Source organism: Xiphias gladius, chromosome 22 (assembly GCF_016859285.1).
Source record: "Xiphias gladius isolate SHS-SW01 ecotype Sanya breed wild chromosome 22, ASM1685928v1, whole genome shotgun sequence".
NCBI lineage: Eukaryota > Metazoa > Chordata > Actinopteri > Istiophoriformes > Xiphiidae > Xiphias > Xiphias gladius.
The window spans coordinates 7650741-7722829 of record NC_053421.1 but is presented as its reverse complement, the minus strand read 5'-3'; the positions used below and the strand labels follow the sequence as shown (position 1 = coordinate 7722829).

General features: G+C 41.0%; 3 protein-coding genes across 3 annotated transcripts in view; 2 read left to right on the top strand and 1 right to left on the bottom strand.

Moving 5' to 3' along the window:
- Nucleotides 1-13440: 13440 nt before the first annotated feature.
- Nucleotides 13441-16214, bottom strand: LOC120784451 (transmembrane protein 74). The gene has a single exon (XM_040118294.1). It carries the CDS (start codon nt 16212-16214, stop codon nt 15378-15380), a length of 837 nt encoding a protein of 278 aa, XP_039974228.1. The 3' UTR covers nt 13441-15377.
- An 8897-nt stretch (nt 16215-25111) lies between these two features.
- On the top strand, nt 25112-34599 carry trhra (thyrotropin-releasing hormone receptor a). Its single transcript, XM_040118092.1, has 2 exons — nt 25112-26150; nt 31365-34599. The coding sequence occupies exons 1-2, from the start codon at nt 25344-25346 to the stop codon at nt 31803-31805; spliced, it is 1248 nt and encodes a 415-aa protein (XP_039974026.1). The 5' UTR covers nt 25112-25343; the 3' UTR covers nt 31806-34599.
- Nucleotides 34600-70230: 35631 nt separating this feature from the next.
- The window catches only part of eny2 (ENY2 transcription and export complex 2 subunit), a 3691-nt gene continuing 1832 nt past the window's right edge, over nt 70231-72089 (top strand). The window contains exons 1-3 of the mRNA XM_040116879.1: nt 70231-70375; nt 70536-70600; nt 70760-70830. Of these exons, the coding sequence (XP_039972813.1) occupies nt 70763-70830 (68 nt within the window). The 5' untranslated portion in view covers nt 70231-70375; nt 70536-70600; nt 70760-70762. The remainder of the gene's footprint in view (nt 70376-70535; nt 70601-70759; nt 70831-72089) is intronic.

Here is a 72089-nt window from a genome sequence, read left to right as displayed (position 1 = left end):
TATCCAATTCATAGTGGAGGTTTTATTAGCGGCCAATTGTTCATACAGGGATGCTCCTTTCCTACATGAAGTGCTGCTTACCTGAACGTGCCTGTCTGAGAGAAACATTTATAATCACCTGGTTTAACATTTCAGTGTATAAACTGCTAGACAATTAATTAGAACTCCTTATATTTTGTTAAAATACAGATAATTTGAGGAAAATGAGCACAACAAGCAGGTTTATATTTTTAGCCCCCTTTCTTTGGCTGCATATTATAATGTTGTAATGAAATTAACAGAGACAATATTGATACTTGAGACTGAGTCATTCATACATTTTGAACACCAGCAATGGACAGTGACATATGCTTTTGGGGAATATGAAATAATTGCTTATTCCAGATTTATGTATCCAAAGTGGTTAGTTGAAAACATTTCCAAATAGCTTTTCTTTTCTTTATTTTCCCTACAAAGTTCAAACACTTCAGTGTTGTGTTCTGAATCCAATGTGTAGCTCAAAGACACTTCAGCAGGATGAATCTGAGGATACCAGTATGGGACTGGAACTACAAGTTGATCTTACTAAACAGGACTTTATTCAGTTGGCCCAAAGAGAAGCCTTTGTCCAATATTTTGATAGTTTGATTACTCAGGCTTTTCTGGGTAAAGAAACCATGCCATGTTATTGTGTATAATCTTGAACTTTAAGGGCAATTCTCCAGCAGAAGAGTTATGACCATTTCATAATAGGTTCCTCTTTCTATCTTTATTGCTGACATGTGAAGTTCTCATTTTCCTTCTGCTCTCCCTTTCATTCCTGCTGTCCTCCTTGCATTAATGCTGTCTTACATCTAACATTTGAATCCTGGCAGGTCATACAGTAGGTCAAGTCTGGGCTAGCTCTCCTCCACCTCCTTCACTGCAGGATGCCCTGCTGGCTGTGGGGTTCAGAATAAGGGCAAACAAGTGATGGCTGCACTCTTAAAGGTACTGATAGCTGAAGCTGAGGGAAAACCAGAGGGAGGCCTGATGGATGGAAACCATTATGGGTGTAGGGCCCCTTCTGGCTTGGGTCAAAGAGGGCCAACAAAGAACCAAACTAGATAAATATGAATGACCTGACAGGAAAACACAATGTAACCTCTTTCACCCCGATGAGACCTTAGACCATTTTGTAAACGGAGTGACTTTTCAGTTGGAAACAAGTCAATTATAGCAATAAAATACAGATAAAAAAACAAAAGTGAAAGCATGTATACTGATGCTCATTTTTAGCTTTATAGCTTTAGTGGCACTTCAGGACAACACCCAATAACACCAGTGTGGGGGCATTGGGTAGGGCCACTGGGATGTGTGGAGCTGGAGATGAAGTGGATGCCAGTGTGGTGGCCTGTGGTCAGGTGCCAGTCAGGCCATCATTGGGAGATGGTCATCCCCATGAGAGAAGATATCACCATAGCCTGGTTGGCTGACGGCTTCAGGGCCCTTATTGAAAAATCAATGTCCATTTGTGCGTCCAGCTCACCTGGCTGTCTGCCAGCTCGGCTGAAGTCACCTAATGAAGCCTGATCCCGTTACCTGATTCCTGATTCACTGAGTCAAAATGACTTTGCAGCTGAAGTCATCCACCCATCAGGGACCTTGGGGACGAGTTCAACATGAACAATGCAGCATGTTGTTGTCGTTGTTTTCTGTTGTTTCAGTTTGCATTCTTCTGCTCTTTTCGTTGTACAGCGGCATCCTGACATGCATATCTGCAGGTTGCACTGATCGCATGAAATTATGGTGAAAGTTGTCGCTTAGCTTCATGGTTGTTAAAACTGATATATATGTAATCTATAATAAGCTTTAATTTAATTTAAATGTATTTCTACTTTATGTACACTGTTCATGTACAGACATAAAATCATTTCTAAAATTCAGTTTTAGCAGAATCAAAAGGCGTACAAAAACTTTCAGACATCTTTCATCAGATATTAGACATCACACAAGTTTTTGACACATTTCATCATGCAAGTTGTAATCGTAATGAGAAAACTAACTTTTGTTTTGTAATTACAACACAAATTATATGTACGTAGAACTGTATTCTCAATGCACAGTATTTTAACCCTCACACAACCAACTCCGCAATCCTAGAACTGTCTTGAGTTGTCCAATGACATGAATGTTCATGGGAAATTTTCCTGTCTTTGAAATCCAACCTATAAGGCGGGAATGTTCAGTACATCAGTTAAATATTGTTGTTTCCTTAAATTCCCATCATTCCTGCCTGTTTATTGGCTAGGAGTCGTGCCTTGTCAGAGCTCACCTGTTGGCTACCCTTACACAGCCAATTCAGGACAAAAGCATGACAGCATTGGGGGAAGGCCGTTAATTCACACAATATTTTACCAAAATGACAAGTGTTTGGGGCATGTTGAGCATATCAGTGCACACCTATATTTGTACTGAAGTTTTAGGGACAGAAGTTGAGTATAAAACAAAAATTTTAAAATTCAAAACTTTTTCTTTAATGTTGATCAGATGGAGTGAGGAATTACATTCTTACAATCACTGTGTTGTTTCAGCATTGGAAAACATGAATCCCCTCTGACTAATAGCATACAGTAAATGACTCATACCAGGATGGATTGTTAAAAGCAAGTATTCTAGACTATACAGTGTGCAGTTGATTGTAATCGTGGTCATCTTTTCAAGCCTTGCGGATAAACCACCGTAATATCACAGCTGAGACTGAGGCTTTTCTTCTAGTCACTCCACTCACAGTTTACCATTAGATGGCTAGAGGGACTACACTATGGTATTGTGTATTGTGATTCATTTTTAGCCCATGCAAGGACTGTGGTCAAATTGGGTCCGGGAAACCTTTCCTGTGTGTAAATGCTCGGCCACTCTGACTGATCATTATGCTAAATGTCAGCTGGCTTTAACGTTGTGGCTGAGGCAGCTGAGTAGCAAAGCCACCCTTCTTCAGTGGATTACTGCTCTCTGAGAAGTTTCATCTGTCCATGGATGAACAGCCGACAGTGGCAGCAGGCTATAATCCTTCAGGCCACAACAGCAGTGCCTGATCCAAGGTGGAATTAAACATCCAACTGTAAAACCCCAATCAGAATTAAAATCCCAGTAACGCTACTGGACTGGGGCAGCAAGCTGATCCGCCGGCTTGTGATTACTATGGTACATGACGCAGATACACAATTCTTCTCCGCCCAGTTTGGTGCTGTGTTCTTCACCCCAGCCTCGGAGAATAAATCTGAGTTTTGATGAGAGAGTGTTTAGAAGAGCATTCCTGATGTACCTTCACTAAAGGGCGAGTCATATTCGTTAGGGGGAGAGGAGGGAGGAGGAGTCAGGTAAGCGAGGGTGAGGAGGAGAGACTGATGAAGAGGAATTTGCTGGAGGAAGGAAAGGAGGAAGAGGAGGAGGGGAGGACAACACTGCTGATGGCACTGCTCATGATAGGAGACACCATCGTCCAGGCGGGAGAGTGCTCTGCCTTTAAAGTTGAGCTGGCTTTCATTACCAGAATGACGTAGTCTGTCTGTACACCTTGTCTATCCCCAGTCTGACCCTGAAATCACACTGGCCTCTGCTTCCTCTCATTGAAGTGGAACTGAAAGAGGAGCACTTTTGAGTGGGCCTGTACAGTAGAAATTCTCCAACATACATTCGACCAAGGTTCTTTCCAAAATTCCTCTAGATATTGGGAAATACCCCCTTGGTGCTTCCAGCTTCCCACAACGGCATGCCTGCAGTTCCGACTCTCCTGTCCCCCTTTCCTCTACACTGTGGAGCGTCACGGAGGAGGCAGTGTATAATGCAATTTGGTTGATTAAAAGAAAACATTAAAGCACTACCTTATTGAATTTGACGGCACGTACGGATCCAGATCTCACCGGCCACTCAGTTTTATTGGCCAGGATAAAGGGGATCACGTCATTCCCCATCACCTCCCACCTCCACACCACCCTCCCCACGCAGCGGCCCCGCCTTCCTTCATCCCTTCCAGCCCTAGACAAACCTTGGCAGGACATTCTGGCAGGACAGAGATTTGTTTAGACCCCCTCTCCCTCTCTTTTCCGACTCCCCGCCCTTTCTCATTGCGCCTCTCTAACCTTGGCCCCCACAACAGAGAGAGAGAGAGGGACAGAGTGACAGAGCAAAAGACATTACACATAGATGCAAAGTAAAAAGCAAGAGAGACCCTTGGCATTAGTAAAGAGGAGTCATTTTGTTTGTGTCAATAAACAGGCAGATAGGTCATTAATCTCATGAGCGGATGGGTTAGAGGTACTCACCTCCGTCATTGTCTGTCCAAGATGACTCATCCCTTGTTCCTAAAAGGTTCCAAGTCTTGTAGTCTATAATTTAGACTCAGACGTGCCTTTTGGGGGGGCTGGGGGAAAGAGATGCAAGGAGGGTAGCCTTCACTGAATATCAAATACCTGCCAATCTCACCAGCAGAGGCCAAGTATGCTCTCAGCTCACCATATCCAGTCCATTTATTAGAGTTATGGTGATGGTCCCGATCATGTACGGGAGCAACAAAACAACTTCTGAATGGAAGTCCTGTTTTTAGATGACATCATCTGTGGCTGCTTCAATTACGCAGCAAGAAATGAATAACAGCACACAAGAGGTGACGTAATGTATCGGCACTATGTTGAGCCACCGAACTTAGACTTTTAATCCATATTGGACAGTCAGTGCATTGTTGAATCCAAAGACTTCATTACATCATCTGCCTGTAGCAGAAGACCAATAAAAGAAAAAACTTTTTTGTCTGCAAAAGGGGTGACACCAGGCTTACTTTGCAGAATTTGAGACTGAAATTCACACTGAATGAAGGTGAACAATGTATTAATGAATACATTTCAAATACTGTAAATAATGTTGTTATCTCCAAGAATAGAGTAAGAGATGATAACCGGAAGTTCAATCATTACATCACAGTTGATGCTCTGTTACTCAACATTTTACGGGGTTGGCTTGTTTGCCGTTGTGCCACACCAAACCCCCTAACCTTGAAGGCCAGTGTGCTGTCTTTCATCAGGCCCCTCGCCTAATGGAAATCTAGATTGGCTGAACCTACTGCGAGCTAAAACGTCCTCTGGCGTACCTTGCAGGGTCTTGCAGACAAAAAGACTCTCCACTATGACAAGGCAACGACAGAAGGAGAACGCACACTTTGTATGAATGAGTTTTTTTCCAAGGATACCCCAGCCTTTGGCATGGCGCAGGAGCTGGGATCAGGCGGAGGCAGCTAGCCTTTGTCAAGAAATAAGAGAGAGAGAAATAAGACTTAAGGTGACTAAAAAATTTTTAATAAGTATTTTTTGTGTTGCAAGCTAGTCACTGGTACGTTCAAGAATGACCCGAGTTTAGCTCAGAGTTGGGAAATTGTGTGAACCTGCAGCTTTAAGTTCGAGGGAAGGACTTCTAGGGTGCTGCAGGCAGTACCCAGGGCCAAGTTAACTTTTGATGGTTGGTAAATACTTCCACATTGTAGGCTGGCTGCTTGTTACAGCAATGTCTTGTTTTCTATTGCTCCATGTTAAACAGTGATGGTAATGTGTGGGAGAGGCAGATTTGGAGTTGTTGGAAGCCACACTGATGGAGCAGGATGGAATAACGGAAGTAACAAAATGAATTACTTCTACTGTTGTGTAAGTAATGTTATAAGTCTAATGTGTAAGTAACTGTCCATAGTGGATCTGATGAATATAGTCATCATGCTAATCAGCCAAATCTCATTTAGGCTACATTACTACACTGTTAGTAAACTAAGACAGAATTACATTGCTTCTTGTTTGTGGCCTCTTTTCATGCATCTAACGTGAACTGTAACAACATTAACATTCAGTATGAAACTTTGGCAGTGAGACAGTTTGTTTTCTGTAAAAGAAGACTAACAGCTGCTCCTGAGCAGGCCCACATGTTTTGTATTGTCAAGGGGAAGGAGGGGATACAGTATCAATTAGCAGAGGAGGAAAGCAAAATTCTAAAATCATTAGGAGAACAGAGACACCCCTACAATTACATGCTTGACATGTTTGACAGATTTATTGGCTACATGGACGTCTTTTAGGTCACATAATTAGTTGCACATGCATTATTTCAACTCCTTGCTGAAACCTTTTGAACCCAGTTTTCCTCTGCATCACTACAAGGTTGAGCATGAGGTAGGTGAGTATAGGAACGGGAAATGTGAGAGAAAGGGAGAGAAGAGTTGCAGAAAGAGGGGGATGATGAGGTGGTGGTGGAGGGAGGGGAGTAGAAAAGCAAATTTGAAGGTTAGGATGATGAGAATGCACTGCCTTGCCCCGGTTCGCTGTGCCACTGGGAAACTTGAGATGTGAGCAGATACGATTGGATGCTTCGGTTTCCCGCAAAGAGCCCCCCCTCACGGCAGAGCATCGAGGGAAATGGGGGAGGGAGGGTAGTGGGGTGGACTTATTATTGTGTTAAGACATCAGATCCAGGGCATCATCATGTGTATATCAGTTGCATAACACTTTTGGCGCCAACACAGAGATGTGGAAAAAACTGTGAAACTGATAAATGAGAGACAATGAGGATCAAGAAGGGAGAGAGATGGATAAAACTGTCGAAATGTAGGAAGAAAGGGTCACAGTGATTGGAAAGTAACAGCGAGATGACAGATGTTAAAAGAAGAGAAAGTCAAGAAGAAAGTTGAAGATCTTTGGAGGTAAAGGAGTGTTTTATAACCTCATCATCCCAGACTCCTGGTGCTGTGAAGAGGCACAGGCTGGGATGAATTATTCAGTTTCTGGCTGGTTGATCTCCTCCGGGACCAACACTCGCTCTCCTCTAATGTTAGAGCACCACTTGACGGTAAATGCTCTCTGGGACAAACAAGAGGTCCTTAAAAAAGACCTGTGCACTTAACTCACACTACAACCCTCCCCCCGCTCACCCCTCTTCTTGACCTCAGCCAAGATCAATACGCAGTCATAGCCAGATGTTGCACAATACCACACTAGGGAGGGAAGGGTTCTGAGAGGAAACCTCCAGAGGAAGTTGTGTGCCTGCATTTATAAATGTAGTCATGGTCATGCCAATAGATTGTAGGGGAGTGCATATATTGACGAGAGAGGGTAGAGTGGCTTGCTTGAAACTTTCCCGTCATGTTTTTTTTAACCGTGTACATTTTTACGGAACCACAGTGATTTACAGAGCTCAGCGTTGTAATCCAGGGATTTCACACAGCCTATTATCAGAGCATCAGACTCCCGATGCTGACAGGGCACTAAGTGTGACACTCTGGGTTCAGACTGCAGGTTGCATTGTGAGGTGCAATGCTGCCATCTTCAGGTTGTCTTCAGCTGTTAAAATGATACAACACAGTTTAGATGAGAGCAAAAGTAGTGTATATGGGTGATTGTAATCCACGTCCAGTGTTTATTATCACTGCAAATGTAACTGATATTACTCTGAGGACTCTCTGAGATTCTGGTATTGGTACAAATGACTAAAATGAATAAAAGTGATTGTTCATGTGAAGAATGTTCTTTTTGCTGCAGCTGGCTCTTTCCATCCCTCATCATAATCTACAACAAGTACACTGAGTATTATTGTTAGATTACTGTAATTATTTCTCCGTCATTTGTAGACTACTCTGTTCACTCAGTGGAATAGAGTAGTCTATTCTCTTTCACTGGTAAATTTGATTCTGACAGGTTAGGCAAGGTTTTTACTGTTCACAGGTCTCATTACAGCACATAAAGAGGGCCACTACCTACTACTGTTTCCAGTTAATTTTTAAGATTCCTGTCTATAAATGTATTTTTGGATTTGTACGTGACTATTTGGGTGACTTTCCGTGACTTGCTGCTATACCTGTACCAAAAACTACGAACGCTGAAATGTAGTTTGTCAAAGTCCATACAAGCATACAGCTATATGTGCATATGTCTGAGTGTGTGCATATGCATGTGTGAAACATGTGTGCTCACCCTCTCAGCATCCTCCCTCTGGCTCTCTCCACCTGTATCATCTCTCAGTAGTCCGATGCTTGCTGGTAACACAACACTGGAGGCAAATGAAAAGCAGTGCAGACAATCAGCTCTGTAGCGCCTGCCTTTGGTCTGCTGACTCTGTTCAGAGCCTATCCTCTATCTGCTGCCTGGCTCTTTGTGTAAACAGAGCTGATAGTGCAGAGCTGATTTCTCCTCTTCAAGCTGAGGGAAGCCGCAAATAGACATATGGTAAGGTGCACAAGCAGATTGGATGTGTAGCTCTAAAGACATGTCTTGGGGCCAGAAATAATCTCATTGGTTGAGCTAAACCTCAGTGGGTGAGGCCAACAAGCCGCAGTTTTTGTCCGAACACGAGCTGGATAAATGGCAAACTGGAATGCCAAATAATTCTGGTTGAAATACCGTATATATTAAATTATGATGACAGTGGCATTTTTCCAATTCCTTTATGACCATGGCATTCATGATCTTGTAAAGGTCAGAACCAGCTAGGCCACTGTGGCTAATTCAAACTTGGAACGTCAGATTCTTTTTGTTTTTAGCTATGCTAGCAGCACGGCTTTAGGGATGGCAATGTCATTCTGACAGTCTGCTGCTCAGACTGGCGACAACTTCGGTCCAGACTGAAATATGTCCACATAAACTGGATGGATTTACCCTTTGCACAAATACTCGTGGGCCCCAGAATCTGAAATCAGAAAGACTGTGGTGATCAGCTGACTTTTCTTGAAGTACTACCAGCAGGTCAATTTTCACTTTCCAATGAAATGTCTCAATGCTTACTAGATGGACTGGCACAACATTTTGTACATTTTGACATTCATGGTTCCGACACGATGTCTACTAATGAACTGTTGGTGATCCCTTAAAGTTTTCTCCATCACTGTCATCAGGTCCAAATTTCAAGTTGTCCAATATTTTGGTTTCTGACCAAATACCTGCAAAAATAATGACATTCATTAACCTCAGCTCTACTTTTTGTTTAATGTTAATTAGCAAATGTTAGCAAGCTCGCATGAAAAAAATTAGATGGCGATCATGGAAAATATCACATCTACTAAACATGCATGACAGAATTGTCATGGTTAGCGTGTTGGCATGTTGACGTTAGCATTTCGCTCAAAGCCCTGCTGTACCTAAGTACAACCTCACAGAGCTGCCAACATGGCTGTAGACTCTTAAGGCCAAAAAAACATCGCCGCCGAACAGCACATGTCAAAACAGCTGCCCCTATCATTTTCCATGTACAACCCCCACATTGGCAGCGGCTATGCGACACAACAAGCCACTGCCCTATTTCAAGCCTCGCCGCCCCGGAAAAGAAACTTTCTTCTCCCAGAGAAAAGGCTGTTTTGTACTTCCTGTTCCCGTAGCAGCTCAACTTCCCTCTCTCCACCTCTTGCCGTCTCTGTCGCTGTCTCTTGTGTTTACAATGGATGAGGAGAGACCACTTGTTGAGCTCAAGAAATATAAAATGCTTTACAACCCGCAATCGCATTATTACAAAGACAATGGCAAAAAAGACATTGCCTGGAGACTGGCTCTTCAGGTGAGAAATCAAGTTTAAGTTGTGGGCGTCCACACATGATTTTAAGTTAATGTCTGCACGCTGTTGAAAACATTTTTTTGGTAGACATTTTTTAGTATAGTATGATCAATGATCTATGGTCCCACTCTGTGTGTGGTTCTGGTCATATTGGTTCTGGGGGGGGGGTACTTGATGTGCTTTGGTGCTGCCGCGCTGCAGTGGCTTTTCAGCTTTAGTCTTGTTTATTTAAGTTCCACTGAGATTTAACTCAACCTTAAGGTAGTTGTTACTGAAGAAACATCTGTAGAAAAGCAAAACGTGTTAGATTGGGCAACATGCCTTTCAATTGTTTTCTGATGTTCAGATGTTGTAGGAGTGGATAAACAAGCTGTTTTCTTGGCTCACTGATGTCTTTCTAAAGGCCACACTCTAAACTAGCGAGCAATCATTATTTACTGTAATTAGAGGTAAATGCATAAGCATAATGGGGGAAACATGTATACACGGGAGGCCATACATGACGAATAACTGCATTAGCAATTTGATACAAATTAAATCAATGGCGCCCAGCATGACTGTGTGATTTACAACAGAAGGAGCTAAGCAGCGAGGTGATCAAGAGGTGAACTGAGCTTGTGACTTGTTTGTGCAATATGCCTACATTAACCGTATCTGCTAAGCTGAGGACGCATTCAGCTCGTTGAAAATGTAATGGTAATGTTATTGTTAAAGCAGCCACTGTATAACCTCATCACTGCCATTGCAAAGAGCCAATTTAAAATTCACTGTAGTAAATGATCAGAGAGGCTGAGAGAGACAGAGAGATGTAACTTGTTTTGCCTCCCTGGAGTGGTTGAGTGGTTTTACTGTAAGACTGATCCAACCGATCACCTCATTTCCTCTCTGATCTACCATAGCAGCCAAAGCACTAATAGTTTATCCGTCTGAGAAAGTGATTTTAAGGTGCCAAGTACAACACAGGAAATGGCACTGCAGACGTTCTCGTGCTGGGTTATGGCAGGTCTGATTGCCGGCTGTGGGATGAGGCAGTTAAAGAGGCATCAGTGAGGTTGAACAGGGAGCGAGCGACAACGCGCTTCTGAGAACTGTTTTAGTGTCAGCCATGCAGAACGTGGCTGACCAGAGACATAAACTGATTTGACATGGAGCACTACTTGTGGGTTTTCTTGTAAGAATAGGGTTTTGTTCAATCTTACTGCCCAGCATAGGAAACTGCTGAGCCACTGAGGATTGCAAAACAGCATGACACAAGAAAAAGGACAAGACAAGACAGTACTGATGAAGAGGGGGTTTCTAATAATAAACAGACTTGAAGAAAATACACACACAGGCAGAATAAACTCACTTTTCATGAGCTTTAATGCCATGTAAAAATGAAACCACAGCAAAGGATGTTCTTGCAGGCTAAATGTAAAACAGCTCGGCTAAGTGCATCCTGAGCAATGAGCTTTGTGGACTACATTTACAATACAATGAGCTTTCCAACAATTCACATTGACTAAAAATATCCTGTCTGAGGAAGGCTATGGAAGGAGCAACCGAAAATGAAGTCATATCCCTGTGGAGTTTGGCTTTAGTCTTCCCCTCCAAAGCAATCAATCGGAGTGGAAACTATTTTTTTTTTTTTTTTTTGGCTTCACTATCCACTAATAGACTGAGGGCAAGCTCACCACAGATATGAATATATCTAATATGTATGACAAAAGAGAGACTGTTCTTTTTACTTTTTTTCTTAAAGCATGAGTGCACACACCACATAGATGCAAATACACTGCACACGTATCATAGGAATATTTTCTCATTTTGAGGATTTGATTAGGTTATCTAAGCAAAAAGACTAGGAACAGGGAAACAGCTAGCCTGACTCTGTCCAAAGGTACTAAAATCCGCTTACCAGCACCTCTAAAGCTCAATTAGTGACATGTTATATCTTGACAAATTACGGTTTTATGTGCGGAACTATCTCGTGGTCAGACGTAGTGACCTTCTGGAGTCTTGTTGTCACTGTTAGGTTTCCACTCCACCAGCAGAGACTACAGGGCCTTACTGCAGCCAGCCAAGAAGTAGTCCTGCACATAGCCCCTCATAAAAAGAACAACCAGTTGTTTTTACATCTTTTTTTCTGCAGATTAAACAAAGAAGCAATAATGTTTTAAAAGAGTTGTGTAGTGTTTTTCCCCTTTCCGTATTCCCATTTCTTTTTCTTTAAACAATATCCTTAATATAGTCACCCTGCTGTTGGTCTAATTTATTATGGCTTTATGCTATATATATATATATATATATATGTTTGTATTTACTATGGTTGTTTGCAGGTCATTTTCTGGAAGATTAGCACGGTCTCCGGACTTAAAACCCATGGAGCTGGTTTGGGATGAAATGGACAGAAGGTGAAAGCAAAGCAACTTGCAAAGCCCAAAAACGACCGTAGGAACTTCTGATTTAACCAGCAGTTTCATGCTGATCCAAGCCAAAGAAGTGCTCCAACTATCAGTCACATAACATTATCCAGGAGAAAAATGAATGGCACTTTTACTATTGGAACCAGGGGTTCCTGGTGTCTGAGCATTAGAGGAGCCTGCAGGTGGATTTTGTTACCATCGAAGGGAACTTGACTAGCTGTATCCCTTGGACTCTGGTCTTTATGCTAAGCTATTATAAGATAAACTGATGGCTGTAGCTTCACAGCATTTAACATACAGATATGAGGGTGGTGTCGATTCTCTGGTCTAAAAAGTTAATATGCACATTTTCCAAAATATTGAACTATTCCTTTAACTCCATGTTACGTTGCTCTCTCACTCTGCCTGGCTGCATTTTCCAGAGATTTTTATTCTTCCCAGGATAGAAAGGCTTATTTAGACCATTGTCGGACACCAAATGTCTCCGCAGAAGTCAGTTTGAAAATGAATTTTGAGGTCAGCAGCTTTTTAATCTACGGTGATACGCAATACCTGTGCAAAGTCATATGAATACACAGATACTCGGTCACACACATGGAGTATTAGCATTGACAAGATGGGGGAGTGTAATAACACCTCTGGAAAATTAGCTGATGGCAGCAGCTCAGCTGCTCTTTGGCCTTACCTGAAGGGATCGACCTACGGAGGAGCCAACCAAATATCAATAAGGGGTGATTTAGCTGTGCACTGCTCAAGGATAAAGAGCTTATGCATGAAACCTCTGAAAATACACCTGAGCTTGGCATGTAAAATGCTGTCGCTTCAAGCAAATCCCGGATTAAATCCCCCAAACACGTTTAGTTGGCTATACGAGGGGAGGCCTGGCGTTGGCTATGAGGCACGGTGCCAACCATGGCGGGGGACAGAAAGAAGAAGGGGGGAGGATAGAGAAGGGATAGGAGAGAGAGTGGGAGGAACAGTGTATGTCTAAAAACATACAGGGTAGTAGAGCATTACATGCTACAGATGAGTCTGTTTGAAGCCTGCAATGTTAATTGGTTTCCCTCCGGCATTCATGATCCTCTGTGTATTACAAGAGTGACATTCTCACAGATGATGCCACCTCTGAATATGACTTTGACGCTGAAGGCAAAGCACTGGCGTACTGCATGTGTAATGTAGCCATTACATTGCTGGAGTTGGAATGAACTGCTCAATATTATCATGAATCATTTTTGGCACTGGTACCAATGTTACCCTTTATGTGAACAAGTTAGATTCTACATGAATATATCGGTGAGTAGGAAAGAAAGAGGAAGGGGGAAGAAATGAACGTCCAGCACTTGGGCGCTGCACCGTACTTCCACAGCCAACAACACCAGGAAAGCTCTCGAAATGAAAGATGACTTTAACATCTGTAATACTGGTTGTGGATTTACAGCTTCTGTGAACATAACAGCACAACATTGCCTCATTTGGGTCATTAATTTTTATTACTTTTCCTGGAAATCTCCTCTTTTGGCATTTTATTGCCATTTTGAAATGTAATGGTTGTTTTTCAGGGTCACAGACAGAGAAAATGAAAAGCTGTAGTTACACAGACTTGCATTATTCCATTGCTGTAACAAATGGTTTTTTGAATGATAATTCTGCCTGAATAGGTTATGAGACTGCAGTGATCCAGTCTTTTCACATCAAACACTGGCACATCCGTCTGTGCACTGACTGGCACTTATAACACATGTATATGCAGTGACAGTATACACAGGAGCAATGGAACTCAATGAAAGCACAGCAACAGAATGGCCTGGAGCTGTTTACCATTGAGTAATCAGCCTACGCATCTCATTAAGGCAGGCTGACTCACGTCGTAGTGAATGTAAGCCTTGAAACAGGGTCACACAGCTTTGAAAATGAAAGGACAAGAAACCAAGGTAACAGAGTGACATTGCATAAGAATCATTAGCACATGTCTTGCGGATGCACCGTTTGGCAGTGTATATGAATATATGCAAATATGAATGAAATCCAATGGTTCATGCATGATTTATAAGCCTTACAGGATAGCCTACGCGAAAAAAATGACTGTTTTTCGAGAGAATTGCATGGCGTTCTTGATCCTTTTCTGCAGGCCTCTTCAGAATGCATTAATAACCATCAGGGAGAAAGAGAGGGTTGCTCACACATGGACTTAAGTTTAGACAGAAAGTAAAATCTTCCTCAACTCCTCAAAGAAAAGGAGATTGGTCTCTGACTTGTCTGATCATTAGGGCATTAACATTTTTAGCAAGTTTGCACATGATAATCCTTTTTTCTTAAACTCTTTGTGGCACCTGCAAATTTTTTGGTCAGCAAATCACCATGATAACATCAAATATAACCTTTTAAAAAGAATGATACCTCACTTTGGGGAGATAATTTGCCCCTTTGAAGTAATGGAAGCTTAAGGTTTTGGAATTAGGGCAACTCTTTTATGTGTGACTAGGTGTCTCTAAGTCCATCTTCACGCAGAGAGAGACAGAAAGAGAAAAGGAGACTGTTAAGGGAAGGCTGATCAACCTTGAAATGTCACAGGCACTTGGTTGCGGTCGTCCAGGACCCGTTCCACTCACGTATAGTGTTCAGAGGTTGAAGAGAGTAATGAGGCTCTGCAGGAGGGGAAAAAAGGTCTCCTGTGGCAGAGAGGACTAGGGAGGGTGAAGGGAAAGAGGAGCAGAGAGGATCAACGGAGAGCCGGGGTCGGTGTACAGTGCGTGTAAGCACGGTCGAATGCAGTCACATTGCTCAGTACAATCAAACCAACGTGGAGCTTTGGCTCGGATGCCTGACGCCAGGCTTACTGGCTTACCTCAGCACTGCACCAGAGAGGGACTGTCACTGGATATTACCATGTGGACCACTGAGCTGATTCGCCCGCATCACAGTGGACAGGGACAGCTATAAATCCCTCCTTACTCCCACTCTCCTGGCCCCCGGGGACACGCACTTCCCTTACTTCCTGAAATGTGTCCGTGCACGATTCTGCTGTTGGGAACATTCACATTAAATATGAATAGCCTTAATAATGAACGGAAGCTCTCAGAGATTGCATCCTGGGTACAATAAAAAAAAAAAAAAGCCATGAACCAGTGTTTGTGACACAAAGCTGTTAACAGTCATTTTTATGGTGTGGTGCCATTTTAAATCATTTGGGCACAGCTTGACACCCCATAGTGTTCGTCTGCCTATTGCTCCCTTGTCACCAGAGTGCTTTTCTTGTCCATTCTGCCTGCCAGTGGATACATGATAGAACACTTGATCGATTTTTCTACAGGACAAAAATGTTGCAACTTACATTTTGAATGTATGATACAGTTATACGTTATGATATGTTAGAGAATGTGTGTGAGTGACATATATTCCTCGGTTATACACAGAAGGTTTATATGCAAAGCAGCTTTAGGTAAAAGTTTCCTCCTCCGGGGACAAGTGCGCGGATGATAGGCTGGGACTGGATCTAGTTTTCAGGCTGATAGAGCCGTACAGTTTGGCGGAGCGCTTGGAGTAAGCGATGACCTTTCTCCGGTACATTTCCCCCTTCCACATGGAGACCATTAGCAGCGTGGAGAGCACCACGCCGCCCAGCGTGAGCAGGCACAGTCCCGCTATGACGCACCGATCCAGGTGGGCACCTATCCGGGCACTCTCCATCTCCAGCCTCTCCATCTCCCTCGCTGACACGCTGTCACGGTCCACCACCACATCCCGGGGCACTGCGTAGGAGATGATCACCAACGAGATCCCAGTCACCAAGAACGTGACTGCACTGATAAACCCGTAGTCTATAGAACTTCCCGAGCCCTCCCCGAAGGAGAGATCCTCCTCGGACATGAAGGAAAGCTCCGGTAGGGTCTCGGAGCACGGCTCGCCGTTGCGCACGGCTCTGTGAGCGCTCCTGCAACTGGTCTCCGGGCTGGCCAGTCGCAGGTTAACATTCTCATCAATGTAGGTGAAAGATGTCTCTAACTCCTCGTCGCAACAAACTCGGACTTTCTCCTCGCCGAGGTGACCGAGTTTTAGCTCCGCGCCCCCCTTGCGCGGCGCCGTCCTTGGTGCTGAAAGACACCGGCCGTGGCAGCCGCGGGTCGGGTTACAGCCGGCCTCCCCTGGGAGCGCTCCTCCTGTTGATCCGCCCGGCTTGCGGACATGCGGGGCGATGGAAGCTCGGTCGAGGACGTGGGGAGGATCAGAGTGTTTGCCCCCCGCATCTGCTGCAAGCCGCTCCGGAGAAGCCATTGGGTTATCACCGCCCGCCGGTGCACTCTGAGCCTTCCTCCCGCGACGTTTGCACTCCGCAGCATCCCTGGTGAGAGGACACAGCTCTAAGTTAAATGGTGCATCCTAATTAGATTTCCCTCGCTAGAGAGCGTGGAACCTTGTACCCACTAATGCGCCAAAACGCGTGCGCAAGACGGAACGGTGCGCGAAAAATGCACCCAACTTTACGGTTATCCTGAGATAAGCAGCACTTTAAAGTTGATCAGATCGTTTTAGAGAATTCCGTGGAGCCCTCCTGAAAGGCGCTTATGGCGCTGGGGATTAGCCAAATGCCTCTGTATCCAATTAGGAAAACAATCCACGTATAAAGCGAGATTAAGCTATAGCCTGTTCTGCTTCTCTTTTAAAATGGAAGCTGCCTATGGAAAAGGAATATGGAAGATTATTAAAAATGGGCCAAAACTACATCAGATATAGAGTGTACATTAAATTAACATTTCCGTAGTTAGTCTACTTGCGAGGGAATCATCTTCCGCCTCGAACGTAAACAACGCCTCCAAAATATGTGTCGGGATACTCCTGCACACTTTCTTTGAATTCTGCAGAAGATGTGACTTGCTCCCCTGCGTGGGGGTTGGCCCAAATCGTGTTGCTGTCTTTTCTCCGAATCCCCAACAGAAACCCCCCCCGGACCTGCTCGGATGCAGAGACATAAACTCACCGCGCTACGTCGGCATCCTACCTCGCCTCTATCCTCTCCGCGGTCGGGCACAGACGAGAAGCCGAATCGGCGGCCGCGCTCCGAGTAGCCTGGTCCCTCTCCCTGCTTCGCTGCGGCGGCTGCGGCGGCGGCGGCGGCCGGGCGGCTCTGAGGGGAGCTCTCCGTTAGTCCCGCCCACACGCGCAGCCTCAGCTGCCCGCGCCGTGGCGCCGACAGGGGCCGACGGGAGACCACCGACGGTCAGTCAGCGCCGAGACGACTCAGGAGGGCTCGAAGGGCTGATGGTGGGGGGGGACACCCGGGGACCTGGCGACCACATTTTTGCTCACAGTGGCCTTTCCCCGCAGGAAACGTTGTAGGGGAATCCGATGTCACTGAAATGTCAGCGAGGAGCTATGAAGCTCCAGTGGAGATCAAGGGAGATTAAAAGAAAAAAAAAAACCCGTCAAGACCTGGATACTAAGGCATAAAATACGTTTCTTTGGGAGAATCTACAGGCGCCGAGTGCCACAAAGTTGCTATAAGGACAATAATAAAGGCCACAGACATATCTGAAATTCTTACAGGCATCACACCAGACTATTATACTGATGCCAGTGTGATAAATGGGCGCCCAGCATCTCAGTACAGGCTCCCATGGGCTATGTTAGGGATGTCAAAGCAAACAAACCTTTGTATGGCCGCACAACGGAAGATCATGGACATGCTTTCAGTAACCCCTACTGTCTGCCGTCAGTTAATGGCGTCATCATATCAGAAAAATCTGGCCAGCTGTGTTATGCAAAGAGCATTGTTAAAGTGCGTGTGTCACGCACCATCTGTTCTACTGGGCTCTCTCAGAAGATTACTGGTCACTATGTCAAAGCCACCCTAATCCATGTTTAATCTAGAGATCTAGCGGATCATCTGATCTGTGACCCCGCGCAGGCTAAAACCTTTGTCTTGGCAGCATCTTCAAAGGTAAATGATAAACAACACCTCTGATGACTCACTTTTTATTGGAAAGCGACAATTTGTAAACTAGATGCTAAGTACAGGCCATCATCAACCATTTAAGTGCTTAATCCCACTTTAAAGTGAATACGCATTTGCTGTCTGTCTCGCCTTCTTTAGCCCAAAGAGGCAGCAACTATAAATATAGTCGCCACTTCTCCTGGAGTCCCAGTGGCTGGGTGAACGGCTTTGGCTCATTTCCCAGCAAAGACTCCATTTAACAGATGAGTAAGGAGAGGGGGAGACCGGTGCGAGAGGGGCGGAAAGAAAGGGAGTCAGAGGCAGAGAAAGATTTACTCCACCATTTTTGTTCCAGAAACCAGTTTGCAGAGATGGGAGGCGCAGATTCACTCCTGGGTCACTGACTGATGGTTCGTAATGGTTTATGGAGTGTTTGGTCAGACTGCAGTCAACCTAAGTCGGTCTCGTGCGGAGAGATTGAAAGAGGAAGCTGAAATCGAACTGTGTGCTCGTCTGAGAGGTAACAGCAGCAGATGCTATCTGTCTGCAACAGTGCACCACTTTTCCTGTTGGCAAGGACACCGGGCTAGGGAGGAAGGGGGAGGGCGGCCGGGGAGTCAGTGCTTCTACAGGCCGTAAATCCTCAACACGTGCGTCTCCTGCCACAGGCATGTACCCGTACACGGCATAAGGATCACGAAACATGGATGTGGCGCTGATTTTTCCACAGCCAGTAGCAGATATCAGAGGGTGATGAGGAGAGGAAGAGGAGGTCCCTCCAAAGGCGGTCATAGAAAGAAGAAGAAGCCCCTCGCACCAGCAATTCGGAATTTCAGACTTACATATTTACGTATCACTCACCTAAAACAGGACACATCATACAGACAAGTTCTTAGGCATGTTCACGGCATATCATTCAGACCGCAATTTTTGTAGGTTGCCCCTGAGTTGTAGGCTATCTCAGAGTTGGAGACATCAGGAATTAGAGATGTCAGCTACACTACAAGATTTCCCTCTTTGAGAAAAGAACAACAAAAGTGTCATCAAACCACTGGCAATAAAACCTCCATCACTGGCAGTTACTTCTAAAGAAAATCTTATATTAACATTGGTCCAGCTAATTTCACAGAAGCTAGCTTTGTTGGGAATCTGGCTTCACTGAATTGCTCCAAAGAGAGTAGCTATGCTGTTTAAATCAAACAACTTGAGCTGTCCAATGAATTTCCACCTTTAATCTAATCTGCATGAAGACTAATCACACTGAAACACATATTTCTCCATATTAGATGGTAGTGGGGATATTTTGTAGCAACCAATTTACACACCACTAAAGTATTGACCACTTAAGACATTCATTAAGTATAAAATGATGCAACATTTAGGAAGTGCTGGTGCAACCCAATCCCAAAATTAAAAACAAAAGAAAAAGAAAAGACATAAAAGACAAATGAATGACTAAAAAAATCAGCACAGTAAATATCTTTACCACCAGCAACCAGAAAGCATCCCGAGGTCTCTGACAGGCTAGTGTGCCAGGGCAGCGGGCCACTGTACATTATTAATAAGCAGGTGTACCCAGTCCCCTGCGTTTGTTTGAGGAGTCTGTCACGCAAACCCTCCAGTAGCTCTTAAAAAGCCTTCCAGAGAGGAGAGTGCAGGCACACAGCAGCATGAGAAGGGAATTAAGAGAAAGGCAGACTGAGGTTCAGTCTGGATTACCTATATATATATATATATATATATATGTGTTATTTTTTTATGTTTTGGGTGAATGTGGGATGGTGGCAGACATTGTTATGAAATATTTAGCACTTGGACCTTCAAGTTAATTTACGGTGACTTTCCTTATTGAAGCAATGTGGCTGGCCTCAGCACTGACACTGTGGGATAATAGAGGGATGATACTAGCTTTCCTAGTGCTTTGCGTGCGTGGAGGCAAAGATTTATGCTTCATTCAAAGATAAGACTTCACAAAAAGAAAAAAGAAAAAAGCCTTTTGGTGATTAACAAAGCCGAATAATTCCCCCGTTTCATTGACCCTTCTTCTCTCTGTCGTCTCTTTATCATAATTAATGTGATCTTATCCCACGTGCCACAGCTGCTTCGGCATTATAATGCCCTCAATAGCTCTGTCCGTCCTGTCTTCTGCTTCTCTGTCTCCATCTGGAGCGCTGATTCTCTCTTGCCACCTTTCTGATGGGCCCAGTTATAACGGCCCCCTAGTTATAAAACAACAAACATTTGGTTTTAGCTGCTCGATCCCCAAATACACAGTCAGGTTCAGCTTAGCAATGGCTAAAGTCAGAGCAGCTATTTAGTATGGACAAGGCAAACATTTCAGACAGAAGGGGATAAGTTTCCTTCATTAGTGAAATGAGAAAGTCTTGGGTTCAGGCCAAAGATGTCGTTAATACCGAGTGCTCTCCTGGCACTACTGCCATTGATAAAAAATTTGCCTCTGAATTTCTGTTCTGTCTGATGTTTACCTAGAATTTTCAATTAGGAAAAAAAGGACCTCTCTCGTAAAAGCTGCAGCGGATGAATAATGCATCATGCTAACACAGAAGTCACGGCTGAGAATTTGTAACTGTGTCCGATGGCAAGCTTTTCAGACATGTGTAGCCACTCAAATAACGTTTCTTCATCCTGTCTGGTAGAAATAGACAAGGAGTATTCCCATTACAGCTTTAGACAGCCGGCTCTTCATCATGGTTTGTTTCACGTGCTCCAATGATCGCTCAGCAATAGAAGAAACTCCCTGGAGGGGAAATATCAGCCCCAAGAATGTCTGAAGGAATGCATTTCATAAATATAAATGAATTTGGAGGCAAAGGGAAGAAAATCCTTTCCAAACCTGGAGGAGAAAAAATGTTAAAGAATTCAACAGCACAAAAACATAGTACGTATTGAATCCAAGTAACGTTTGCTTTTCAAAGCTTTTCAATATTTTGGCAGCCCAAACATCTGTTTGGCTTCATTCCAGTATGCCAGTTTACGTGGCCTCTACTTACATTTTCGCAAAAGGTCTCAAAGTAAAGGCTGAAACAAAGTTATGCGGCAGCTACTTGAGTGCTCACACTTTCAGTATGCAAAGTCTAAATGTTTCATAGACTTCTAGAGCATACAGATAAATGGCATCTTCGTTAAATGTGCTATGGTCTAGATATTTACAGTAACTCGGCCGCTCTCTCCGGCTCAATGTGTCAGTAGCAGCATTTAACCAGGAGGTGGCAGTGAAGATCCACTAGGAATGTTGAGGGAAAGAGAGGCAGCGTCAAAGTCAGGATCAAGGCAGAAGTTGATGCACTGAACATTAGTGGAGAGTACATCACCTTTCGTACTGTACTTTAATGCAGTTGTCAGTTGTTCATACTTCACTTGAGTATTTCCTTTAAATACTACTTTATACATTTACTCCAGTACTTTCAGAGGGAAACATTGCACTTTTTCTCCACTAGATATATTTGGCAGCTTGTATTTACTTTTTACAGATTTTCATATGATAAAACACAATGCACTGTTAAACCAGATTAAACCACCCAACACTAAATAAAGTAGTTGCAGTTTACTCCACCCCAAACAAATACAACAGTAAAACAATGTTTGTACCTTAAGGAATGATAAACAATTTATTTATATTATACCACTCACAGAGGGCATTCAGTACTTTGAATACTTGTAGTTTAACAAATTCTGTTAAACTACTTCTGTGCCACAATTTGCGGTTTTACAAGGGGGCTATGTGCCGGGCTATTTATTGGCAGAGAATTGTTTTGTCGTAGTTGTTGCTGTTGTCATTGTTGAACAAGTGCAACATACAGTATTAATTAGTGGGTTTTAGGGGTGCAGTCCGTGGATTTCCTTTCTCGTTTTTCTTTTGATCTTTGGAGCCAGGCTAGCCGCTTGCCTCTGTTTCCAGTCTCTCTGCTAAGCTTGGCTAACCGGCTGCCGGCTGTAGCTTTATGTTTAGTGTACCGACATACTGTTCTATCCTTTTTCTCATCTGAGCTTATTTCCCCAAAATGTCAAACTACTGCCTGTGTAGGGAATTTATGTCCACTGGCGGGGACGTTTTCAATTCAGCGGGATGCAAAAAAAGGAATTAAGGTTGTTTATCAGGTTATAAAATCAATGGTCTTGCAGTTGTATCCATAAAGCCCATAATGAGGATAACAAAACCAGCATTCATTATGCTTGTTTCACAGAGTCTGATACCTAATCTGTAACAAACACATGCACGGCCTTTAATAATCTCCATGGAATATCATAGCAGACATAACCATTCCCATTAACAGAATCAATATTCGCTTAGAATTACTCTGGCAAGCCCGCTGTCCCTGACACCTCTGGTGAATGTATTCTACGGGCAGCAATTTCAAAATTTCTCACCACCTGTGAATTGTGTGATTTTACCCCTTGACACCCCCCCCCGGGCTGTGAGCACTGATGATCCGTCACAGTCTCCCTCCAGAAGCGAACACTTCATTTAGCCCCTCGTCCGATATGGCGTGATAGACTCGGAGAGGATCGATACAGAGGTGACACTGAATTAACACGACGTGGTAAGTTATGCGTACAATGATATGAAATCTTTAGAGGGATCATGGGGTTAACCAAAGAGAATTAACCTGCTGCAGTTTAAGAGATTTAGGAGGACTTAAAACCATGATAATCCACTGCTGACACTGAAAAACACTGCCATTAACAGACAGGTAACCTCAGTTTTCATCCACAGTTCTGTCTGATAATCTGTCTACGGTCCAAAAAGTAGAATAAAGACTGAGGCTTGCTTCCTTCCAGGCTGCTTTCCTGCAAACTGCTGAGACCCCATTGCTAAACCAGCCTCCTGGGAAGATTATATAGACAGTTATATAAACAGATCAATCCCCCACTGTGCTGAAATCTGAGTAATTTTCACCCCATGCCTTCCCCTTTTTTACTCGAGCCCATGCACCTTGCCCAGGAATAACAATGAAACTAATCTGGACTGGTGTTGAGCGACTGCCTGAAACCTCAGCCAATTTGTTAATCTTTTTGGCTACGGGACCTAGAACACCAGAGCCAGGGAGAATGCTAATAATCAACAGTTAAATCATGAACATGTACATTTCAGTTTGTCGTTCCATAGAGGATGTCCTCCAGAGGAGATGAGTGCAGACATTAGAGGACTTTGTCTCCCAAAGAGAAGCAGCTTCGTCAGACACGCGTCTCCCTCGGCTCCTCTATCTAATGTTACAGGTGTTTACCTCTAGGGAGGAGAGTGGCTGCAACAGCACCCATGGGTGTTGTGATAGCTCCTGAGACCTCAACCCCCTCCCAATTTCTACATTGCAATGTTGTGATCTAACTGAACAGTGTGAACCTCCATTTCCTTGCCTTGTTGATGAGGCGTAAGAACGAGAGTGAGGTAGAGAGACATAGAGAAACACTGGGGAAATGAGCCGGGTATGGAGAAAGAAACATAAAGACAGTTGGTTTCCCTGGAATTTAAATTTGTGTTCACATGCAAGTCAGCCAGTTTAAATAGTAACAAACTGTACCGCTGTACTAAATTGCAGCCAAGCCCCCCCACCCAAAAAAAAAAAAGAAAAAGTGCAAAAAAGTCAGACAGAAGCAGTGCAAATAGGCTGCCATCATGCTTCCCATGATTCCAAGTCATGCTGTGAGCATTTCGGAGCCACCACATGAGATGAGACATCATAACAATATTGCACTAAAAAAATATCAAAGTTACTGTGTCTTCCTTTATAACATTTGCATCTCCTACCATCACCATAATAGCTATATACCAGTAATGTTGTGCCTCTAGGACTCAACAAGAAGTTTAGAATGATCTTACTGTGCTTTATGGGATGATTTTTTTTATCTCTTCTATTACTATCTTGCAGTACCTGGTAACTGAGCTACAGGGACGTCAACAGTCTTTATGGCTTTTTTATCTCTCAGTGTAGGAGCATACATTTAATGTTTGCATTGGCAGGCTACTGTCAGTGTGAATGCAGATTTTTTTTTAAAATTATACTTACACAAAGACATGAACAGAACGGAATAGTGTAAATACCACATGCACAAAAAAACAAAAAAAACAACAACAACAACAATAATTAATAATTTGTTATTTGACTTATTAGACTATTTGTTCTTATTGAGATAAACTCTGTCAGTAACAGTTTCAGTTATTCCTCCATGATACCCCATTTGAAGCTTAGTCACAAAACAGCGTTACACTCAGGAGTCCACCATCATTCTGTGTGATTACCTACTGGAAACTAGGTGTTAAATGTTTTTATGGGGTTTGAAACCTCACGCAACATTTCTGCGACATCAAAACATGCAGGTGCAAATAATGGGATCATGATACTTCACCGCTACCCACTTTAAAAAAAAAAAAAAAAAAGAAAGCGTAAACAATGACACATAAATGGCTGGTGATGATAGGTTTCCCTGATCTCAGTGCTTTAACCTCCCTCATTAACAGGTGAACTGGTAGCCCTTTATCTAACCCGCCTCTATTGAGCCTTTATGAGCATGATGTAAATCAACAAATTGTTTACAACACACTCTATAACTAACCTGCCCTAAGCAGACATAAAGACATTTAAGTGTGTAGACATAATGTATCTATGAAGCATCAATGACTGGTGTATATACAGCTAATGAATGCTTAATAACATCGTAGAGAATTAGTTGTAATTATACAGGTATAACAAATGGTTTGAACATGAATAACAATTTGTACATGTGTTAATAAATTAATACAGTTAATAAATGCTTTGTTATTTAATGATTTAAGCTTGGAAATGTCCTTGTATCTGCTTAAAGCTTCGTTAAAGTGTGTTCAGGTGTTTTATAGAACATTTCTTAACCGTTTATATACTGGTTTTGAATGTTAACCAGGTGAAGATCTAGTTTAACTTTGTGCCAGAAACAAGACCCAGCTTGGATTCCTTAAAGCAGCATCTCACCAACCAATGGGTGTGTGGTACGCGGGATCTGCGTGGAGCACCCTGACACAGGAGTGACCCTGTGACTTCACTCTGAGCCGCGTGTGAGGCTCTCGGGAGCAGGGAGGCAGAGGCTCTGCAGGAGGCTCGAAGTCATGACGGTGTGAGCGGCGAGACGGGAGCAGGGCGCGGAGCTGCCTGCAGCACATCCCCTCTCTCTCTCTCTCTCTCTCTCTCTCTCTCTCTCTGCAAACTTCAACCAACAACCGCGGCAGGGTTTTTCTTCTTGTTTTGCCTTTTGTGGAAAGTGTGTTGGAGTTCCACTTCATGGCTCTGCAGCGTCAGGGGTTGGATTTCACGGAGAGGGAAAGGCAGTCTGACTGGATTATACCGGGATGAAGTGAAGTTTTTGGAAGGATTTATAGACGGGTTCCTGTTGGACTCTGGATGCCGGGGCCCCGCGGTTTATTGAAAGGCTTTCTTGTGATTCTTTTTTGAGAGCGCACAGAGCTACAGCCCCTCTCTGCCATGGACAACCTCAGCATGGATAACATGACGGTGGAGAACGACACGTCGGCGCAGGACAATCAGACCCTGGGCGCTTGGACCGAGTACACCGTCGAGTACAAGGTGGTCAGTGTGTTCCTGGTGTCCCTCATATGCGGGGTGGGGATCGTGGGGAATGTGATGGTCATCCTGGTGGTCCTGACCACCAAACATATGCGGACTCCCACCAACTGTTACCTGGTGAGCCTGGCCGCGGCTGACCTGATGGTCCTGACGGCCGCCGGGCTGCCCAACATCACCGACGCGCTGTACGGCCAGTGGGTCTACGGCTACGCGGGCTGCCTGGGCATCACCTACTTCCAGTACCTGGGGATAAACGCGTCCTCCTGCTCCATCACCGCCTTCACCGTGGAGCGCTACATCGCCATCTGCCACCCCATCCGGGCGCAGTTCCTGTGCACTCTCTCCAGGGCCAAGAAGATCATCATGCTGGTGTGGGCGCTCACTTCTGTCTACTGCGTCATGTGGCTCTTTCTGTCGGACACCAAAAAGTTGGTGTATGACAACGCGGTGCTGCTCAGCTGCGCCTACAAAGTGTCCAGGAGCCACTACCTGCCCATTTACTTCACGGATTTCGCGGTGTTTTACGTGCTGCCTCTCATGCTGGCCACAGTCCTGTACGGACTGATCGGCAGGATACTTTTCCTGAACCCGCTGCCGTCAGATCCCAAGGGCAGCGCCAGGAATCGGAAGAAGGAGACGGGTCCCGGAGGGAGGGTGATCAGCGCCAGCTCGTCCAGCAGCACCACGGCGGCCTCCCGCAGACAGGTGGGCCACTGTTTGTCCAGCGACATTATCAGTGTGTAATCAGTGTGTTTGTGTGTGCGTGTGTGAGCAGGGGAGAATGGGTCCACCTGTACCACAGGTCAGGTGCACAGCCTTTCATTTGCTCCCGTCAGAAGTCATTCACCCCCCCCCCCCCCCCCCGGCTTGTCTTTCAAATGATATCAGAGACAGAGAGCACCACTTTTTGGACACCACCTCATTCATGCTTTGTCACAAAGGTATCAGCTGATGGCAAGATGTGATCTAGTGAGCCGGTTTACGGGATTAATCAGCTGACCCCACACACTGGTGCCAGTGATTTTACAAAACAGTTAACATGAGGCAATAACAATAACAATAATTGCAAAGTCAACTAATTTGTCCCAGTTAAATACTTTGTTTTTCCTCTCTTCTGGCCTCAGTATGTAGAAAAGTATCAAAGTGGTGACCCACAAACTGAGTTTGCATATTTGATCAAGTTGACAAAATACAGAAATAACCATAAAGCAGCATTATTATACCAGACGAGGAAATATTTGATGTTGTATATGTTGTATGGATGATGTACAAACAAATACATATTCTTCTTGCTAAAAAGTCATTCTAGATATAATAGATATATACAAAAGAAGGCCCCCTTATTTTTGGGAGGTTGTTTGGTGTATAAACTACTACAGTCAACACCAATCACATATCCAGAGTGTATAAAAAAATCCATTGTATTTAAGCATGTTTTACAGAGAAAGATCTCTGAGAGCCCAAACACAAGTAATATGTCAATTTCTGCGGTGGACTTCTGAAAGCAATTCTCATAAAATTAGGAAAAGTAATGGAGTATGATGGTGGTGGTATGGTGATAAAACAATTTTAAGTTTGCTTTTTGGGCTAACATTAAGGTTAGCATTTGGCATATACTGTAAGGACGTGTGTAGCTATGATTTATGAAAATATGCACTATTCACTTTGCATTTATTTAAAAAAAAAGAGAGAATTTCCGAACAGCTGTCAGCTGACCCTGAGCACCCCCTTTTTTTGATTCCTTACAGTACCTCAAAGTGCTGCCAGCTCTCATTTACTTTCATATCAAGTCTAGTGAAGTGCAAATTCACTTTCCACTTTTTCAAAACCATCTTTTCAAACCTCTGATGCATAAATTCATAGTTCACCTCACAGCAAGTAGGAGTCAAACCGACCAAAGTGATAAAGACAGAGGAATCTTTTAGGGTCAAATTTTGTTCATATTGATGGATGCTGTAAGTGCTCAGAGTTTAGCACTCCTTCGACTTCCCTTGTTTCCTTTTTGTGAGTGCTTGAGAGAGGGGAATAGTCAATTTTAAGTAAAAACACACTGGCTTATCAACCATAAATTAAATTGAAACTATCTTAAGTAAGACTATGTGTCATCCTTCTCTGACAACATCTTGCTTTTGTAAAAAACAACTAAAAACCCCACCCCAAAAAACTAAGTAAGAACACAAAGAGTTCTTACTTTGTTAAAAGTAACAGAGACTGCTCTGAAGGCACAAACACAGACATACCGTGCCAGACACACAGACGATAGCAAAGCTAGATGTTTGTTTATCAGATCAAGGGAAGAGGCCTTCATGGAATGACAGTGGGCGTGGTACCCTGAGGGAGCTCCATGCTCTATTGGAAAGTCTAATCAGTTAACCCAAACTCAAATAGACTTTTGGCTTTTTCTCCAACAGTATGGCTTGTGTTTTATCTCTGACTAACACACGCACACACGCACACGATCACAGCTTTATCCGCTCATTGCGGACAAAAGGGAACACTCCACACCGTCGACCCTGTGCCTTACTGAATTAGCCATAGGTCAAGATATAATGAGGATTGGGTATTTCGCTCGGCGATGACACCGACAGTGCCCCTATCCAATCCGATTAGACTCACCGCACTGGAGCTGAGACAACGCGACACAATTATGGATAAGATTTAATTACATACAAGTTTCACATCAGGATTATCACCTTGTAATTATATTAAGAAACCCAGGCTTTGTTAAATTGTGCGTACAGGTTTTATCAGCCTTCCTCGTTGGAAATTAATCAATAGGATCCGAATAAACAATGAAAGGCGAATGAGGTGGACAATGGGATGGTCTAAAGTTCCATCACAAAGAATTCTCGAGGACCAGCTACTCACAAAACCTTTGCAGTTGTCTTTTCATAAATGTCTTCACACGATAAACGTTGCAAAGTTGTGATGGAGATCTCTTTTGAGCATGATATTGCACATAAATATCTGTTCTATCACAGTATAATTAATCTTGTATAAATTTACTGTGTTCCTTGGAGAAATGCTGTATTGGGCACGAATCTTCAGGTATGGGCCAGTTACATGAAACAACAAATCGAAATTATAGAGCAAAATTAAAAACTCTGCCCTGAGCAGCCTTGATTAAATGTTCAGTAGAGGACTGGATTGACCAAGATTAGATACTTTCAGCTTTCTTTACATTTGGACCCTTTGGAAAAAAGGACCATCCGGGCTGAAGCTGCTGCGTTGATTCCAGTAATATTAAGTGTGTCCTTGGTGTCCTCACACTAAATCTGTTTCTAATCTTTTATGTGTGTTTTCCCCAAAATACATTAAGGGGTAAAAAGAAGGCATGATTCCAGCAGCAACAAAGTATTGATCATTTTTGTGGTCAGTGTATTTACAACATGAACTGACAAATCTGGTGACTTGTTAGAGGCTTTCATCAGAGGATCAGTGAGTTCTGTTTTGAAAGGACACATCGTACAATCAGCAGTCAGCAGGAAAACAATTACACCGGTAAAGACAAGCAGTGGGATGCGTTTAAGAGGTCTCAACTCAGATGATATAGGTCAATCAAACTAAAAGGAATGGGATGAAACAAAAATAAAAAGGGAAAAGGTCCAGAGTTTTCTGTGAATATTAGACTCTGTGTTGCTATGGTGTATGTGATTTCTGTGCCAAATTTTTCCATCCAGAACATTGCTCTTGAGACTCCATCATGCTTCTTTTGAAAATTGTTGAAAATGGTCCTGATGTTATTTAAAGATGGTAGCCTCAATTATATTGTTTTAATCTTTTGTATAGTATAAAGTATGAACAAAGACTCTTAGCGTAGAATTCAGGAGATCTTTGGTTTCTTTCAAAAAGATGGTAGCTCAGACAAAATGTCCTTTGAAGAAAATTGTCTGGAAATGGAAATTAAGACACCAGAAAACAGATATAAACAACGTGCAAATAGTCAATTTCTGATTTGAAATAAATGTCTGTTCAGACACAGTATTGACTTGTGGGTCACCTGCATTTTTGAAGTGCAATACACAGTCACTATAGTTACTTGTGTGAAACGCAGGAAAATAGACTTGAACCACTAAAACTACACTTTAGGCTGCTTTTACGGAGGTAAAGCGTGAGTAAAATGTGCGCTGTTCCGTGCCCTGTGTTGACAGGCGGAGTGATTAAAATAGAAGTGTATCTGTTCTGTCAGACACACAAGAAACGGACGACTGAAAAAACACGGATGACAGGTTTTCCGTGTGTACATAGTATTTGGGTCTGCAGTTTCATTTTTAATTTACAGCGGGCACTGTGTATGATAACTGACTGCCCCCTCATCTGCTAGTTTCATTAAAGTGTCTCTGTTGCCTCAGCTGTCTTTCAAAGATTTTTTTGACTTTTGAAGTAGGACCTCTTTTTGATTTTTGTCAGGGAGATATCCAAAAGTTAATTTATGGTGTCTTTGACGTTTTGCTTTAGTAAAGGTTTGGTGGGTCTTTAAGATCTAATGTGAGAACTTTGTTGACCTTGCTGATCTTGAATGCATCTCTCTGTGCGGATACAGGGGTAACTCCTATGTGATGTGTCCTTTAACGGTGAACTTACTGACACTCTGATGAAGGCCTCACATCAAAATGTGTCAGCAGGTCCTTGTAAATAAAATGACCAGAAAATGATTCAGACATGAATCTACTCTTTTTAAAATCGCTATTAGAGTGCTGCTTCTTCTTCTGTGCATAACTTTGGGGCAAACAAAAATACCAAACTTTTTCTTTAAAGAAGAGCACCTAACTGGATATTCAGGGCGGGAGGGTTTTCCTCTTCTGAATTTGGTATTAGACCTACAAAAATTCCAGTCACACCATCAATGTTTGAGCAGCAGCATGTTAATCTGATTAAACACAGCCAAGTTGACTCAAGTCAAGTGTTGAGATGGAGATGCAGCTGTGTTCACAGACAGGACACAGTATGCCATTTGGTTAAAAAAAAACGTGGGGAGAGAGGATCAGTGAAAACTACTTATTATTGGTGGGCATGATGAGCCCCTTGTGCTCCTATCAAAGGTCGCTACAATCTTCACGATTTCAGTTGACACCCATGGGTACTGCCGGTAACAAGTTCTGTCTCCATCATGCCATGAGCAACAGTAATCTGATTTCATGCTGCACATGGTGTGTGTATTAAGAGTATAGGGTGGGGTTACATTGCTTAGAAATTGGAGATGTGGAGCCTGTTGACTGCAAGTCTACATCTAACAGCTGCTACTCCCTTCAGTATTTAACACGCAGCCAAAGCGTGCCGAAAATGGCTGTCTTGTTTTGTATGGATTCATGTTTGATGAATGATGGTGCGCAGCGCTAATATCCGTGACAAATACATTGTGTTATCTGTGGCTGCTTCACAATGAGAGCTACCACGTATTTCACCAGTCGAATGCTTTTAATGTGAAACGGCAGTAGTAGGAAACGTTGTTCAGTAAACAGTGAGATTGATATCAGTACAATAAAATTACAAACAGTAGTGCTTGATTACAGACACCAATCAGTGTACTGTATATATATCATTTGAATCCCGCAAGGGAATGGCGGATTCCGCCAGGGATTATAATTTTAAGGATAGGCTTTTTTCATGGAAGACATTTTGACATGTCACATGAGGACAACCACAGGTATAAATAAAAATAATAATGACTGAATTCAGTTCCGGTGCCTCAGTTTCAAGGTCCTGTTAGTGCGCACGCTGGCTCACTGTCACACCGTCATGACTTACTGATGCACAATATCTGTTGTGAAAAAGTCCATAGACCACGTTGCATGTGCTGTGGCTCATATACTGTGTACTCCATGCGCCTGAGAAACTTAAAATTCAATTAATTGTCCGGTTTTGTGTGATTTGATTTTTTTAAAGCATTTTTTTAAACTCACGGTTGAACTTCATTAGGTGACAAAGATGCTGGCTGTGGTGGTGATCCTCTTCGCCTTACTGTGGATGCCCTACCGGACCCTAGTGGTGGTCAACTCCTTCCTGGACAAGGCCTACCTGGACAACTGGTTCCTGCTCTTCTGCCGTCTCTGCATCTATTTTAACAGTGCCATTAACCCGGTCATCTACAATGCCATGTCCCAGAAGTTCCGCGCTGCTTTTAAGAAGCTCTGTCACTGCGGCCCTCAGCGCTTGGAGAAACCGGCTTCTTACAGTGTGGCGCTCACCTATAGCGTCATCAAGGAGACATCCAATGGAGAAAGTCCCGACCACTTCACTACAGAAATGGATGAGCTAAACACACCGACAGATCAGTACCTGCCCACCAGCATCCTGCCCACCAAAAAGAGGAGGGCTTATGAGGAGCCATCCCTGTCTGGAAGTGTTGTCAAAACCTGACTAAAATCAAGCTTAGTCCACCTAAAAAGGATATCAGAGAGTCTGACAGCTTCAGTCACCCATTGGACATTTTAGAGTAGTTTTAATTAAAGGTACACAGACGCTTATTATTTAATTTCTCTAAGGTGTTTTCTCTTAGAAGTGTTTCTTTTATTTGACAAGCCCATTTGCCAGAAGCCAAATAACATGGAGCAACATGAGCTGCTATGTAGGCTTTTGCGTATTTTGTACAAAACAAGTGAAAGGAGTTATCATGAGCTGTCCAAAATAGAGTTTGATACATATGTACAGCAGTGAAGAGAGAGAGAGAGAAAAAAATCCCGTTCATGTAATGTATCTGGAAAACAAGAAACATTAGTTGTTAATGCAGGGTGTGATTCACCTAACCTGTAGGACATAATGCAGGGACACCTTTGTATAAACATGAACCTAAACTGCCACAGGAAAAAACCCTTATGAGTGCAGTACGGTTTGTTACACTGGTGTTTTCTCCGAGAGCCTCGGAGAGTAGTTTGCTGTCTACAGGGGCTAGATGTAGCCAAAGTATCTTAAATTCCACTGACATCTTACTACCTCGTTTATTCCCAACAGCTCTTTGAGCTGTCGCTTTCTGCGCTAACACAAAAAAGTTTCCTCAAAGGGCCTATTTTGTGAACTAAACCAACCTTGCTTGAAAAGGGCGCTGTCTGTAGACTATCTATAGACTATGAATAGTGTTGAGCAGTAACACATTACTGTGTAACAGTAACATGATTATTTTTTTTCGGTACCAAGTAGTGTAAGGAATTATAATTTGAAATTCAGGAATTACATTAGTGACTAATCCCAGTAATGCTTTCCGGACAATTTTGGACTTTCTGTCTTACTGGTAGTCTGATGGAAGGTTGATATGAGCTCGGTCACTGTGCGTTAGGTGGACAAACTACCTTGGTGGGGGGCTGGGCTAGCGATTAAGAAGAAAATGCAGATACCTGTAACTCTAAAGTAATCTTATATATATAATGTGTCTTATTAGCGGTCTTGCTGATGTAACCTACTGGGTAACGCTACATACAGGAATATGCTGGTTTTGTTTAGAGATGGAGGGTCGTTTGAACCCTGCAGCTCCTCCAGTGAGGACTGGACTTCACGCAGTCGGGGGGGTAGCATTAGGGTAGCTGTTGATGTTAAGTAAATACCTACAAACAGTGGGCTGGCTGTTTATTAAACCACAGCGTCTTATTTTCTTTTTATTTATTTGTACTTTCTTTTTTCTATCTTATTTTTCTACATGCGTTAAATATATAAGCTGTAACATGTGTGAGCAATGTAACTATTTACTTTCTGGTGAGTAATTAGTAAAGTAACTTAATTGCTTTTTAAATGAGTAATATCTATTGCATAAATAATTAAATTTTTAAACTGATTGAGTATTTTGTCAAACAATGTAGCTTATTGCCAGTCTATCAAAGTGTCTAATTTTTTAATCAGGGAAATTCTCTATTGTGATCAGTGTTTATCTTCTTTACATCACCCAGCCCTAGAATATAATTGTAACAACACAGCTGTACCCAGGTTTTACAGATTACTTGTAGCAAACGTATTTCCTCGTGTATCTCCCCACCAGAAGCCATGTAATCCAAATGAATCCAAATGCACAGCACCGTGACATTTTAATCTTGCTACTAGAGAGAAAGCACAGACATGGAATTACATGACCTTTTAAAAAGGCCCAAGCAAGGAAAGGGACAGATATTACAGAAACTCACATGAACCTGCTGTGTTAATTGAAAAGTCACCTGAACTCTATATATCACCTTAATGTGTCTATATATACATATATATCTATCTATCTATATATATATATGTATATATATGTGTGTGTGTGTATATGTTGCTTTGGTCACTGTGAAGACAACCACTGTTGACTGTCTTTGAAGAGGAGGAATGTCAGTGGCCAGTGTATAATAATGAGGGAGAAATGTGTAAACCCAATGTGCAGACAGAGAGGCTGTTCGTCGAAGGATCAACTAACTGTCGTGGCAGTAATTCACTGATATTGGCTGAGACTGCAGAGTGCAGCCCATCTCTGTGATTTATCAGCTCAGCAAAACCCACAGAGGAGTGACAGAATGTGTAAATAGATCACGGCAAAGTGCCATGCTTGAGCTGGTGCAATTCAGTATGTACAGTGTATAGCTCATCCTGCTATCAAAAGAAGAATTTTCTGCTGTTTCTTTGAGCTACGCATATGTGTAAATTGCAGGGCACTCAGAGGCAATGAACACCGAGTGAAGTCAATGAAAGGGACCTGTTTCGTACTGAAAAGCGGGCTTTTTGTCTATATTGTAAAGTTGCCTGAAATTGATTGTGCAGTACAATGTGAAATTATATGAATATTGTGTTTTCAAATGTGTGCCAGTGAGTGCATTTTTAAAACAATAGCTTGTTTTGATCCACTGTTCCATCAGTGTGTGTTTTCTATGATTTCAAACCAGTCCGTGGAAGCTAATAATCTCCAAAGTGGAACAGCTGAGAAAATATAGTTGTTAGTCAATATTTGTAGCGTGAAGTACCTCAAATTTGTGCACTTTTATTACTTTCCCCTTTTGTTCTCAGTTTAAACTTGTTTCATTTTTGGGAAACTACCAAACAGTTGTGATGGAGATGTTTTCTGCTCTGCACGCCGCACGGTCTTCAGCATGACCACAAGCTTTTGTGATGTGAACACAAAGATGAAAAAACCTGATGCCTGATGTATCTGCATCCCAGGCCATGCTTTGTGCACATGTCTCTCTCAAGGTAGCCTTTTCTGCTCTTGCTGTTTGATGGATTGTTTTGTATTTTGTAATGTCTTTGTCTATAATAAACACAATAATTGCAGCACCTTGTGGATGGTGCATTATTACTACCTCTTAATGTCTCAACTCTCAACTCTCAACACCTGCACCACTACTGATCTACTCACCATCAGCCACTGAAGACACCGCCTCATCCAAGACGCTGTCATGAATCAGGCACAGACAGCTTCTGTATGAGCAACGACTGCACCGAGGACATCAATCAGAGCGGTCAATGGCTTCACTTTGAAGTTACTCAGCACACGGTGGCTTGCTTTAACACAAATTCATCTCACTGAAGCTATCGGAGGCCGACTGTACTCTCAACACAAACAATATGACACCCCCATGCAATTTATGATCAGCTATGGTAGGTAAAGTCACTCTAAATATCTGACTCCTTAAAACTCCCTCAGTTTGGGTAAGTAACAATGCTAACACTTGTGTATTTAGTAATTACCCGTGCAATGTTATGGAGCTGGAAAGAGCTTAATGTGCTGGGAGAGAATCTCATTAATTGGCAACTGCTGTAACATTCAATGGGCTGCGTAAACTCCAGCTCTCCAGCCCTCCTGTTAATGCCACACATTGTATTTTCAGGGTAGAACGTGTACGTACACACTAACGCTCATAGTTTTTTCCACACGCACTGTTGATAGAAAAGTGGTATTTCTTTTCGCAATCTGGATACATAGGAATGACTTGAATCAGCTTTTCAGTTTGAGTGCACAAAGACTACTCTTCCAGATGAAATGGCAATAAGATTTCTTATCAAGGTAAAGCACACCTTCAAATGTCATCACACATCTATGCGGGGACACCAAAACCCATCCCGAGATCAGACTACACAATGTCAACAGATGTAAGGCATTGGAACAAAAATGAGAATCAGGTGCAACAATTACTCGTTTTATCTTGTGTAGTGTGTCATAGGGCATGACAATGTAACATCTGGGACACCTCATAATGTCCCAGGTGGGACACTATGAGATGAGCATGTCAGAATTTTTGGCCTCGCTAGCAGCAAGGCCCCAAAGATGGCAATGTAGGTCTGTCACTCGGTCTACTGCCCTGGTCCAGACCGAAACATCTCAGCAACAATGGATTGCCATGAAATTTTGTACATACATTCATGGTCCCCAGAGGATGAATCCTTCTGACTTTCCCGGATCCCCTGACTTTTCATCTTGCACCAGATATGAGGTTGAGACTTTAGTTTGTCCAATATTTTGGTTTATGACCAAATACTGGCAAAACTGTCAGCCTCAGCTAAACTTTGTGTTTAGAGCTAATAAGCATGCTAGGACTTAGCATAGTAAAACCAAAATGGTGAACAAGTTGTTATACCTGCTGAACATCAGCATGTAAGAACTATCATTGAGAGCATGTTGCCCTGCTGACTTTAGTACAGAGCTCACAGTAGACTCTTTGTCTCTTTTCTCTCACCTAGTTTGACAATTTCTGCGGTGTGTTCCATTACATTGACCCATGTGACCATAGCACATGCACAACTGCAAACATAGAGATGACAAAGATTTATATTAATTTTAATGAACTTGTGACCGTCAGGAGCAGGAGGATTATAGCAACTCCATAACATATGTGCGCTGCTCACTCACTCACCCTGTGAGTAAAGAAAATGGCAGAGGCAATCGCTAAAAGTCAGAATTCAACCACAATATTTCCCATTCTCATTTCTATTTCCATGTTAAAGTTCAAAGGTTATTAAAATCTCCAATTTTCTGTTGAGTTATGGTGATTCAAATATCCAGTATTCTGTAATTGGTGCTTCCATTCAGAAAAGTTTTTGTCCTCAATCATTACATTTATACTAACTCTCTCATGCATGACCTTTAAGTTAAAGATCCATCAGCCATGGTTTATATTGCACTCTGCACTGAAAAATGATTGATCCATTAGAGAAACACCTGAGCAAGACTTTTCAGTGGGTAGAAACATTGTGTGCAAAATGCACACTCTTTATTGTGTGTCTAAGTCAAGGTTGCTGAAACACAGGCTGTGTAGTGTACTTCACAAAATGGGATAAAGCCATATTGATGTACCAGTTACACAGTTTTCTTTAGAATAGTCATAAAGACTTACAGGCCAGGAAAGGTGATGATTCGGCAAAGAGTTGAAAGATCCAAATGCGTGAAAATGAGACGCTGAGCAGGGCTGGAGTTGTCGAGAGGATGAGACATCAGATTAAAAGCCTCAGCATTGGGCAGCTGAACTAATTAAATGGCCTTGGCTCTACGACCTGTAATTTATTTGCCTGGCTCTGCCTTCCAGCCTGATTTCATTTGCAGTGCTGTACATTTTTGTGTTCAATTTGATGACCAGTAACAAGGAGGGACATGATACTTTGCCAGCAGAATGCCAACAAATCTGCATGAGCAAAGAACACCTCTGTGATGATGAACATTTTCCTCTCGTACAGGATTGTAGCCATTGGCTCCGACAGTGAATCGTGGCTTTTATTCCTTCTCTACAGTTCATTTACTGTACATTGCTGTAAATTTATTCAGCAATTCTCCATATAATTAGTCTTGCTTTAAGAAGTTATTGTACCAGTTTAATGCATATTCATTCTGCAGATCTATGTATAACCATTTCTGTGATGTAGGGAGGAACACAGTTGACAAAGTGTAGCTTTTATCTTGAAATGTACAGTAAATCTAACAATTTTCAAGCTTATTATAAACTTCTTAAATCTAGCTATATGTCAACCAGGTCAAATCATGATGTGCATACATATGAGGAGATGTGAGAAAGCACATCTGACATTTCCTTTAACCTCAGTCTGTGAATATTTAATTTATTTTGATACACCAGGGGGATTTATCAACATAATCCAAGCCATTTAAGGTGGAATTGTTGCCTTAAGATTGATGTTTTAATATAGTTTCTGAGACTGACAAGTTCTGCAAGGGACACTCTGCACTTCAACAAAAATGCTTTGTAGAGTGTCCAACGTACAGAAAATCCAAATGATTTGCAATCTTCATTGCTCTTGATATTGTTAACGGTGCCTCCACCCTTCTTTCAACAGTTACCAGACTTTCTGGGTATAGCTCATCCATTCATTTTTATCTAAGATTTTCTCCAGCTTTTTTTCTCCAAAAATGGCAGCGTCTCAAGAGGCACCAGTGGTCATGATTTTTTTTCTAATCCCAGCCAATACATCTCCTCATCTTGCATTAACTACTCAGCCCTTCCACGAAGATGTGTTGCATAACAGGCAGTTTCAGACTTTTTTTGAACTGTGAATCATGCAAAGCTACTCTTATGGAGTCCCAGACTAAGAAATGTAGAGCTGGAAATTAGCACAATAGGTCCCGTTTAAAGATGAATAATTTTGAAAAAAACTGAAGAGTTTGTGATGTTATCTCCTTCAGTGTGTGAAAAGAAGAGGAAAGAAGAAACTTGTCTACAGAGGAGTTAACCACCATACACTGAGTGCTTTATTCCACAATGGATAAAGTAAAACAGTATTTTTGTTGCCGTTTTTAGCAATTTACCTACTTGTTTTAGGTTAAAGAATGTGAAATATTGCACATAAAAGAAACATCGAGATCATGGCTTTTTTAACTCTTTGTTTAACATTAAAGGTGGAGTTTTCTGCTCTCGCCATAAAAAAAAAAACATTTGAAGAAAAAGAAAACAATTTTTCAATAGAGTTTAATTTTGTAAGCTACCTGTATTTTGAGTATTTTGAGTTATTTTTACTAAATCAAAACAACCCAAATGTAGTTTGATTGATAATACCTGGAATGCACAATTTCAAAAAAAAACATGATTTATGAAAATTAATAAAAAATGGAGATATCTGTCCTTGCAAATGGACTTTTACCAAATTGTATCTACAGCTGGCTTACTAATGGCATCCTCTTCTTTTGGTTACCCAGTGTATATATATATATTTTTTTACAATGTATATTTTTCAAATCATTTGCAGTTCAGGCAACTAAAACCATTTGGCTTTCATCTTTGGCAGAAATGGGCTGCAGTCTCAAAACAGTAGCTCCTGAAATGAACATGTCATTAGAGTTCAAGGCAAATGAACGATCTAGTGAAGAGTTGCTTATATGCCACACCACTCTCTCTTTCTACTACTTCAAGTAATGCTTCTATGATGAGAAAGTGTACTTTATGTTACTGAATGTATTCTTTTGAAGGAAGGTGAGTTGTATTATGATTTTCTGCACATCTAAGAAGAACTAACTGTACTTTGGCACAGTGGGGCTTTGAGCTAAATTCTAACGCTGCATTCATGTTATATTGTTTAAATGGTAATTGTGAGTAACCGAGTGGGAAAACCCATTTATGTCAGCCTATGACTTGTAATTCTGAGCCAGAGACATCATGAATGTCTCACACGGAGAATATCTCCCACTTGGTGGACAGAACTAAAGACATGTCAAGAAACTGTTGGCAGAGAGGCTGCAAATGCACCACCGCTGGCAGTTATATCATTAACTGGGTAATTACCCACTACCAAGAAAGTAAGTCAAGTAAAACAGCAACAACGGCAGACTCCTGAACTTGTGTCAGTCGGACTGTGTTTTACGGCGGTTTCTTTCTCTCACAGGAGCTACTTCAGGACAATGTGGGCCTGTGTGTTTCCTCAGCTGGTGCTCCAGATTCTGTTCCTCACATGTGAAAAGTGTCATATAGATGCATATTGAGCTTCAGGTCATTTAGCTCCTATCTGCAAGGATGCTCTTAGGTTGTATACATAATGATTTGTGGGTATTTGCTTGACATTGTTGCTGGCAGTTGTATTAGCTGTGTGTTGACAGTCAGTGATTAGGATCGAAAAAATTTCCAGGTGTTAAACTAAGGAAACTGTTAATAACAGAATGATTAGAACTTTTTATACAAACAATCAGTGTCAATGTCATTCAACAATAGTGCAGGCACTATTATAAATGACACAGTAGCATAATTACATGAGCATAAAAAAAATCATTGAAACATTATCAGATGATTCAAATATTTGCCGCAGAATGAGTATCCTGCATTCAGACAAAATGTAGATAAGAAACACAAAAACAAAAACAGCTCTGACAGAAGAGAACTGTGTAAATTTCCTATCAACTTGATGTGAGCAGTGCCAGGTGTGTGTGTATGTGTACAGTGCAGCCCATTTAATTTCCAGCTCACATTCCTGTCATATTGCTGATGTGGTGAGCAACAAGGTGCCTTGCTGACCTTGGCTCTGCTTGTCCCCTTTTGACAGATGAAGGAAATGTTGCTGAGCAACAACAGCTAGCTAACCTTTCCAGCCCCATCTGCCTTCCCACTAATCTTTTAGGAATATAAGCAACCATTTGTTGAACTTTTTAATTATGTCCTTGAGCCCATATCCTTGAGGACAGTACTGTACTTTTGAATTTGGCTAATAACGTTCGATGGATCACATGGCTTGGTGACTACTTTTTGCCAAAAAGTGATGAGTATGTCCAGGCTAATTTCTTTATGAACGTTCCAATTATTCTAAAGCTTAATTGATTTCCTTTCCATAGCGATTTCCTGTATTCAAGAGCAGAGCGGAGTAAATGCTGGATGACCCCCAGGCCTTTCACAGAAGATCGAGCCAAATAGCCACTTCCAATCAAATCTCTGCTAAACCTCCCTCTCTTGCCCATTTTCTCTCTCCTTTTCCTTGACAATCAGTATACACAGTCATGTACAAACATTATAATAATCAAATAAGATTTGTATTCTATAGAATGGCTTGAGCAGAATATGTTGTTTAAAGTACTCCTAATCTATTTTCTAAGGGATTGTGTCAAAGCTATAAGTGGGCAAGGTGGACCAGAAAAAGGGAAGGGTACCTATTTTTTCTTCTCATTGAATGCAGCGTAGTCTAAAAGTAGGCAGGAGTGGCTCTTCAGCCTTTTCTTATCCCAGATGTACTTTTAATAAATTATACTATTGTGAATGGTTTTATTTAATTTTATTTGTTCTTATTTATTTTATTTGCAAGGGACCATGTACGGTATTAAATATACATTAAAAAGGTCGATCATAATGAACAATTTGACTGTCTTATAAATACCCATGTGATGAAGCCAGTTCAAAATACCATGTACTCTTCATTATAACCTTAAAATGATGAGCATTAGTTCTTGGGCTCTTCATTGTTAACACCTGAATAGTGGCACCAACAGCAGGGCACTGACCATTTGAAGGCTCACCTTCACAAAAGTGCAGGCTTCACACACTTCACCCACACGCCTCATAGCACTGAGCTGACCTGACTTTCATTTAGTCCAACTAATATCAGTTAAATGAACATCGCTTTGGTCAGACATCTACTAAGTCTCTTTCTATTTGATTCAAGGCAATATACAGTACCAGGTTCAATAAACTCTGTTTCTGTATGCCGACAGACATCCATAATAACAATTACCAAGGACTCAGAGAAAAAGATTCATTTATTATGTACTGACTCACTCCCAGGTGTTATCAAAGCTCACCCTAAACTGAGGTGATCTGGCAAGTATGTGGAGCGAGAGGACATCTCATTGTCATGGTTGAAACTAGTCTTGTTTTCTTCTGTTTATTTGTTAGGGGTCCTTTTGCAGCTCCAGCTCGGTGAAACCACTTGTGACCTTGCAGAGAGATTTTATTTAATATTCAATACATTGTTTCAAGAAGGTATTTCATTTAATATCTTATCACAAAAGTAAATACTTAGTCCTTGCACTGTAGCCACTCCACATTTGTTGTCTGGCCAACTGCCATTGTACTGTATGGTCATTTTTTTGATCGTAGGAAATGGTGTTTGACACTTGTGCTCTTTGAGGTAACCTCATCTCAAAAAAATGTTTATATACTGGTAGATATTTTATCCAATTCATTTTCATGGAAAAAAAATATAATGATATACTAAAATCTGCCGACTTTTAAATTAACAAAAATTCAAATTAATCAAAAACTATGACTGGGTATCAATAGCTTGGAGTTGGACACATGTGAGTTGGACCCCCCCCTGCTTCCAAAAGGGAAGGGACACTTTATGGTCATTCTAATCCATTAACATCAATCATCAGAATCGGATTTTTCTATAACAAACTATTTTTAAAATCCCTTTTCAGTTTTTGCAAAATGTATACGTTTTACCTTTCAAACTAGAGTATTACAATACTTTTACAAGGCTATATTGTCATCAAAACCCCAACATGCACACATGATCACAACACTGACACCAACCCTAATCTGTTAAAATGATTTTTTCCGCACAAAAACAAGACATGTACTATCAGGAATCTCTTCCAGCCTGCAGGCTAGTTATTTCTTTATCAAAAAGACAAATCAAAAGGTCAGAGAGTGGAGCCGGGCTCGGGTCTGGACAGGCTGAATCCCCTCCATCACAGACTAAACCTGACAGAATTCCTCGGGATACCTTCCAATCATACACTCAATTGACAGATAATTGCATGGGTGTGTTGGAGACAGGTGGGTGGCATCTCATCCACGGTAAAACAAATAGTATTGACAGAGTCGTTTGTCTGGCTCACTTGAAATCAAATCATTGACTGTATGATTTGAGGTATCAAGGAACTGCTGTGCAGCTAACACAAGCTTGCACTATTACTGATCCAGCAGTATTTGTCATTGTCATTGTTAGGTATATATGATTAGATAAGCCTGACCTAGCTGTGTTATCATGGTAGTTCTCTGTATAGTTAACCTGAAGAGATATAAAGCAGCACATAGATAAAAGTTAATGAATGAAAAGAAAACACACGCTGAGTCTTGAGCAAGACCGAACTTATTAAACACTAACGTTAGATTTAGTTTGACCTTCACTGTAGGGAACAGAAATGACTTTGTGAAATTTCCAATACGACTTTTGACTGAAAGTCCATTCAGAAAATGCCATTCCATGCTTCTATCTTGACTTAGATTGATTACCTTATTAAATGCAAAAGTTGCCACACAGTAGGATGTAGGGGGATCTCCTGGCTACCTGTCTCCTTATGCTGCAGTTGAAATGGAAGTAAAATGAAATGGTGGTTGATTTGTGAGCCTTGTTACTGATAACCCATCTCACTCGGCCAACAGCTTCTGTAATTGCCATGGATAGCAGTTACAGCTGACTGGAGAACTGGCCTGTCTAACTGGCTTTGGTCATATATCACAAAAGTATAGTTTGAGTAATTGCATATGTGGTTAATATATACTGTATGATCTCTGCCCAGCAAGGTAAACATAATGAGTTTGGCTGCTCCAACTCACAACAAGTAATTAAGTTTTTTCAAGTTTGTTTAAGTTTTAAAGCACTTAAATATCCAGAAATGCACTACAATAACCTGTAAATTCCTCAGAGCTGAATCTTTAAAGCCACACCTTTCCATATTTTTATGTAGACAATGCAAGAAAATGACTAAAAAAATGGGGTTGCTTGTAGCGACAAAAACCCACAAAGAATTATCGCCAAACTCTGCAGTTTCCCCTCAGCCATATAGAGTGTTTTAGCATCTGTCAGTTCATCGTTTTGGTTTTACTGTCCACAATGTACTTTTTTGGTTCAGTCTCACCTCTAGCAACAACCTTATTTCTAGCTGTCCTCAGTAAAAAAGCCCTCATAAACCCACTGTGTGCTACTTTCCCAGTACCAGACAGGCAAAGTTTGCAACTAGCTGGCGAGCATGGCTGAGCAATTAACTGCTAAAGACCCTGTTATGTTTCAGACAGACAAACAAAAAAGACCAGAAAAGACCTAAAAGAAGAATAAATACTGGATTTAAATTCATCAGGTGACCAGAAACCAAAAACTACTAAATGAATGCTAATGTTGCTTTGTATCTGCCTTCTGCCTGATGTGTAAATAGGCATCAGTTTGCTAATAAGTCAGCCATATCAACACTGATTAGAGTAGCTTTAAACATCTTTACGTGTTGTGAGGGTGGAGGTGAAGAGTACAGACGTCAGGGGTGAGTCCTCCTCTGGAAGCAGAACTGGCTCACAGTGTATTTTATGATGAAACTCATCCCTTCCTGTCAGTAAACATGCCAAGACTTTGATTTGGGAAAACATGGTTTAAAATGAGGATGAGTTAGTGTTGGAATGGATGATTTCTTCTCTATCTGATGATAAAATGGGAGGATTTGAACATAAAATCTTGCCAATGGCAGCCTTATCAGTAGTAAAGTTTGTCTGATCATTTTATAAACAACAGACATAACATCTATTACAGTTACATCTCTTGTAATCAGTCTCATGAAAGAAGCCTTACTTATAATTTGCTTAATAATGTCAGAACATGTTATGCCATATTTCCCCTTGACATTAAAATAATTACAGCCAATTCTTTGAATGGCCATTATGTATTCAGGATGGGCCAAATACAGAATTGTGTTCTGCACTGGCTTATTAAAATGACTCAATATGGTACTGACTTTCCATTTTGTGTAAATGACCTTTTTTCAATTACATCAAAATAATAATTACCCAAGGAGGAGCCTGAAGAATTGTCATATGGGTTTAAAGCTTCAGACTTAATTTTCTCAATCACAATGCTTTTTTATGAGTTGGCGCACGCAACAATTGTATTTTCTTTTTCTTCATCACCATCATTTTGCTAATTCAAAAGATCATTTATTTAATGATACTCATCACCAAGGCAACGCCTTGAGACCACACTTGCTTCACCACCACTGATTATGAGAGCTTATTAATGTTTATTGTTTTTGGAATTTGTATTTTGTGATCAGCATTGTTACGTTTGTCTATTAGTCTGCTCAGCCTTTGCCTTTTTCTCCTATAAGGACAAAAAGTGTACAGACACACTAATGGCTCTGTGAGGATGTACTCTGGCACAGCAGAGTCTTTCAGCTAACATGCTCACAATGAAAATGCTACCATGCTGTTAACAGCTGTTTAGCAGGCATAATATTTACCATGTTCACCCTCTTAATTTAGCGTGTTACCTAATTAGCACTATAGACAAAGTACAACTGAGGCTGGTGGGAATGTTTTGCAGGTCTTCAATCATAAACCAAAGTGATGGACAACTTTGACCTGATGGTGGCACTAGATCAAAATTAACAGTATCACCAATGGGACTGCAGTTAATCCTGTGAGGAACATGAATGTCTCCTTCATATTTCATGGCAATTCATCCAGTATTCGTTGAGACATTTCACTCAAAACCCTAAATGTAACCTCATGGCGGTGCTAGAGAAAAAGTCAATAACATGGTCTGGGACCTATGCATGTTTGTACAAAACTACTGTGGCTGTAAAACTACTAACAGATGTCGGGATATTTCATTGCATAAGTGAAAACTTTGACTACATTGCTTTGACTAAAGAGCTAGAGAAAAAGTCAGTAGGATTTATCATCTGGGGACCATGAATGGGACCGTAAATGTCTGTACCAATTGGCATCCAGTAGTTATTGAGATACTTGACTTAATAACAACGTCATGTTGGCAATAGAGTTAGAGGCAGGGGATCCCCACAGTTGTTTGGCTTCATCATCTGGGGACCATGAATGTATATGCCAAATTTCATGACAATTTTTTTCTCAAATTTCTCAAATTGGTTGAGAAATTTTAGTCTGGAACCAAGTTGGTGGCCCGTCCAGCAGAACAACATTACCAACCCACGGGCTACGCAGCTAGTGCGACTAAAACATGATTTATTTTTATTAGTTTTATTTCTGCTCTTTAACATAAACTGTTTTATTGTTTCATTAATTTATTTAATTCATTAATGTTTATTTAATCTCGTTTATACCCTTGTAATCAAGAACCTAGCTCTTTAAGGTGAAAAAAGGGTTTAAGGTGAGGATGTCCGTTTTTGTCCTTGTCTTGTCATTCTCCTCAGTTTGTGAATTACCATTTGAGATTTTATGTCTAATCTTACTCTGAGAAACTGACAGTGTCTGGGAGTAAATTCTCTGTTTGATAAATTAAGCATTTACTGCCTTTTACCTAACTTCTATTAAAATGATGAAGGGCCACTCAGACAAGCAAAACGCAATCCTTTAAATTTAAGGATTCAGATCACTGCTTCTCTCCCTGTTCCAGCTTCCCAGAGGAGTTGCCTGTCAACTTCTCGGCACTTGCTCTTTTTCAGCATCAGGAGGCAGCACTGGGAGGCAACACCAGCTAATTGGCTTTTATGACAAGAAAGTTACTCATTGCCATAGTTATCAGGGCTTTTAGAAGAACTGTGAAAACCCCACAGTCAAGCTGAAGCTACACTGGTCGTTACACTGGTCTATTCAAATCTTGAGCTGCTTATTGCTTGACAATACTATACCAGCAACAGCAGGAAATTCTATTTCCCCTCTACTACTTTCTTTGACTGTAGTTTCTGTAAGCTCATTTCAAGGTCTCTCTCCTTTCCTCTCTCATAAGTAAGGAATTTATCGCGTGAAACAACATGATGCATATTTTCACAAGCAAAAGCAACAATTTCACATGTAATATTACATAGGAAACACTTAATACATGTGAAATTTATACATATAAGAACAAGTTGTTTATCAAAGGTAAAACAGCATTTCACACATAATGAGTGTTATTTGGACATGTGAGAAAAAAATCCTGATAGAAACACAAGGGCCATGTATTTCACATATGAAAATATTACTACAATTTCCCCCATGTGTTGACCATGAAAAGTCACTATCTATTTTAGAAGAATTTTACTCTATTAAAAAATAGATAATAAAATTAAAGTAAGTATAAAAGTATAAAAAGTAAAAGCATATAGTATAAAAAAGGTTGGCTTTTTATAAGCAGTCTTTGAGATGATAAAAGATAAGAGTAAAAAAGCACTTGGAGCATATTATAGAAATAATGTGTGCCTTGTCCCTCATTACTGACAGTGTGTATTTGCAGTCCCTGTTCTATTTGTTCACAGCAAATGAATACGAGCCCAGATTCTAAATTAATGTTTGCCACAGAAAATAATCTCATTAAAGTGATCTGTTACATTTTCCAAAAATCAGGTGATTGCTCAAACATGTACATAAAAAACATGGATTGTGAAATTAACCCAAAAAAATGTATTAAAAAATTGTGTTGTTATAACACCCAATGAAGACTTGTATTGCATGTATCTCTGTTTTACTAAAGAAGCACTGAAATCCAGAGGACAGATCTGAGCATTAAGAATAACAACTTTATAATCAACTTTATGGGTCCCACGCAAAAAATCATTTTAACATATCAATTCAGTGATTAATGATTTAAATGAATTGAATCTTCTATATATTGATGTGTTAAGATCCGGAAAATCACCTGAAACAATACATTATATTTTTTAGCATCATAGGTCTCTCTTTTTATGCAAAAGTAGCAGATCTGAAGGAGATAGAAAAGGAGAGAGATGGTTGTTTGTCAGCTCAGGTAGTGCACGTGGGCAGCAGATACAGATGACTGACAGCTTGGATTTCTTCAGCTCTCTTTTTTATCTTCATTTTATGAAGGTAGACTGCTCTGTGGCTTTGTTTATCGCTTATTGGGGAAGCAGTCCAAACAGATACTGGTCAAATGACAATAGCAAACAAAGAGAAAGAGCTTTGATCCTACTGTACTTGTTAGGCATGAGCTATGGCTGCATAGTGGGGGGCCGCTCCCAATTCCAGGCTTGTACGCTTGCTATTGTCAGACATTACATCAGCATAAGAACTAAAAAAATTTTCTAACCTTTTTGAAAACCACACACTTAACTGGCACATGTAGATTAATGCAGACACCTTTAAAATTCAATATTTCCTGTTGTGATTAGAGAAACGCTCCTCACTCAGGCAAAACTTTATATTCGAAAAACACTGCAATTTATATGTGGTGTAGCTCTGTGGTTTGGACTTTGAGTAGGTAGCATCACTAATAAGATGTTGTCAGATTTTATGAGACTTTCCTTTGACCTGAGAATCTTGTTTTCCGTGACGAGCAGAAGTGAAAAGTTACCTCAGGGGGTGATGCTACTCTCTTTCAGTATGGAGACCAACATGCAAAGGTGTAATCTGCCTTGATAGCCGGGATGGGAAAAAAAACAAAAAAACAACTGTCAGGTGTGTGTTTTACTCTCTGCGCTTCATCTGAGTCTTTATGCCCAGAGCAGCGTACCTCAGGATTACCTCACTTATCCATTCCCCTCAGTGGCTTTTGTGGTGCCTGAGGGGTGAGGTGAGTTACTTTGGGTTCACATTTGCTTCTATTGGAGGGGAGAGGCTGTCTGTATACCCTTATCCTTTGTAACCTCAACAGGATGCTTAACTTTTTCCATCCTTCATCACTTTGGCACCTCATAAGATACACTCACCACCTTATCATTGTATTGATTACATGTGACATAATATAGTCTTTCATTTTTATAAGCCTCTCACCTATGATTAGCAAAGTGACAGGCACGAGGTTAAGATCATACCGTTACTCTCCATAGACAGTTTGGGCAGCTGGGCCAGGAGTCCCTGAGAAGAGCTGCCTTCGTGTTCGCAGGTCTGATGTAAATGGATGAAAAAAGCTTCATGTCAAAACCACTGTCCTTTAAGGCTCATTAAACCCTGCTGGTGCATGGCCACCTACAAGCAGACCAGCAGAAAGGAGGAGAGGCAGACAGCCACACAGGGAGGCTAGCAGGTAGAAAGACGAATAAGCACACGAGCAAGCATGAGCGCACTACAGCAAGCTCCTGACAAAGAACATTAATGTACCCTTGTTCTTCACGTTGCCCACATGCCTGATTAATGAGGACAGGTCCGCTGGATGGCTGTGTGAGGTCGTGAGCCCAGACAGAGCGGGGATAAGTAGACAAAGAGAGCGGGAATAAAAGAGATACATGTTAGGGACAGAGGCCGAGAGAGTGAAGCAGAGAGAGGACTTAGCAGATAGCAGACAGAAAATCAATTAACAGTCTTAGATACAGGGATCAGACTTTCAAAGCTCTTCCCCTCATAAGTTTGAATATGCTCAGCTTTAGTCTAGACAAGGTTCCCATTTGTAATATCGTCATAGATTCATTAAAGATTCAGCCTGATGATTCACAGCTGAACAAAAGGTCTTTCCTTCTGATAATCCAGCTTTCAGCCTCAGTGATGAAGCAAAAGAACATTTCTGCTTTGTGTACATGCCTGTATCTGCGATTCGGTGACCACATAGTATCATGTCGCCTCATCGCATGATCGTCTTTTTTCACAGTGTCTCATTGTCTCATTAAAATACAGCTGATCGGTGTAAATTACCTACATGTATTTGTATTTTGTTTGAAAAAAAACATCTGTTGAGTAAATCAGTTTATTTATGCATTATGACGTGCTGTCCCTGAAGAGAAGAAATGAGAGATTGTCATTGGTACAGAAATGCATCACAACTACTTAAATTCAATATTCATCACAATTTCCATCCTTCAGACCTGGTCAGAGGAGTCTGGTGAAGTAGTGACAACTCACAGTGCTAGTTGGTGAACTGCCCCCACCTATTCTTATCAGGACTTTACATCACAGTTATTTAAGAGGGCGGAAAAAAAACTCTCCTAATGACCTTGCTATTGCTATCACTTGCTATTGCTCCATTGGCTTGGTCGCTAATATGACAGCAAGTTCAAATGGTTTATTCACAAGATGTATTTGCACCATCAGCTCCTGTCTCATACCTGTCTGCAGACCATTTCTCTTTTCTGGAGCAGTTTACATCCAGACAGGCACTGTCCGGATTTAATCCGATTTTGACCCCAAAGTGGTCACCCCCAACAAATTTTAAATTCAGGCCAGTGTTGTCATTTGTTTTAAGAGAGGTTGTAACTGCTGTATAACTGGCTGTACAGTCAACAATCTAGCTGTCGGACAGTTGGATGGATTTCTGGCATGTCAAATTTCCACCTGTCTTGCAGTTTGAGGAGTTCTTCATGCACAATTCTCATAACTTAGAGTGAAGCTACGTCAGCGGGCTTGCGTGAGTACACAAGCCAACAACATCAAACTTGGCACAGATGAAAGAGCGCATTAATCGGTGAGAAGATATTTTATCATGACCGATAACAAAGGGAGACACGTTGCCAGCGACTGCCTGCTCTTGAAGCTGCCTGGTAAGTGTTTGTGTATTAGACTATTGTTAGCAAAGAGAGTAGGAATTTTAGAGTAGATGGTGTAAAACAGCTACTGTAACAAACTACAATCGCTTCCCCCATTCTGTGCTCTCCATTCTCGTAAAGGTCAGGACTGTCCAGACATCTTTCTATTGGTCAACAGTGTGTCCAAGTTCACTAAAGAGTACCAAAACATTGCATGAATTAATCCAATGGTCCTGATGATTTCATTGCAAGGAACTGATTTTGTTGCAAAACTTTTATATGCTAGTATGACCGAGTCTATATAATGGAACATGGAGGCTAACACTTAAATGCTTTTACTGCTTTTTGACATTGTGTATTAGGCTGAAAATAATACCTGTAAATAAAGACTGAAAGAAGAAACAAATAGCAGCCGAGAGCAGTGTGTTAAGTTTAAAACAAAGACTCAACATGGCAATCACTATGAAATACTTTCACATCCAGCGCAGCACTTATTCATTCCTCTGTAAAGATGTAACACAGTGCCGAGTCTGCCAGTGAAGCTCTCCGGCTGTGGACTGTGTCGGTAAGATTCCACAGGGACTGCCTGGAAGGGAGCTGTCTGCTCAGTCTCAGTTTAGAGCTAACTGAATGGCGTGAAAGGAGAAATGTCAGCCACCGCTGAAACCTGGTGAGCTTGGTGTCTTGCTGACTACAACACAAAAATATAGATCTCTACTTGCTGCCATGGGGACAGCAGACAATAGTCAAGTGTTCACCTCCCCAAAGCTTTGAGTAAATGAAAAGACTGATCAATATGTGACCCGCAATAAACAATTTTCCGTAGAAATATCAATATAATAGCTCACTTCAACCAACATCTGCTGGGTACTTCAAAGCGCAGCCCAGTATGTGAGTGAAGCTGTTTCAAAAGCTTTTCACTGCTATTTGCCATTGCTTTATGAAGCATCCATTACGTTGCAAGTATCCACATCGTCAGTAAAGCTTTTCAAAAGAAATCTGACACATGACAAGTAGTACATACACAGCTTCACGTGTTTGCTCTCTCCGCTTCATTAATGCATACACATTAACAGGCGTTTGCCATTTTTGCTGTGAATGAGCTGTCAGCCTCTTTCACCCGAGCTTGTGAAAATCTGGACTTATCACAACAGCACATGACAGAATAAAACGGTAATGGAGGGCAGGCCACGCACAGTAAGGCTGTTGGAGCTCTGATCATCCCCCTTGACGGTCCCTCATCAGCTGGAGCTGTCATGGTTAGGTTTCTGTCGACAGAAATGTGCCCGCTCACCTTATTGCTGATGGTTGCCTTGGTGATGAGTATCTGATGGTTCTCTCAAGGATTACGAAACCAAGGAGCTCATCAATTATAGCAATGACATTTCTTTGTTTATGTTCTGATGGGGTAAACTTCAGGGACTTCAGGGTAAAACAGAAGCTGAATTCCAACAATTTATATTATGTTGTTCATGGTAGATGTTTGTCATTGTGCAGGTAGTTTCTTAGATATTGTAGGTTGTCACCGCACAAAGGCTTGTGTAAGGTTTGACATGTGGGGAAATACACTTACTTGCTATCTTGCTTAGAGCAGTAGTTTCAAAAACATTTTTAAACAAAGGCACTCCCTCATATAGCATTTTATTAATGTCTCCCCTCCTTGCCCACTCATACAACATGCATACATGTGCATATTTTTCAACTCATAAGAATTCTTCGAAGACTTTCTTTTGGCCACCTAATAAATCAAATAAAATTAATGTCAAATATGTGAAATATATGACGTGATGTCAATATTAAGTGAAATAATACAGGCCTCGGAAAAAGAAAAATCTGAAATAAACTAGAATAGCACTAAGTAGAGTGCATACATCCACCAAGGCCAAAAAATGATGAAAACATTGAAAAATGCCCTATATTGCAATGGTAAGGAAAGTGATTAAAAATTCCTGTATATGCCCCTTTAACCAGATCTGCACCAAAATTTAATGGGTCCTTCCCTGGCCCATGCCCGATCTGTTCACCAAGTTTGGTCCAAATCAGTTTGGTACTTTTTGCGTTATCCTGCTGACAAATAAACCAACAAACAAAGCAACAAACAGACATTTGTGAAAACATAACCTTCTTGGTAAAAAAATATCAAAATATGAATAAAAAACAAGTAGGCAAATTACATAACTGTTTTCATTTTGATCGAAGGTAAAATGAGCTCAGTCTGGTTATCTGTAGCAGTGTTGATGGTTGAGATTTATCAGCATTTTTAAAAAAAAGAGTAACTTAACACTGACAGTATTTTACTGCCCTCTCTGTTTAAAAGTTTCAAACCTGTTTCACCTCTGACCACATCCTGGTTCACTGATGGGTGTGGTTGGGTGTGGTCAGAATATATGCTCTGTTTTGCTCCTAACCATACCCAACAATGTTACGGCGTCCTGAGGTACACCCTGTACATCACTGCAGCAAGGTGAGTCGTTTAAACCACTGGAGGTCAGCAAAAACAGGATTTTCAGTGGGTGTCAAGTTGCTCTTTAAGCTCTATTTATAGTGAAAAATGTTAATATTGCTTACTCTGACAGTCCACTTTTGTGACTGCTGTGCACCCGGAAAACTCATCTGCCTGAAAGCATTTTATATTGCTACGACAACTGGCAACCATGAGCAGTCATGTCAGTGATCTTAGATGTGGCATCCATATTTGACAGGGTTATGATTTCGATATTTAATTATTTCTTAAATCTTGATGTTTAAAAATGTAACATAAAATGTAGTTTTTGTGACTGTTGCCTTATTTTTTACTGTGGTGAAACATTAAAAAAATTTAAAAATATAAAAGGAAAAATGGAAATCATTAAATCTTGTGGCAATCTTGGCTCGTCTTTGAGACACCCACCTTGGGAACCACTAGCCTACAGTGAGATGAGAGGATCAACACCAATTTCTATTCAGTATGAAGCTGCAGGCAGCAGCTGGTTAGCTTAGTTTATCAGAAAGTCTCTTTGCTTGTCCAGCTCTGTCTATAACAAAATCCAGCTACCAGTACCATTAAATATTAATATTAGTATGTTACATCTTAATTGTTTAATTCAAACAAAAACTGATGTATAAAAACATGAAGTTGTGTTTTTTTGTGGTTTATTTCTACAATTTGTACAATTATTTAGCTTTAGAGGTGCTGATAGGTGGATTTTGTTACCTATGGACAGAGCCAGGCGAGCTGTTTCCCCCTGCTAAGCTAAGCTAAGTGGCTACTGCTTCATATTTGCCATACAGACTTGAGATTGGTATCAATCTTTTCCTCTAACTCTCAGCAAAAATAGCAAATAAGAGTATTCTCAAAATGTAGAACCATTCCTTAAAGGGAGGACATTACACACCATGCTTTGAAGAAATAAATATCAGAATTTGAGTCGGCATCTGCAAGCAAAATAGAATTTGTTGTATTTTCAAGCTATCTGAAAATGCAGTGGGATTTTGACTGTAGAACCAATGAGGACTGGCACTGGAAAGAATGAACACTAACAGATGTGTCAAGGATTAATCCTGACAGCATACTGCTCCTTGAATTTGATACAGGCTGGGAACTGCACTCCTGTATGGAAAATATGGGACTGTGATTGCGGTGGCACGAGTCAAGAGCAATTCAAGAATCAGTAGGCACCTGCTAAAAGGCCCTCACACATACACAAGCTCAATTCAGCATCAGTGACAGTGAGACTCCTGACATTAATTCTGCAATAATGTTTTTTTTTGTTGTTTTTTTTTGTTGTTTTTAAGAAATCAAGGCTGGAAAAGGATGTGAATGCTGAACAAGAGCAGCAGAGGAGAATCGAGAGAGTCAAGACATCAGGCATGGACAGAAAAATGGAAAAGCTGTTTGCAGAGGGCAGTGATGAATGTGAAACAGCATTACAGTGACAAAAACATCTTTTCCACCTACAGTCGCTCTATTGCTTTTCACCAAAAGATAACTTTAATATTAAGAGAAAAAGAGAGTAAGAAAAGTGAGTGCATAGAGAGTGAGATCATTGCGTAGGAGTTTATCTTTATGACAGCCATAGGTGCTATTTCATAAACAGTGTGCCCCATTATCTCCTAATGCATTTTTCATCACTAAATCAACTCTGTAATACCCCATGATGTGCTATGAGGATTCCATGAATGAAAAGTCACCATCAATATGCGTATAGACTAACATTAGATGGAACTATCAAGTAAGGGAATCGCGTGCAGGTAGCTGCCTGCTCAGATTCAGTTAGCTACACAAATTGATCTTCTGAAGCTTTGTTGACAGGTTTTCAAAAATGTTTGCAAGAAGCAGAGATCAATATGAAAACATCTTGAGGAGTGTGCAGCCAATCAGAACCCTTCAGGGAAGCATAGAGGGATTCATTATATCATAATGGGGAATGGAAATTATTTTTGTGCATTACAAACTGTGACTTTTTGATGCCTGCATACAAACACACATGTACACACGCACAATCAAATACGAGCTCATCTATGAGAGGCTCACATTAACTTCATCCACAGTAGTTTCAGATCACGGCTTCCTGAAGCAGTATCCATCTCACCACAACACATATGGGCCTCAGGCCCCAACACAGACTGCTCTCTTTAACAGTTTACCTGATTTACAGCCCTTTGTACCACCTGCGATTCAGTCTGAATAAACAAGGAGCAGATGGCCACTTTGAGGCACAAGTGTCGATCAACTTGGACGGAGGCAACAAGAGATACTGGAGAGCCTCAAGACGCATGTGTGAGAACATGCAAATGTATGCATGCACATACACGAAACATACTCCCACACACATAGATACAGAGAAGCGTTAGGCCAGGTCTGTATTAGCCTTTGCCTAAAATTGGTTATTAGCTATACAATCAACTTTGATGTGATGGAGGTTCCTTCTTGTGTTTTGCCCAGTCCAAACCAAAGTAAAGTCGGTAAATTAAATAACATCTCTGATGAAGTTTTATAGCAACCATCTCTGAATGTCATCCCCTTGTATCTTACAGAAGGTGGAACATACACAGAAGCCACAGTAGCAATGGTTGTCTGCACACTCATTTTTTAGACCCATTATCCTTAAACACCAACTTAAAGATGCCCTGTTGAGATTTCTTGTTAAAAAAACAAAAAATGCATTTTGTGTTTCCTTCAGAACTCATGAAACATTTGCTGATTTTTTTAAAATAGCCTACATTTGGTAATCCATGTTCATTTTACTGCATTGGGCAGAGAGGAATTGAACCTGACCTCTTGAGGCTTGGAATTTAATTTTTCTTGTTGATGTTTTCATTTAGTTACAGGAGAGACAAGCTTCCTTTTTGTGGGTTATTTTTTTGTTTGTTTGTTTTTCATGTATGGAAAAATTATCACACACAGTCAATTTATGCATCCCATCCCAATCCCATCCACCTATACAAAGACAAGGGATAAGCCCGCTACATGCTATTCCAAAATCAGTCCACAAGGGCCACACATGAATTATTCAAGGAAAAAAGCAATTCATACATAATTGAGATGCGCTTGTTGTACTCATTGATTTAACATTATGTATATCTTTTATTAAATGTATTATGACTGAAAAACACACCCTTTGAGCACTGAAAGAGAGATATAAACTGTAACAAAGTGAATTGTGTCCGGAGGGACTGCAGATACACTCGCAGAAACAAAAATATCAAAAAGACAAAGATAGTTTCTATTTTCTGCGACACTAAAATGAAGTGTTGTTTCTACCTACCCGCTGTTCTGCTCTTTTCCACTTTCTCTCTGTCATTTTCAAGTGTAAAACTTTCAGTCACAGTCCCACAACAGGGGGCAACCATGTGGGTCATTGGGTGGGTGGACAGGGCACTCACAAAATTACAATTAAGATGAGCTTATGTTTCTTAAGATTGATGCAACACTGAAGTTTTACTCATTTACATTTTCATTCTTACCTCTTTAAAGCTGCTCATTAATATTTCTATATTATCAATGGATAAGATGACTGTTTTAATATAAAAGTGGTCGCTCATAGCAGACTAGCGACTCATCGAAACTTAGTGGGGCATTTAGCAGCTAAAGAGCCAGATATTTCCCTCAGGAGTTGGTGGTAAGCCAAACCGAGCTTGACAGTGAGGCAGTATTGTACTTATATTCGCCAAGTGGTCACAAACATGACACAAAATGGATGCTAATGGTGCTCTGTCTTTCTTAGTTGTGTAGCCAATTTTTGCTAATATGTACGCCATATCTACTTTATAATGTAATATGTCAGGGTATTGTTTAAATGTAGTTATGCTGCCCTAAAGTGGCCAAAAAATTCAACTAAGGTTTAACACTCCCTGTATAGGTTCAGAAAGACAACTGTTCGCTGTGGGCTGGGCACCAGAGACAATATGAGGTTAAATTTTTGGCGCTTTTCTCTGTGTTTATGCGCTTGATTTCCTTGCAAGATGAAACAAAAGTCTGTCGCAGGACCCTGATTTATCTATGTACAGTATATTGTATAGCAGACTACAGAATTACAAAGGAATGAGGGTCCTTTTCATTTTGGGGTCTCTGGTATTGATCTGCACGGTAGAAAATGGAAGAGATGAGATCTCTACCATGATGATTATATCTCCAGCCTCATTAATGTTGCTTTTGGGGCAATCAGAATCAGAAGAATTTTACAATTGCACAATACGCAGTTAGGAAATACACAATAACCAAGATGCTGGGTGAGAACCCCCTGGGAATGTAATATGGATGTAACCCCACGGCTATAAATTTAATGTCTAGGCTGCAGAAACATTCCATCCTGTCTGTCAAAACCGTCTGAAAGCTGTTGATGGTAGTGATGGGATCTAGAGTATCGTCCTGTAGCCATGTCTCTGTGAAACACATAACACTACACCCATGGAAGTCCCTGTGATTCCTCACTAGCGCCGCAAGCTTGTCCATCTTATTGTCCAGTGATCTCAAGTTGCCCATGGTGACAGAAGGGAGACACACTCCTCTACGTCAATCCCTGTTTTTTGGACCCGGCTCTCTTCATTCATCGCTTCACTCACGTTGTTCTGGTCACCCTGCCGGCCGGCTTCACTGTGGTCAGCTGGTTCTTGGTGATTTCACAGTGAAAAAAACGGACCAGAATTCTCTCTACTAGCATGTTTAGAGAAGGCGCAGCTTAAATAAGTTACTAGTAAAAATTTAAACAAGTATGACACAAAGAAGAAAGCTAAAAAGTTGGAGAAACAAGAAAGTGAGCAGGAGCAACTGCAACAGGCTTTGTGCACGCTCGGCACAAGCACACAAATCAAAACAAAAACAAACAAAACAAATGAAATTGTTAGCATGCCAGCATGCTAAATTAAAATGGTAAACATGATAAATGTTACACGTGTTTATCATCAGCATGTTTGCATGGTAATTTTGGGTATGCTAACGTGCTTACATTTGCATTTAGCTCAAAGCACCGCTCCACCTAAGTAAAGCCTCACAGATCTGTGAGCATGAGTGTAGACTGTCAGTCTTGTTTCCACGTAAGCTCCATGAATGCTCTGCTCTTGCTACATGTGATACCCACTTTGAACAAATGTGCAAATAGATCTCTGTAGAGCTATTAAGCTTACAAGACCAGAAGTCTCTGCTTTCTTATTTGAAAGCATCCCAGCTTGTGTGCTCTTCATGTGCACAGCTGGTGAAGAAAAGGCTAAGAAAAGCTTAGTGGAAGAAAAGGAGAACTCTCTAGACAAAGCTAATAAATATGGCACGTGGAAACCAGTAGCAGAGTTATTTCTCCCATCTATAAATTCTGTGGGACAGAAAATTCATTGCCATCATTACTGCCTACTGGACTGCCCCCAATACAGTCCACAGAGATCCACCTTGGTAGGAAAACCCTCAACTAAAAATGAGAATATTTATCACAGAATTCATTTATGTTGCCTTTGAGGATTCATTCAGGCTGAGATGATACATTTTTCAGTTTAGTCCAGCGAAAGAGTTGCCAACTTGAATCCACAAATTTTGATTTAAGTCAGTAATAATAAATTGTTGAACATTTTTATTTTGTATGTGCTTTTTATTCCTGGTATTTACATTTTTGACAGAGTGTCTTGTTCTTTTGATTAGTTTCTCATCTTCTGCAGTCTAGTCCTAAGTATTGGAGTGCTTTGCCTCACACACACTGCATGTCCAAAAAAATGATGGTTGATTTTAATTATCTTGTGGAGACAAGTGGAGCTGGGCACTATAGAGCTGTTTGATCTAACAGAGAGCAGCACTCTGCTTCACCTATGGCTGCATCTCATTCAGTCACGTGCATCAATGGTGAGAACCATGTTGTGGCAGTGCTTTGAGACAGAGAGCAGACAGACTGGAGAGTAGGGTAAGGGATGATGACCAATAAGTGTGTTATCCAAAAGAAAGAAAAAGCAGATACTGTTTCCAATTCCATTTTGTTGGGCTTACTGCCAGGACAATAGGTCTCCTTTCTGCCTCTGAACTGAAAAGGTAAAGGGAAGAAGAAATATTAGAGCACTGATATAACATTATAACAAAACTGGGCCTTTTCACGTTTGTTTTAAAATTTTTGTTTTCATCATTATTGGATCTCAGGTTTCCTGCAGATATGCACTGCATCTGCCATTATGCTAATGACTGAATGCATGACTTCACTATGAGTAAGAAGAAGAACAGGAACTGTTAATATAATACAAACAGCGAAAACTTTCAAAAAACACCACATCCATAAAGTGCAGTAGAAAGTAACACTTGGTAATTTCTTAGTTTTTAAAGACCCTTTTTTCCTGGGAAAATGGATATGCTGAAGTAATGACGTCATCATGCAGCAATTTTAATTGGCTCTAACTTGGCTTTAGCTGTTTTGTTTGTCTTTTCACATTGTTTTAAATGCTGCACTTAAAAGAAAATGTTAAAAGCTGGTCCATTAAGGTAAAAGAACAATATAGCAGAGCAATATTGATGGGCTGTATTATGTGTTCTTGAACTGATCTGGGCTCTCTCCCTAAAATTTCTATTAAGTTTGTCTATATCGTGGCGCGGTGTCGGGTTTTTGCCTCTCATTTTACAATTGTAACGAAATAAAAAGCAGTAAGCTATTTAGTCTGGAGAGCAAGTTAAAAGAATTTTGAGCTTTAGAAAAGATTCTGTATATAGGCAGAATTAATGAGAATCGAAAAACATGCTGTATTTCATTTAGATTACAAGAAAATCAGAGCAGTGGTAGAAAATGAAATGAAACTGTCATGCTTGTTTGTGACGGTAACGCCCCCCCTGAATCTCATGGCTTAATAGGTCAGGAAATTAAGATGAAAAACATGCTGTATAAAGCCTGAGCTGTGGGCAGAGAATTAGTAAGAAAGTGCACTAACCTTTTCAGGGATACTGAATAATGCCAGATATTCACTGACCCCTTTTCAGGAAGTATACAATGTGTTGTGCTGTACAACATCTGGCCGTGCTACATTCACGGTAACGTGGTCCACTTAGTAGTTACTGTGGCAACCTGATAGAGTGAAGAGTAGTTTCATAATTTTAAAATGAGCGAGTGTGGTTGTAGATGGAGACTAGGAAATATCACAGCAAGAAGCGAAGCAAACGTATTTGCTGGGGGTTTGTGCGTGCATGAGGAACTCGGATATTAAGCTTAGGGATGATGAGGAGGAATTCGGAAAAGTTCATTGATAAAGGCTGCCGGAATCCCTGCTGTAATTAAATGTCATTTTTCATGTAGTTAAAAAGCAATAAGATCTAACCTCCTTTCTGCTAATGTCAGAGGGGCGCAGCAAATAACCACAGGTACGTTTTCATCCGCTAATGGGAAAAACAAAGTATGAAATTGAAAAACTACAAGCACATAATTGCCATCCACCTAGTCAAACTTTGTGACTTTCTAAAGTAAACCCACTTTAATCAGACAAATGCTACATTAACACAGAATGAAAGCCACTGTTCCCTATGTGGGTAGATAGTGTCCAGCCCTTGCTGTTTTGTTGTGACTTCGTTTTGTTACAAGAGTGTGTTAACCCCCAGATTAACCTGACAACACAAAGTAGAGGCAAGGCCTTGTTCAAACCAGTGTCTCATATGAGGGTTTTACCAATATGGATTCCACCCTCCAAAAGACTCCACAAAGTCAGCAAGTGCACTCTCAAAAAAAAAAAACAAAAAAAAAACGAATGCTAATTATCGTAATAGCTGCCTGGCTTATGTTTACTGGGGATTGTTGTTTTTTTTTCTTCGAGTGATTCAGTTGCCGATGCATGAGAGAATGGATGTGGTATTGCAAGAACAAATGTTTTACTGATACATTCAGTATCGATACTTTGCGACTGGCCAGACGTCCTAATTATGTTGATAAAATCTGTTATCTGGGTGACATTACATTTCGTTCAAAATGTATTTGCTGTTGCAGATTAGTGGTATATATTTATAGTTTTTAAGGGACAAGGTTATATAAAAGACTTCTGGATTTGGATCTCACGCTACACACAGGCTCTTATGGCACCAAGGGATCAGAAATATCGCAAGGAGTCAAGTCAGGCCATAAAGCCTTGAAAGTAATCAATAAAATCTTTAAATCAGTCTTAAGCCATATTGGTTTAGGCCACTTTGCTGACACAACGGGGGATGATCCAGCAAAAAAGATGACCCAGGCTCAACTTTGTGACGTCTTCCACCATGGTGCTGACCTGGCAAATCCAAAGATAAGTGGTTATAACTTTCCATACCTGTAGAATCCTGTCTCGGCTGGGCAGTGTTTTGGCGTCTGATAAGCCTTTACATCAACAAGCCCTTCACTGTTGAAAAAAATAATCTGTTTTATGATGTGACAACACTATGGTTAAGGTTTGCTTAGGCATAGGCACAAAACGAACTCTGCTAGGTTTAGGGAAAGATCATGGTTTGAGTTCAAATTTCTACCTCGTTAAGGTTAGGGTCATTGTTTCAATAATGAACACCCGGTTCAGGTTATGGAACAACACTGACTGGAAGTTTCACACAGGAAACAAACAGCATTCGCCGATGTTGAAGTCCAATGTTCTGATGTTTTGACCCATTTATCCAACCCAACTTCCTCCCTTCACAGATTTTGTTGCTCTATAATAACATCACCTTCCTTCTTTGCTCCGAATTACTACAGCCAGTGGAGGACTTTGTCACTTAAATAAATGATTGAAACCCAATTAAAATCATTAGGTACACCTAGCTCCTACCCTCATGAAGGTTGTAATGTTCAGTTTGTGTTGAAACTGTTGTAGAGAGGTGCTGAGGCAACTTTATGATCATTTTAGAGGATGTAGTTTTGGTGCTGTTGAACTTAATGCATCATACAGCGAGGTGTTTCAGTGATCCAGCCTGCCCTCGCTGATATAAATGGGGTGGACAAAATAGTAGAAACAGGAGTGCATGTTGTTTTGAGGCACATGTTGGAATGACTGATTTTGTCAGTTCTTCTTGGGACAACAGTCTTCTTTAAATGCATGAAATCATTCTGGACTTCAAGGATCATTTTTTATGTTCTCACTGGTACCTTAAACAATGTGAAAAATCAATCCTAAGACATACTGGAGGCCAGTGTAAGAAGTATAAAACAGGTGTGGTGTGGTCCTGCCTCATACTTCTGGCAAAAACAGTCTTTAGCCTGTCAATAGGCTATTGTTCATGAAAGTGAAGAGGCTGTTGCAATCAAGGCGTCAGAAGATAAAAGCAGGAAAGATGGTCTCTGTGTCTTTAAAATTTAAATTCAGTCTGTTCCACATGTTGGACCTCAGCCTTTTCAGTAATGGGGTAGAGACCAGTGAACCTACGACCCTGTTGCTTGGAGTACAGCTTGAACATGGTATTTCATGGACAGATGATGCTGAGCCCACTTGTAAGACTCATTCACTTAGAAATTTGACCTATACCAAGAAGAACAGGGAAATCGAACAAGTCCGAATGCAGGAGGTTTTTTTTTTTTTCATAACTGTGTTCTTTAAAATTTCTAGATGGATGTGACTTGATTCAGCTGTTTGATATAACTTGATGATTGCTATGTTGCAAGTTTTAGTGAAACGGGTTGCATGAATTAAAAACTAAATTATCCTTCAAATCTCCCTGCAGCTTTCATAAAACGTAAGAGACATCTAATGGGCTGTTTGTGTTCTCATGTACAGTAATTAGCTACATAACCAATGTGTTTAAAAGCTTATGCAACAGGCAATTAGTTTGAAAAGCAGAGTAGGAGCCTTTGGGTAGATATGAAGATCAGTGCTGTCTGTGAAAAAAACAATTAGGGATGAGATTACCAAATTACACTTAGCACATTAATGGCATCCCAGATACCAAAATGAAACATTTGGCCCAACATATGCCTGGGTCGTTGGCCCAAGTCTGGCCCATATACATCCACATCTGGGCTGATTCCAGCTATTATCCTCCAGTGTAGGTTCTGTGTTTGTGCCAGAATTCGGTCCAGATGTGGAACCAGCATCCGACATTCATGCTGTGTGTGATCCGGACTTGGGCCGAGGAACTGGGCATATATTGAGCCGGAAGAAAAACAAATATGTGTCCCAGGTATTCGCCAGAATAATTCTGCTATCTGGGATTAGTGTTTGCCAGACAGAATTTTTGTATCCTCTCTCTTCTTTGTCTCCTGTCATAGAAGTCATTGATCAATATCCAGGACATCCCGGACATGAAACAGTTTAAAAAATAGACTTTCCCATCATATCAGATATATCTGTCTTCTGGGCATCTGACAGAATCCCACAAACTCATTACAGCTGCTGGACAAAGATGGGCGTATTTCAAGAAACTATGATACCGCAGAAGAACACAATGGACTATATGGAGTAAAAGAGCTTTCACGTATGATGCTGAACTGGAGTATATATGTGATACATTTACAATGATGAACCCCATTTTTCACAACAAACATACTGACACAGATTGCATGAGGGCAGGTGTGATTAATATTTAATAAGGCATTCTGGTTAGCTAGGCACATTCAGTGAAGAAGCTGACTCACTCTAAGCAAAAGAGTGAGCAATGAAGAAAAGCAATGTAACTGATCCTCATTTTTCCTTCCCACACACATTAGTGGTGGTGAATCATTAGATTGAAGCTGATCAATGTGATGATGAATCGAGAATTGTGACAGCGAATCAAGGCAGTAACAAACACTTCAGCTCAGCTCCTTCATCACTGATACCATGATAACTGCTTCTGTCTCCCTGTAGCAGTGATCATGACAAAACTGACCTGATGAAGCACTGGCTGCCTTTTATTTATTTATTTATTTTTGGAGGGTTATTCCACTTTAGTGAGTGTGAAGTGTGTATGGTATAGCCATGAGTCTCCATGACTCCATAACTGTGTGTGTTGCACTGTGAGTGACATGACAATGTGTCTCACCAAGTGGACCGTTTATCAAGCCCGGCTGCCCTTCTAGTTAATGAAGTCGGGGAGCCTCAGAGCACACAAAGCACTCCTCTCCACCAACACAGACAAACAGGAAAGCATGAGCGATCACACCACTCTGACTGCTGTACCCCCTCTCTCAGACTCTCTGTTCACCAGCAATAAAAGCGACTCCTCAGCACCTCATCATTTAGAGGAGTAGAAGCAGCTGTGGCACCAACTGGTAATTCCGTGGCACTCATGTTCCGCAGCTCATTGCAGACCCAATTCTGGGTTTTCCTGAACTCAGTAATGACAGCAAAATAAGCACATCTTTCTAATGTGATTCGCACATTGAGGAGAGGATTTGAGCAGTTTTGTTCTAAAAGGTGGAGTGCAACATTTGAGAATCAAAAATGACCCTCACCAACCCACTCATCAGAAAATGACAGCCAGAGAGAAAGAATACATTATGAGTTGCTACTAGGTTAAGAGTCCCTATGGGGTATTTAGTTATCATCTTAAGAACCTTTCATACAAAATAGATATGTAAAAAAAGATAGAGAGACATTGCATCTATGTAAACATGTCAATTTCACAATTTTGAGATGTATTGTATAGAGAGGTTAAAATAGATTTCTTCATTTCTATTTGTCTTATGTAAAAGTTTGTTAGTCATGATTAGTTGTGTTGGGCACTAATGCATTACCGAGTAAAATGCTACAGTAATCTAATGACTTTGTGTAGCACATGGAGTAAGGGATTACAATTTGAAACTCAGTATGTACATTACATTATTTTACATTACATTAGATTACTTATCCCTGGGTAACGTTCCATTACTTTGAAGGTTTTTGACGGTCAGCTTGTTTGGTGTCTCACCAAAAGATAAGACGAGTAATATTTAGCTTGGCACAGGTCAAAAAACAGAGGAATGTGCCTTCCGGCATATAATTCTTACTGTGTTTAGTTAAGCTGCAAAGTTCTATAAATCTCCTGTTCAAGCTGTTATATTCAGGTCATTACAAAACTAGATCAATGCCAGAACTGTTTATAAAGTTAATAGCTTAGCAGTTACCTATTTGTCACTTCATTAATGTTTCTGTGAGGGGAGCGTGTGTGTTTGTACATACACTGTACACATTTGTAGCCTCTTCTGGAGTGCTGTTTGCAATCACCAGGGCTAATATGGATGTTGATGGTCAGAAAATAACCTCAATCTCGCTGCTACCACAATGTCTCATTTTCATGCTCACTCATGGTAATGCAACACACACCCTCTAAAATACACTCAAACCAACATACTGATGATCCTCTGGCTTATCAGACTGCAAAGGCATGAGTGATGATGCCATTTAATATTGCAACTGGCTCACCACTAGGTTTGCTGAAAAAGACACAGGCGTGCACCCACAGGAAAGAGAAGACAAAATATATGAGAGACACGCTGATTACCTATATATTCATGCTATATTTTAGTAAAGTCTGTACTGAATTCACATTAGTGGTGTAGTGAAGAGTACAATCTGTTCAGTGCCTGTGGGGAAAAGTGAGGAGGGGCACAGAATGCTGAAAATTGCCATCCTCTGGTTGTCTAGTTTTGGCAAAGTTGGAAGAGCAGATGGCAAATGGAAATGATCACTCGGAGACTAAAGTTGGGTGATACTGGATGCTATGCAGCCAGGATGACTTTTAAAATTAATTTTAGTAAGTGTCGCCTCAAGATTAATTTATCAGTGAAATTATCTGAAAAAATTATACATATTGTATGATAGACGAAAGAGCACGGATTTCCTGTCCCTACAGTAGTTCTATTTTCTTCCCGTAATGCACTTCATACAATGCATCTTAAACATATATCATAGGAAATGATTACTGCATAGAAATCAGGGTTTTCCAGTGGGAGACAGTAGGTTATATTAGTTGTGTTGTGTTCCTTTTTGTGCATTTGCCGTCAGATTAAGATGTAAATGGTCATTTGTGAGCTGGTTATTATTGGGGCAATGCAGGTGGTTCCCGCCTCTACATTTCCTGTTGCATCTTGTAAGAATTCTCCCTGCTAACCATGTCAAGTGTGTAGCTCCATATATCTATTATTAGTACATCAGATACTGAATTGACTTCTTTGGGTGGGCAGGGCTGTCAGCTGGAAGGCAAAACCACAAAAACCACCAATTTAATGCAGACACCTAATTTAGAGCTTTAGAACAGGGTCTCAGTGGCTCGTGGCCACAGGCAGTGCTCACTGAAGTATCATCTACTTTTTAGTCTGAGGATTATCCTCCCTTTTGTCTCTCCCTCGTGCAGCATTTTTCCTCCCTCAAAGTTCTAGCTAAGAAAATAATTGCAGCTTCACATGAATCAAGGTGAAGAACCTCATGTTATCCCATGAAAAACACCGCCACAAGGCCACATCTTGGGGTTTTTGGTTACCCAATTGTAAATAAGCATTCAGATGAGGATCCCTCTGTGGGTTGTTGCTTTGCTGAGAGTGCAGCATATCTCTCCTAACTGTCCAGCTGCCTCGGGCTGCTTCAGCCAAGATAACTGTGGTAATAGGCTGAGACTATGTTACTTGTACAGGGGGAGGGAGAGCAGATAAGGAGTCTCTCAAAAGCTCTGAGTGGGAGGGAAATTCTTTATACACCTTGTTGTACTGAGGCCCTCCCCTTTCACCCTAAAGGCGCATCTGCTTGAGCATGTCCACTAAAGAGAGGCATAAACACCTCAGATTGTGTGTGAGCTGTAAAAATGATCACCAGCAGCAATAAAAACCCTTTCCTTTCACTTTTCACTCTCCTCATCGCGCCAGCCAACTGACAGCAGAGATGCAGATAATTACCTAAGGCTCCACACACACAGACAGACAGGTTTTCTCTGTCTCATGTAGACCAGCACTCACGTGGAAGGCCATTACTCTGCCCAGAACAGGTAGGGCATCAATCAGTCTGTCATGAGTCTGTCATGCAGGGGGAGGCATTTCCCACATGAACGTGAGAGGAAGCCCCTACTAAATTCCACTCTCAGACGGACAGGGAATAATTCTTGGCCAGACTTCAAAAGGTATATTCTCCTATTTGGGCATGAAATTTTAACTCCTGGTCAGCCTCATGCATTACATATTAAAGCTTCCCATTCTGTCAGTTCTCTTTAAAAGGTTTTCTGATTTTTCAGGCTGTGTAGCCTTCAGTGAGAATCCGTCAGTTACAGCTAAGTGTGACCCTGCTAGAATTTAGCTAAAGCAAATGAAACAGAAGCAATTAAACCTATGCAAGCTACCAGAAGACGGTAAGGTGATTAATTAAACAGAGCAACTGAGCAGAACAGGAGTGGTAGCTGTGTCACAGGTTCTTCTGTAATAAGGCATAAAGTGTTGGCCCGTTGAGAGTTTTCAAAGACTTGTCCAGACTCAAAATTCTGTCTTGTTACTTGTGTACAAGAACATACAGAATCTTTTGAGATTTGTGGAGTGGATGGAAAAAAAATTAATGGAAAACTACATTTAGTGTGAATCATGATCTTTGGATTTTTTTATTTTTCCATTTCTCTTCTGTTTCAATCCCCTCCCTTATTAAAAACTTTGCACTGCAATATTTTCTTTCATTAAGATTTATCACCAACGTTGGGTTTCGTCAATTACCGTTACACAACACTAAGGTGTTATAGCTTGTATCCTAAAAGTAATCTTTTATATCGGCTCTCAAAAACTGCATCTGGAGGCTTTTCCTATCTTTTTACATTAATGAAGCTAAATCCAATTGTGATTACGCCATTCAGTCATGCTTAATCAAGAGAGAATATTCTGATAACCTCAAGAAAGCATGTAAGGACTCAAGCAGATTTGACGGGCAAACGGTTTGAGGGTGTAAAGGTAGAATAGCTTAGTAGAAAGGAAAGATTGTTTGCAAATGATGATGAAAGTTAAATAATAACCATTAATGTGTGAGGCTTTGCCCTTCGGGATGGTTTTAAAGAAAATGTAAAAAGTAGAAATACATTTATACAGTTTATTTAAAAAATAAAGACAGCTGGGAGCTTACTCAAACTAATCCCTTATTTACTAACTGAAAAAAATATGTTTTTGACATCTTTGGCCAGACAGTTAAAGTGTAGTTCAACATTTCAACATGATTAATAACTGAAAGCAAGCAACAGAAGGCAAGTTTAAATGATGTATTTGTTACTCAAAACCAGTGAGTTTCAAGAGACAAGGCTTATATCATGCTTCAAAAGTCCTCACAGACTTTATCAATCATCTAATATCCCACCTGTCTTACTGCTAATTGGAATTTTAACTTTATATCAATGGATTCTAACATTTTGAGACATCACTATCATAAATATTGGTTTTCAGAACAATAACCAAGGAATCTCTAACGCAGAATCCTCCAACTGAACTGTATATGCTGAGTGTTCAGTTTCATTGACCGAATCTCTACTGTTTATATCAGAGCTCCCGTCATTGATGACTGACAAAGCCAATGTTCAAATGTCCACTCCAAGCTCCAGGACGACACGTAATCACAGGAGAGCTTACACAGTATATTGTGTTGTTGCACTGAGAGTTTGTGTGTGTCATACACACACAACTCTTAGAGAAAATCCAGGTCCATTCAGGACACTGCTATTCATCAAGATTTGATGGTAAAGTGCTGCTTCTTACTGTCCCCAGTTCAGCCTTCAATATTTATTCTATATTTTTACACTGAAATATAAATGCAGTCTTGGTGAGGTGCTACAGCTTATACATTAAACCTAATTGCTGCAAAGCTAATTTGTTAGTTGAAATTACAATCTGATCCAGTTAGTCCAAAAATACGGCTAGTGACTGAATAAACATGATCTTCTGCCACAGTATTGTTTGAAAATATATGCATATAGCTGAGGTTCAGGAGAAGCTAGAGGACAACTGCTAACCAAACAAGGCTTAGAGGCTACAGCCATAGTGGATCTTTGAGGCTGTACTTGAGCTAAATGCTCATATCATCATGCTAACATGCTTACAAGCTGATGTTTAGCAGGTATATTTACTTTGTTCACCATGTTTCTTTTGCATGTTAGCATGCTACCATTTGCTAATTAGCACTAAACACAAAGTATAGCTGAGGCTGATGGGAACGTAATTACGAATGTGGTCATAAACCAAAGATGAAATTAAATTTTGACCAGATGATGGCACTAGGTGTAAAGTCAGGATATCAAAATTATTTTTTCATCATCCTCTGGGGATACATGAACCAAATTTTCACAGCAGCCCATCAAAGATTTAAGATATTTCAACAAAAGAACTAAATGTCAACCTTACAGTGGCACTAGAGGAAAAGTCAGAGGATCAGTCAGCAGGAAATATTGCCTGGGTACACAGGCTATCTGTACCAAATGTTGTGCCAATCCATTTGGCAGATGTTGAGATATTTAACAGGATAAGTAGAAACTGACTTTTCCCTCTAGTGCCACCATCACATCAGAGGTTCACCAAAGTTCACCAAATCCATTTAATAGTTGGGATATTTCACTGTGAACCATAAATGTCAAACTCATGGTGGTGCTAGAAGAAAATTCAGGATTCATCCTCAGGGGATCATGAAGGTTTGTACAAATCCATTCTATTTGTACAATCAATCCAATATTTGTTGCGATATTTCAGTCTGGACCAAAGTGGTAAAAATTGTTCATACATAAGCACAGGAACCGTGGATAAACAGCAGTTCTCAAGCCTCATCTAAACTCTGATGTGGCCTCTCAGATTTTAGGTTTCAGGTCTCTTCTGGATTCCAGCAGGTTTTTAAATGTTGCCCTCTTCCCTCACAAGCCTTCCAGGATCTGTCAGAGATGTTTGAATTATTTCTCAGCATGTAAATGTCATAAAACCATGGAACCCTTCAGAGGTGCCACAGGCCTCTCTTCCCAGTGCTCTACTTGATCCAACACAATTGGAATAAAGAACAAATAGCTATGATAGAGTTCCTCATCCCTTGGGCTGCTGTGCAACACAAAGAACTGGTGGATGGCTTAAATTCCACATCTATCCACATCACAGTGCCAGGGCTGAGACCACATATACAGCTATATCCAATTTCTTTGTTTTCTACAAAAACACAAACCATAAATGGCATTAATCATTTTAACTTTGATACTTCATTATTTGCTAATAAAGATTTTATTTTGAAAGTAACCAAAAGTCAGCTTTGCTATTTTTGACCAGCTTGACATTTCAGGACAACTCAAGACACTCTTACATAGAAGTTGGCAATGAGGGATGCTCCAGAACATTAGGGAGTATTATCTGTTTAGTATCCAACTTACGCATGTTTTCCACTGGTTCTAAGAAGGGGAAAGGCCTGGTACTACTGCATTTGGGAAAAAAGTAAACATCACATCATTCAACCCCACTTCAAATAAACACTATTACTGAGTGTTTGCGTCAGTTAGAACACATTTAAAACTACGTGTACAATACTGTGAACTATGAGTAGTCACTGAGAAAACAACACACAAAGACCACCTACTTGGTGAACCAACTGTCACATTTGCAGCGGATCAGGATACAGGACCAAAATGCAGACACACAGGCAGGCTGATGCAAAGTTGTTTTTTTAATAATTTTTTAAAAGAAAAACAGGCTTACATGCAGATGGGTGGAAAAATGTCAAGTTCAGACAGACAGGCAGCAAGACTCAGGAAATCCAAACACATAGAAAAGCTCAGGAACAAGCACAGGAAACAAGACGGGCAAACTGACAGTGAAGGGAGTACAGGGACTTAAATACACAATGGAGGCAAGGGTGATAGGGAACAGGTGAAACTAATGGGGTTGGGGCAGACAATCACACAGACGAGAAAGACACAAAGACAGGAAGTAAAACAACCAAATACACAGGTAAGAAGTAATAGTCCATAAGAAGTCACTCAAGGTGCAGATCGTAACACCAACAGCTACAGTAGTAGCAATGATAGACATTTTTGTATGAAATAAAACGCCCGGGCTGGTGACAAACCCATTATTATTTATTTCTTGAATAAAAAGTACTTATCAGAAATGCAGGAAAGACCAACATAAACTGATAGACAATGTGGTATCGTGAAATTGGAGCGTTGAAAAACTACTGTGATCCTAAAGGGAGGTTAGGGGTCAGAGTCTGCTACAGTACTGACTGATTATATTTATTTGCCAACACTGTCGCCGTGTGGTGTACCAGAGTACTGCAATTAAGGTGGGCGTAGGAACCACTCTACCAACCATTGTTTCTTCTCGGATTGTAAATTCTGATGGTGAAACCAGGCAACTCGAAAGCACAGCCTCTCTTGTCGTCAGCGACATATCAGGTACAGTTCCGAAGGGGAATTGCGTTGAAACGCGACTTAGACGTAGAGTTTAGCTCACAACACCTGTCGGGTTTTGTGACGCTTGTACCGAATACGTCTGCTGCGCTGTCGCCGCCAGCTAACGTCATGTCGTGTTAACTTTTTTTCATGTGCGCCACAGAGTCTGGCAACGTTTGATGCAACACTGACGAGTGAGACCTCGTTTATTCCCCTTTTCTCTAGTTCGTAAGTACATACTGAAAACTTCTTCCTACCTAGTCCTCGGAGACTAGCTATAATTACTGACTTGTGAGACATAGCTGCTCGGCACGGTGAACGCAGTTGTTCAGCGTGGTTTCGGCAAGTTTAAACGGACGGTGTTGTTTCTCTCTGTGGGGGTGACAGACTATGAGCAGAGAGTCCAGAATGAGGGCGACAGTAAACCAGAAGCTGACAGAGATGGGCGAACAAGAGAGGTGAGAAATAATACCGCAAACAGCTCGGCTTGACAAGTGAGCTAGTGGGTAGGTTAGTGTTTATTAGCAGCATTAAATAGCTGTTAACGTATTTATAGCGCAAAGTACGTGGCGCAGTTACCACGGTCAGTCTGTAGGAACATTGTTACTTGCGACTCGTGAAAGCAAAGACATCATTTGAATGGTTACTAACCATGACTTTACTTGTTACAGCTATCTTTGTCAAAAGAAAACCTGTGAGGAACTAAACTGGCCAGTATCGGGCCGAAATAGCCTACGTGGCTAGTACAGTGAGGTACACAAGTGTTTGGTCAGTGACACAAGTTTCGTAATTTTGCCTCCGTACGCCACCACAATAGAAGTGAAACAAAGCCATCAAGACGTGATTGAACTGTAGACTTTTGGCTTTAATTCAAAGGGTTTAACAAAAATATTGCATTAAATGTTTAGCTCTCGGGTTGCTTTTGCAGTATGTTTGGGGTCATTGTCCATCCTTACTGTGAAGCACCATCCTAGCAGTCCTGCAGCATTTGGCTGAATCTGAGCAGATAGTATAAGCGCTATACATCTCAGAATTCGTCCTGCTACTTCTATCAGCAGTCACATCAATAAACACCAGTGATCCAGTAATAATCATGTTGTTTTGTCCAATTACTTTTGAGCCCCAAGAGCTTTTTAAGGCAAAGAAATTGAATATTGAAGCATCTCAAGGGAGGAAAGTCAGCATTTGGTGATGTCCATGGGTTCCCGACTTCAGGCAGTCATTGACTGCAAAGGATTTTCGTTCAAGTATTAGAAATAATCCTTATAATTATGTTGGTTTGTCCAATTACTTTTGAGCCTCTGAAAATGAGAGCCTTTGTATAAAAATGGCTGTAATTCCCCCCCCCCTTACTTAAAGCTAAAAGTCTAAACTTTAATCACATCTCTGGCTTCGTTTCAAATCTATTGTGGTGGTGTACAGAGGCAAAATTACTAAAAATATGTCACTTTATGTACCTAACTGTAAGTAGAAGACATTTCCCGCTGCAATATTAATAACATAACTAGCAGAGGGCAAAAACCTGCCTGCTATATATTTATCAGCCGAGTAACTAATTTACCATATGTTACTAATACTGAACTGAAAAAGCTGCTCCACACTTGAAAGAAGTAGTCATAAATTATGCCCTGTTGCACAATATGTTTTCAGCATGCAAGGAAGCATCACTCCGCCAAGTCTGAATACTTTTGCAAAAATTTACTGTAGATAACAATGT

Excerpts from the sequence above, each read along its gene's own strand:
- LOC120784451 (XM_040118294.1), bottom strand. The coding sequence starts at position 16,214 with ATGGCTTCTCCGGAGCGGCTTGCAGCAGATGCGGGGGGCAAACACTCT.
- trhra (XM_040118092.1), top strand. The coding sequence starts at position 25,344 with ATGGACAACCTCAGCATGGATAACATGACGGTGGAGAACGACACGTCG. Across the intron at positions 26,151-31,364 it reads CGGCGGCCTCCCGCAGACAG|GTGACAAAGATGCTGGCTGT; the intron begins GTGGGCCACTGT and ends GAACTTCATTAG.